Source organism: Xenopus tropicalis, chromosome 3 (genome assembly GCF_000004195.4).
Source record: "Xenopus tropicalis strain Nigerian chromosome 3, UCB_Xtro_10.0, whole genome shotgun sequence".
Taxonomy (NCBI): Eukaryota; Metazoa; Chordata; class Amphibia; order Anura; family Pipidae; genus Xenopus; species Xenopus tropicalis.
In genome coordinates, this window is record NC_030679.2 from 148720997 (window position 1) to 148793085 (window position 72089).

At 40.3% G+C, this 72089-nt stretch overlaps 4 protein-coding genes across 4 annotated transcripts; all 4 read right to left on the reverse strand.

Annotated features, from left to right (window-relative positions):
• Positions 1-13220: 13220 nt before the first annotated feature.
• On the reverse strand, positions 13221-14162 carry LOC116409593 (olfactory receptor 11A1-like). Its single transcript, XM_031898322.1, has one exon. The coding sequence runs from the start codon at positions 14160-14162 to the stop codon at positions 13221-13223; it is 942 nt and encodes a 313-aa protein (XP_031754182.1).
• Positions 14163-22690: 8528 nt separating this feature from the next.
• LOC101734361 (olfactory receptor 1468-like) lies at positions 22691-23557 on the reverse strand. The gene has a single exon (XM_004919542.3). It carries the CDS (start codon positions 23555-23557, stop codon positions 22691-22693), a length of 867 nt encoding a protein of 288 aa, XP_004919599.2.
• A 5721-nt stretch (positions 23558-29278) lies between these two features.
• LOC100492458 (olfactory receptor 11L1-like) lies at positions 29279-30229 on the reverse strand. The gene has a single exon (XM_002940677.2). It carries the CDS (start codon positions 30227-30229, stop codon positions 29279-29281), a length of 951 nt encoding a protein of 316 aa, XP_002940723.1.
• Positions 30230-69085: 38856 nt separating this feature from the next.
• On the reverse strand, positions 69086-70018 carry LOC100491799 (olfactory receptor 11L1-like). The gene has a single exon (XM_002940673.2). It carries the CDS (start codon positions 70016-70018, stop codon positions 69086-69088), a length of 933 nt encoding a protein of 310 aa, XP_002940719.2.
• Between the last annotated feature and the right edge of the window lie 2071 nt (positions 70019-72089).

Genomic DNA, 72089 nt, shown 5'->3' on the forward strand with positions numbered 1-72089 from the left:
TTCCTTGGGCTGGGTTGGAGCTGCAGAGTGCCATTGAGCCCAATGGGAGACTTTCCTTGGGCCGGGTTGGAGCTGCAGAGTGCCATTGAGCCCTATGGGAGACTTTCCTTGGGCCGGGTTGGAGCTGCAGAGTGCCATTGAGCCCTATGGGAGACTTTCCTTGGGCCGGGTTGGAGCTGCAGAGTGCCATTGAGCCCTATGGGAGACTTTCCTTGGGCCGGGTTGGAGCTGCAGAGTGCCATTGAGCCCTATGGGAGACTTTCCTTGGGCCGGGTTGGAGCTGCAGAGTGCCATTGAGCCCTATGGGAGACTTTCCTTGGGCCGGGTTGGAGCTGCAGAGTGCCATTGAGCCCTATGGGAGACTTTCCTTGGGCCGGGTTGGAGCTGCAGAGTGCCATTGAGCCCTATGGGAGACTTTCCTTGGGCTGGGTTGGAGCTGCAGAGTGCCATTGAGCCCTATGGGAGACTTTCCTTGGGCTGGGTTGGAGCTGCAGAGTGCCATTGAGCCCAATGGGAGACTTTCCTTGGGCTGGGTTGGAGCTGCAGAGCGCCATTGAGCCCAATGGGAGACTTTCCTTGGGCCGGGTTGGAGCTGCAGAGTGCCATTGAGCCCTATGGGAGACTTCCCTTGGGCCGGGTTGGAGCTGCAGAGTGCCATTGAGCCCTATGGAAGACTTTCCTTGGGCCGGGTTGGAGCTGCAGAGTGCCATTGAGCCCAATGGGAGACTTTCCTTGGGCCGGGTTGGAGCTGCAGAGTGCCATTGAGCCCTATGGGAGACTTTCCTTGGGCCGGGTTGGAGCTGCAGAGTGCCATTGAGCCCTATGGGAGACTTTCCTTGGGCCGGGTTGGAGCTGCAGAGTGCCATTGAGCCCTATGGGAGACTTTCCTTGGGCCGGGTTGGAGCTGCAGAGTGCCATTGAGCCCTATGGGAGACTTTCCTTGGGCCAGGTTGGAGCTGCAGAGTGCCACTGAGCCCTATGGGACACTTTCCTTGGGCCGGGTTGGAGCTGCAGAGTGCCATTGAGCCCTATGGGAGACTTTCCTTGGGCCGGGTTGGAGCTGCAGAGTGCCATTGAGCCCTATGGGAGACTTTCCTTGGGCCGGGTTGGAGCTGCAGAGTGCCATTGAGCCCTATGGGAGACTTTCCTTGGGACAGGTTGGAGCTGCAGAGTGCCATTGAGCCCTATGAGAGACTTTCCTTGGGCCGGGTTGGAGCTGCAGAGTGCCATTGAGCCCTATGGGAGACTTTCCTTGGGTCGGGATGGAGCTGCAGAGTGCCATTGAACCCTATGGGAGACTTTCCTTGGGCCAGGTTGGAGCTGCAGAGTGCCATTGAGCCCTATGGGAGACTTTCCTTGGGCCGGGTTGGAGCTGCAGAGTGCCATTGAACCCTATGGGAGACTTTCCTTGGGTCGGGATGGAGCTGCAGAGTGCCATTGAGCCCTATGGGAGACTTTCCTTGGGACAGGTTGGAGCTGCAGAGTGCCATTGAGCCCTATGGGAGACTTTCCTTGGGCCGGGTTGGGGGACTTTCGGATCGCCAATACTATATTATCATGACTAATACGATTTTTCGGAAGCATTTTTGTTACAATTGCGATCATCAGACATTATCGTATCTAATCCGAATTTTACCCATTTCGGGATTCTAACTCGTACTTTGATGTTACATTTCTTCCATTCATTGTGGCTTTTCCTTGATTTCTTCCTAATCTGTGTTGTTCCTAATCACTTGCTCTAGCTGATACCAATTGTCATTCCCGAGTGACATTTTGGGATTTCTACACGCTACACACTTTTGTAATCTGGAGTAGAAAAAGGGGCTGATTTATCAATAGTGATGAGCGAATCTGTCCTGTTTCGCTTCGCAATAAAATTCGTGAAATGGCAAGAAAATTCTCTAAACGGCGAAAAAATTTTGTCGCCCGCGTTTTAAAAAAATTTTTTTGTCTCCCGCGTCTTTTTTTGTTGCTTGCGTTTTTTTTTTTTTTTTGTCGCCCACGTCTATTTTTTTGTCGACCGCGCTTTTTTGATGCACCCGCGCCCTTTTTTGATGCGCGGCAAAAACATTCAGCGTGACAAATTTTTCCGTGATGAATTTTCACAGAAGTTTCGCTAAACAATTCGCCAATGCCGAAATGTGGAAACTCGCTGTAAATCCATGCCTGGCATTCACTTATTATGGGGGGCACCAATGAATTCTGCTCAAAAAGTGCTACTTACGTCAACACAGAGCAGGAAATAAGTGGCCATATTCTATCCTTCCACATGCAACTTGCTCCAGCGAGCAGGGATTCAGATGGATTATAGTAGGGCCGATCAAGAACCTTGGGCGCTCTCGTTACTTAGCCTGGCACTGGATTCTCAAAGCAGTCTAACATCTAGTATAAATAAATCTAAAGCAACTGGACTTGTTAGGTAATCATTGAAGATGTTTCACTACTCATCCGAGCAGCTTCTACATCCGAGTAGTGAAACATCTTCATTGATTACCTAACAAGTCCAGTTGCTTTAGATTTATTTATACTAGATATACCATGACCTGGATGAATGAAAATCTTCATAGACAAGCAGTCTAACACTTTGTAAAAGACTGACATGGCTTTAAAAAAATGTATTAGAACAGAAGAGGTTCTCAGCGACTGTCAGGAAAGTATTGATACATCTCAGACTAGACCTTCTCAGTTGGGTCAAAAATAAAATTGCCATAAAAGAATTGTATGTGTATATCAGAGTAGGAAGGCATACCATGGGTACTTTTCAAAAATATATGGGTTTTCTGGTGTCAGCTGATTGTGTTTATTAGTTTCCTTTTTGAGCTATTAAATTATGTTTGATTGGTTACTTCCCCCAACCTAATATGTCTTCCTACTGAAGATTAGGTCATGGTCATGGTGCTAAACACTGCTTAATGGAGAATGCAAGTCAGAATGTAAAAAGCATACTGCCCAATAGTCCTCCTGTTGTTTAGTAAAAACGCCACACTTTTGGCTCACCTAATCACACTTACTTCACATTTTCTAGAACAGGCAGCCATCTCTAAAAAGGTATTCTCCCTTCCTTTCCCTCCTTGCTTCATACTGCACATGTGTTTCATTCCCTCCCCCCCTCCCCTCTACCAGATCCGCTTCTGATTGGCTGGTGGGCATGTGTAGCTCAGAACAGGAGACAGGATCAAGTTACACACATGCTCAGAGAATAGGAAGGCTGCCGCTGGCACCTACGGGAAGGGGAGAGAGATTTCAGTGATGTCACTGTAGGCTTCACACTGCTGTAGGATGCCAGGCATAAGGCATGATGGGAGTCTCGTTATTATTATTATTATTTGAAAGAATGAGAACAGCTGTCAATCAAGGTTTATGATTACATATCTTTATTAGTGATGAGCGAATCTGTCCTGTTTCGCTTTGCCATAAAATTTGTGAAACGACTACAAAAGTTGCGAAACGGCAAAAAAATTCGTCAAACATATTTGTCTCGTGATTTTTTTGTCACTCATGGTTTTTTTGCCACCCGCATCTTATTTTACACGACTGTTTGATTGATTAATTCCCCCGCCCTAATATGTCTTCCTACTGAAGATTAGGTCATGGTTAGTGATGAGCAAATTTTTTTGCCAGGCATGGATTCGCACCGAATTTCCGCATTTCACCACTGGCGAATTGAAAAATAGGCGCAGTCGGGCATGGTTGTGTAAAATTGGGCAAGGTCATGGCAAAATTGGCACGGCCGCAGCAAAAAAACAACGCGGGCGCCAAAAATAGACGCGGGTGATAAAAAAAGTTGCAAGAAAAACACGTTTTGTGCTTTTTTTGTTTTTTGCAAATTTTTACGCCAAAGCGAAACAGGACGGATTCGCTCATCACTAGTCATGGTGCTAAACACTGCTTAAAAATGGTTTGGTACCAGTTCTGGTATTTTACTTGGGAAAATGATTATAGAGCTTGTAAGTCTTGCACAAGGCATGATGGGAGTCTCAGTATATGAAAGAATGGAAATAACTGTCAATCAAGGTTTATGATTACATATCTTTATTAGTGATAGGGATGCACCGAACCCACTAATTTCGGTTCGGCTGAACCTCGGAACCCACCCAGCAGGATTCGTCCAAATCCCGAACCGTATTTGAATCCTAATTAACATGTGCTGATTAGGAAGCAGAAGGGGTTAAAAATTGCAGCGCGCTTCATGTGCCTTCACTGACGAGTTAACCCGTTCCAAATCCTAATTAGCATATGCAAATTGATGCTAATTAGGATTCAGATCTGGTTCGCCGGGACCACAGATCCGGCCTAAAGCAAATCCTTAAAAAAAACACTGGGATTCAGCGCTCAGTGATGAGCAAATCTGCCCTATTTCGCTTCGCCATAATATTCGCGAAACGACAAGAAAATTTGGGAAACGGTGAAAAATTTGCGAAACGCATTTGTCACGCAATTTTTTGTTGCCCATGGTTTTCTGTTGCCCGCATCTTATTTTATGCGACCGTGCCCATTTTTGACGTGACCGTGCTCAATTTTGATGCGTCCGTGCCCTTTTTTATGCAACCATGCCCTATTTTTATGCAACCCCGCCCTTTTTTGTCGCGCAATAAATTTTTCTGCAACAACGGAAGTTTCGTGAAACAATTCGCCAATGCTGAAATGCGGAAATTCGTTGTGAATCCATGCCTGGAGAAAATATTCACTCATCACTAATATTTATAATTTACACTCCAAGCCGTTCTTTCTATTTCTAATTGCATTCGCAAAAACATGAAATGGTGAGCTGGAAGGGCTGGTGTCTCCGTTTATGGTACGAGCTCTTGTGTTTCACTGAGCCATAAAGGAACCTTGGGCGCCATAACCTGGCACATAACGTATTTACAAGTAGTGATGAGCGAATCTGTCCTGTTTCGCTTCGCCAAAAAATTCACGAATCTTTCAAAAGATTCACGAAACGACGAAAAATTCACGAAACGGCGGAAATGTCGCGCACCCAAAAAATTAATTTTGTCGCGCGGCTATTATTTCGTCGTCCGCGGCTATTATTTTGTCGCCTGCGGCTATTATTTAGTCACACGGCTATTATTTAGTCGCCCACGGCTATTATTTTGTCGCCTGCGGCTATTATTTAGTCACACGGCTATTATTTCGTCGCCCGCGGCTATTATTTTGTTGCGCGGCTATTATTTCGTCGCCCGCAGCTATTATTTAGTTGCGCGGCTATTATTTAGTCGCACGGCTATTATTTCGTTGCATGGCTATTATTTCGTCGCCCGCGGCTATTATTTCATCGCACGGCTATTATTTTGTCACCCGTGGCTATTATTTCGTCGCACGGCTATTATTTTGTCGCCCGCGGCTATTATTTCATCGCACGGCTATTATTTCATCGCCCGCAGCTATTATTTTGTCGCACGGCTATTATTTCGTCGCCCTAGACAATTTTTGGATACACAGCGAATTTTTCCGCTGCAAATTTTTTCAGCCGTTTTGTGAAACAATCCGCCAATGGTGAAACACGGAAATTCGCTGCGAATCCATGCCTGGCAAAACATTTCGCCCATCACTATTTACAAGCATTTAGCACATTGTATTTATTAACAAGATTATTAAAATGATCAGGTGAAGTAATAAATCTCCTTCTGGGCTCTAAGCAGGGTGTTTTGTAATATATAAAGTTCAAGTTTTATTGTCATATACAAATAACAATGAAGCATCATTACCGTAATGAAAATTTTTGACCCGTGTTCCTAAAGTTGGTATTTATCAATTATTTCATTTAATAATAATAATAATAATAATAATAATAATAATAATAATAATAAAATGTATCAATTAAATTAATTAGCTCAGAGTTGTTGTTCCAACATCACAAGAGAGGCCCAGGCACCTCTGGATTTAAGAATGTAGTAGGTATCACAGAGTGTTGCCTGGAATAAAACTCATAGTAAATATATAGCATATTATTAGACATTAAGGGGCTCATTTACTAACCATTGATTTTTAATTTCAAACTCGATTCAGATTTAAAAAAAAAAAAAATAGCAGAGAAAAAACTGTGACTTTTCGGAGATTTACTATGCATCTAAAGGCTAAAAACCCAAATTCGCCAGATTAATGTAGAAGCCAATGGCAAAGCTCTCTTCCCTTCCCTTAAAGTTCTTTCTTTTCGAAAAACTCGAATCGTTCTGGGAATAATAACGAAAAAAACGAGTTCTGGTAAAAACCCACTTGTAAATCTCGAAATTATAAAAAAGTAAGAAAAAAATCCGACTTTATCTCATAATTGCTTAGTAAATGTGCCCCTTGAACTTTTCCAAGAATGAGCTCCAATGCTCCTAAAATGGCTGCCGGAGCAATACAGAGAATTAACGAAAATAAAGAGCAATAAAGAGGATTAATGAAAACAAACATCTGTTTTTCAAGTTTTAACAAGACTTTCGGCTTAAAAATTTGGAATTTTTGAACAATTTGTGAACTTGATAACAGTAGTAGTTAGTAGTTTGTTTTTTTTGGCTGAGGGATATTTATGATTTGGTTCATTTTACTCAATGGTGGAACTATCCCTTAAGATGTGCATCTTAGGTTACCCATCTAGATGATTTCAGGTCATGCAAGATTTACATCCAGTACTCAAAGTAGATGAATGCTTGTTCTTGGGATGCCATGGAGGCATCTAACACGGGTACTAGTCACTGAAGAACTAATAGTAAAGGATGACTAGCTCACTGATAGAAGCAAGACTGACATGACCTAAATGTGTCTACTGACTGAAAGTTTTGTAATGAAGTTGGAACTCATCTGAGTAGAAAGGAGTTGGCCAATCTTCTCAGTGCTTAGTTTTTTTTTTGGCTGAGGGATATTTATGATTTGGTTCATTTTACTCATTGGTGGAACTATCCCTTAAGCTGTGCATCTTAAGTTACCCATCTAGATGATTTCAGGTCATGCAAGATTTACATTCAGTACTCAAAGTAGATGAATATTTGTTCTTGGGATGTCATGGAGGCATCTAACATGGGTACTAGTCATTGAAGAACTAATAGTAAAGGAGGACTAGCTCACTGATAGAAGCAAGACTGACATGACCTAAATGTGTCTACTGACTGAAAGTTTTGTAATGAAGTTGGAACTCATCTGAGTAGAAAGGAGTTGGCCAATCTTCTCAGTGCTTGGTTTTTTTTTTGGCTGAGGGATATTTATGATTTGGTTTATTTTACTCAATTGTGGAACTATTCCTTAAGATGTGCATCTTAGGTTACCCATCTAGATGATTTCAGGTCATGCAAGATTTACATCCTGTACTCAAAGTAGATGAATACTTGTTCTTGGGATGTCATGGAGGCATCTAACACGGGTACTAGTCTTTGAAAATCTAATAGTAAAGGATGACTAGCTCACTGATAGAAGCAAGACAGACATGACCTAAATGTGTCTACTGACTGAAAGTTTCGTGATGAAGTTAAGAATGAAGTTGGAACTCATCTGAGTAGAAAGGAGTTGGCCAATCTTCTCAGCATTTAGTTTTTCTGGCTGAGGGATATTTATGATTTGGTTCATTTTACTCAATGGTGGAACTATCCCTTAAGCTGTGCATCTTAGGTTACCCATCTAGATGATTTCAGGTCATGCAAGATTAACATTCAGTACTCATAGTAGATGAATACTTGTTCTTGGGATGCCATGGAGGCATCTAACATGGGTACTAGTCTTTGAAAAACTAATAGTAAAGGATGACTAGCTCCCTGATAGAAGCAAGACTGACATGACCTAAATGTGTCTACTGACTGGAAGTTTTGTAATGAAGTTGGCACTCATCTGAGTAGAAAAGAGACGGTCAATCTTCTCAGCATTTAGTTTTTTTGGCTGAGGGATATTTATGATTTGATTCCTTTTAATCAATGGTGAAACTATCCCTTAAGATGTGCATTTTAAGTTAGCCATCTAGATGATTTCAGGTCATGCAAGATTTACATCCAGTACTCAAAGTAGATGAATACTTGTTCTTAGGACGCCATGGAGGCATCTAACATGGGTACTAGTCGTTGAAGAACTAATAGTAAAGGAGGACTAGCTCACTGATAGAAGCAAGACTGACATGACCTAAATGTGTCTACTGACTGGAAGTTTTGTAATGAAGTTGGAACTCATCTGAGTAGAAAGGAGACAGACAATCTTCTCAGCATTTAGTTTTTCTGGCTGAGGGATATTTATGATTTGGTTCATTTTACTCAATGGTGGAACTATCCCTCGGAATTTGTTAACACTCTGCCTCAGCTTCTTGTCCTCATTGAGGTCCATTTCATTATTGCTGCCCTGATCTCCTTGTTTCTGAAACTGTAAATCATTGGGTTGAGTACTGGTGTAACTGATGTGTACAAAAGAGAGATGGCTTTATTTATAATTAATGACTGCCCATTAGACGGCACGGTGTACTTAGCAACCAATATCCCAAAATACGTGCAGACAACACTAAGATGAGAGCAGCAGGTAGAGAAGGCTTTCTGCTTCCCGGTGCTGGATGAGATGCTTAGAATGGTGAGGGAAATTTTGATGTAGGTGGAAAGGATAAATAAGAAAGTGAACAGAATTCCTGGTGAAGCTAAAATGAGGCATGTTAGTTGTAGGTGGGAAGCATTTCTGCAGGAAATCTTAAGCAAAGGAGCAATATCACAATAAATAGAGTCAAGAACATTACATCCACAGAAATCCAGGTCTAACATCTCAATAATGGCAATGCTACAGTAGAGCAAGCTAAGGAACCAAGACCATGAAACTAACAGGACACAAAGCTTGGTGCTCATGATGCTGTTGTAGCGTAGAGGGTTACAGATGGCCAGGTATCAGTCATAAGACATCGCGGTGAGTAGATGACATTCCGCCGCGGTGGCTAAACTGGTGGCGAAAAACTGAGTGATACAATCCCTGAAGCTTATGGTTTCACCTTCTTTCAGTAAAGCACTCAGTAACTTGGGTACAACGCTTGTTGACAGCAAGATGTCACATAAGGAGAGATGGCTGAGGAAGAAGTACATAGGAGAGCGGAGATAGTGGCTTTGCAGGAACAAACCAATGATGAGCAGGTTCCCACACAGAGTCATAATGTAAAGCATGAGAAATAGCAAGTAGAATGGCACCTTTATTGAGAGAGGGCCACCAATTCCCTGCAAAATAAAGTGTGTGATTTCCGTTTGGTTTCTATAACTAAGGTGGCTACACATTTCTGCACTTTGTGCTGTTCAATGATACTGTAACACTTGGCATATAAAGAAGGCAACAAGTGGTGTATGCTATGAAATAATAACTGTACCTCTTAGCCCTAACTTACCCTTTAGTGCAGCACTTGAGCAGAACCTGTAAACCCTCATGTCTCAGTATATGGTACCAGTTCAGCTAGTATAGAGTTTTATACTTTTGCTGGTGGATCCCTTAAGACATGTACAATGCCACAGAGACCCATTAGACTCACGATAACGATAACTAGAAATCTAAAGCTTAACAAAGAATAAAGCTAGAATTGCAACAGGTTAGGGGTCATTTATGACCTCGGGGGTGTAAGTGGGAGGGGTGTAAGTGCAAGAGGGGCACAAAGGGGCACAAGATCACATACCTTAGTCCTCATTGGGAAGGCACTTGTAGAGCACAAAGGCCTGTAGTTACTTCACAATGCCTCTAGTTGGCTTATCTATTCGATTGGATCAATAGACTAATTCGATTGATTAAAGCAATATTGCAGAAATATTTCCGTTCTCAATTCAATCTTTACTGATGTATTGATAAGATATAAAGATAAAAATATACTAACCCATATTTAACATTGTAATTCAAAACATACGGCCTCTAAAGAAATTATTGGGAGAGCTTACCAGCCATAATACCCCATGTAACATGTAAAAAAAAGGGCACCCCCAGATCTGGTGCCAGTAGAAATCATCCATAGCAAAAATAAACGGCGCACTGTGGCTTTAAATTTAAAAAATTATTATTATTATTATTTTAACTTAAAAATATAGTGCCTTCATAGACGTAAGGCAATAAAGAGACATCACACACTTAGATAAGCTAAGGTTAGTGATGGGCGATATTATTCGCGGCAAAATTTGCGTAAAATATTTTTTTGACGTGCAACATTTTCACCATTTCACAAATCTTTTGAAAGATTCGTGAAGTTTTTGGCGAAACGGGATAGATTTGCTCATCACTAGTTTGTGGCTTGCAGGGATACATTCTATGATTAGTAAGGAAGTGATTAAAGAAGATTATTATTAAGTTTATTATTAGTGATGCGAATCTGTCCCATTTTGCTTCACCGAAAAATTCTCAAAAATAGATAGAAATTCGAGAAACGTGGATATCACGTGCAACCTTTTTTGACGCGCCTGGTAATGATGAGCACATTTTTTTGCCAGGCATGGATTTGCAGCGAATTTCCGCAGTTCACCATTGGCGAATTGTTTTGCGAAATTTCTGTCAAAACTTGCCACGGAAAAATTAGTTGTGCGGCGAAAAATTTCTTTGCACGTCAAATTGGGCGCGGTTACGTCAAAAAAGGGTGTGGCCGCGTCAAAAAAGCACAGATGACAAAAAAAAAGACATGGTTGACAAAATCAATGTGGGCTACAAAAAAATCACACAACAAATGCGTTTCACAAATTTTTCGAATTTTATGGCAAAGTGAAATGAGACAGATTCATTCATCACTAGCGCCTGCACCTATTTTGAAAAAACCACTGCCATTTTGACGCCACCGCTACTTGTTTGACTTGTCCGCAACTTGAAACGGTTCTCCGTGAATTTTGGAAATTCGCTACGGATCCATGCCTGGCGAAAAAATTTGCTCATCACTGCTTATTATGAACGTAAATCTGAGCTATGTTCTATTCCAAAGTCATCATGGTCAGTAACGTGTGTGACTTGCCAGGGGGTAAATCTACAGCAATCCCACCTCTGAAATGAGCTTCCAAATTCACAGATTTGTTCATTGATTGGACTAAAGGTGGCCATACACGTAATGTATGGTAGGGGGGGGATATCGGGAGAAGATCCGCTCTCTTGGCGACCTTGCCAGGCGAGCGGATCTTCTCCCGATATCCCCACCTACGGGTGGGTGATAGTGGGGGAATTAAGGCTAATTTAGGCTAATCCCCAGGGCCAAACGATCTAATTATAACGACTGTTAAGGACGCAGTCGGTTCTGGGGCCGCATCAACGAGCTGATTCGGTCCCTGATCTGGCTGAATTTTTTAACCCACCTGATCGATATCTGTCAGATTTCAGGCCAGATATCGGTCGGGCAGGCCAGTTGTTGCTGCCCCTACATGGCCCGATAAGCTGCCAAATTGGTCTAAGGGACCCATATCGGCAGCTACAATCGTGCCATGTATGGGCACCTTAACATTGGAATAAAAATATCTCCGAGAAGTGGAGCTAAACGCTAATTAATTAGAAAAGTTTGAGGAGCCTGTTTTAGAGATGATACATAATTATCTATCTGATGGTCACAAGCTCCAAATAATGAGTAAATTTAAAATAACTCATTAATAATTAATTGTTATAGTATCATCTATGGATACGGTACAACACCCTCTAAAGAAAGTCTATCACTATCTAGGTTGAGGCCAACAAATTAATCCCAACCTCTGCCAAAGGCCCTTGTTCTCTGGTTTTCATAATGGTTGGTTCAAGCCGAACCCTGTAAAGTTCTACATTTGGTCAGAACCCCCCTTTCAAAAAGTGACAGATATCTGAACACATTGGTGTATAAGCCATGCAGTCATTCATAAATTAGGTACAGGTTTAGGACCTATTATCCAGAATCTAAGGGCCCAGGGCTTTCCGGATAAGGGATCTTTCCATAATTTGGATCTCCATGCCTTAAGTCTACTAAAAAATAATTTAAACATTATTTAACCCCAATAGGATTGTTTTGCCTCCAATAAGGAGTCATTATATCTTAGTTGGGATCATGATGGCATCGGATCAATTGAAAAGCTCAGAAGTATAGTGATGAATGGATTCACAGTGAATTTCTGCATTTCGGTATTAGACAAAAGGTAGGAGATCCAAATTACGGAAAGACCTCTTATCCAGAATACCCTTAGTCCCGAGCATTCTGGATAACGGGTCCCATACCTGTACTAAAACTCAAAGTGGTGGTTGAGATGGAATTTTGAAGAATTTCTGTTTGCGACTACAAAATTGTATTTTCACCAGTTTGAACACAATGTTTACTCCATAAAAAGACCTTCTTTACTTTTGTGAATTCCCCCCATGTTACTAAGGTGGGAGGAGGCTAAGCCACTCTTTCTTCCATACACTGTCTGTTATCCAAGAGGGAAATTAATACAAGAAGTACCTGTTCCTTGATTTTGGGTTCGGTGGTGGGGAACAAAGTTTCCCAGTAGAAACTCTTGGTCAGGAATCATCAGTGTACAATAGTTGCTACAGGTTGCTGCTTTTGAGAGATTTCATTCTCCAGATCCCTTCTGGAATTGTAGGGAAGCTTTAGCAAAGAAGTCAGCTGATGGTTTGAAGGTTTCCCAGAGTTTGTGGGATCAAGTGGGGGCTGTTTGCACCTACAATGCTGACCTGTTCAAGAGGAAGACTCTGGACAGGTAAAGAAAGAACCTCAGGGCTTGATCTTATTATTGTAAAACTTCCACCCTTAGTAGTTGACATTTTGGAGGACCATGTCAGGAAGGCAATAGATTAACTGAGGTTGAAAAAGCGCCAGACCCAGATGGACTCAAAACTGAACTTAACACAATGTTTAAATACCTCTCCCAATTCTTGTGGAGGTCTATAGAGACTGCTTATGTGGAGGTGTCTTGCCTCCCTCCATGAGACGTCCTTCTTGGTGGTGCTACCCAAGGGCAAGGATGCTTCTGTAATCAAGAACTGATGATGATTGCCCTCTTAAACACTTGACAGAAAGCTCCTCAAAAAGGTCCTTCTTTCTAGATCAGTTCTCCAGGCACTTAAATGTCCTGTGAACATATCTAGATATAAATAAATCTAAGGCAACTTGACTTGTCAGTTCGAACTGAAGACGCTGCTCGGATGAGGAGTGAAACGTCTTCAATGATTACTTAACAAGTCCAGTTGCTTTAGATTTATTTATACTAGATATACCATGACCTGGATGAATGAAAATCTTCATAGTCATATCGTCCTGTGAACCGTTTCAGTTTTTGCAGACAATACTCTTACCTTTTAATACATTTTTCTTGAATACTTTAAGTTCTGCAACCCTTTAGCCTTGGTTTAATTATTTTGCCCAGAGCATCCCGGATCTCCTGGTTCCTAAGACTGTAAATGACTGGATTAAATAATGGAGTCATTACTGTGTAAATCAAAGATAAGAGTTTGGTCATATCCTTCAATGATCCCCTAGATGGACTCACATAAATGGCTATTATTGTTCCATAATACATTGATACCACAGTTAGATGAGAGCTACAGGTGGAGAAGGCTTTGTGTCTCCCACTAGTGGAGGGTATCTTTATGATAGCAAAAACTATCTGTGTATAAGTCAAAACAATGAAAGCAAATGGAAAGAAACTTATAATTAAACATATCACCAAGTCTTCCATTTCCACTAAAGAGGTGTCTGAACAAGAAAGTTCAACAAGGGGAGCAAAATCACAGAAGAAATGGTCAATGACGTTGTTGCTGCAAAAATGAATCTGTTTTAGTAAAAGTGTTATGTTCAGGGACAACACAAAACTTATTATCCAAGGCCAAAGAACAAGGTGCAGACAAAGCTTAAAGTTCATGATGGAATGGTAGTGAAGTGGGTTGCAAATGGCCATGTATCGGTCAAAAGACATGACAGTGAGTAGTAAACATTCTGTAACTATAGAGACGCCGAAGAAATAAAACTGAGTCAGGCAGCTATCGACTGAAATGGTGTCTCTTGTTGTCAATACGTTATTCAGCAAGTTTGGGACAATATTTGTGGTGAGGAGAATGTCACACAAGGATAGTTGCGAGAGAAAGAAATACATTGGGGACTTAAGACGTGGACTTGTGGAGACCAGGTAGATAATGATAAGGTTTCCAGTTAAAGTCACCAGGTAGAGCATTAGAATGGTACCAAAGAAAATAAACCTGAATTGCTGGAGGTCCTGAAATGCCACCAAGTGGAATTCTGAAACTGTCAGGTTCTGGATAATCATTTTTTTGGGTGTTGTTGGTTTTGGCTATTATGCAAATTGTTGGCTCCTGGGGCAAGGACCCTCTGGTAGATATTTATTTGCAAAAGAAATGCACCCATCAATCTTCATAATAAACCGACCTTATAAGCCTGTAGAACAATGTGACAGGAATTAAGAAAGTAGAAAGAAGATGATGAAAATCCAGTTACAATGATGAAAAAATAATACATTACCTTCTACTTCCTCCTCTCTGTTCTTAATATTATATAATACAGGCATGTATATGATTACGGGTGGGGACGTCTGAAACATCTCAGGCTGTAGAAGGTCCTGCTCATGTCTGTACTTTTCAATGTATATTAGCAGTATCGGACTGGGTTGTTTTGGACTCACTAGGGCTGTAATTTCAGGGACCCCCCCATCCTAGTCACAAACCTTCCTAACTATGCACCACGTTGCTCTTACTTGTGTCTGCCAATGGGGTGGGGCAGGAGAGCATTTTGTGGGACTGGGTCAACAGGGCCCACAAGGCCCAGGGCCCACTTTGTTCCCCGTTGTGCCAGGGTGAATGGTGGTCTGTAGTGGGGAAAGGAAGATCTGTGATGTCACTGTCATGTGATCCCCCATGTGATCGCCTGGACTATCATTGACTCAGGAATGTAAGTTCTATAATATATATATGATTAGCGATGAGCGGAATTTTTCGGCACTCATGGTTTTACTGCGAAATTCTACATTTCGGCATTGGTGGAATTTTTCCAAAAATTCGGCATGAAAAAAATTTGCAGAGTGAGGAAAGTTGCAGTAGCATAAAAAAATTGCAGTCGCGTCAAAAAAGTCAAGGTCACATCAAAAAGGTTATCGTATGGTTGCCATGTTTTGCTATTTTTTTGCCATTTAGATGCCAGTAGTTGCAGTGTAGGGGTAGAGCTCCCAGTTGCAATATTTCTATGCTAAGGTCAACTTCAATGCAGACTAAAGCTGTTTTTTCCCATGTATGTTGCTTTATGTACTTATGACATTATTTTCTTTCATTGCCTTTATTAATTTGACCACCCAAGTATGTAAACCTGGCTTGGGGCAAATAAATATATGTAGCATGTCAATGGAAAAAGGACAACTATGGTGAATTTGACTACTTTTAATACATTCTAAAATGAGAGATGCTGAGGGAATTTCAGCCCCTAGATCGTGGCTCGGGGGCAACATTTTTTTCACCAACCCCTTGGATGTTGCTCTCAGTGCCCCCAAAGCAGGTAGTTATTTTTGAATTCCTGGCATGGCAGTAATTTTTGGTTGAATAAAAACAAGATTTCCTACCAAATAAAGCCCCTGTAAGCTGATAGTGTGCATAGAGGCTCCCAAATAGCCAATCACAGCCCTTATTTGGCTCCTCCATGAACTTTTATGGTGCTTGTGTTGCTCTCCAAGTCTTTTTACATTTGACTGTGGCTCATAAGTAAGAAAGTTTGGGGATCCCTGGCCCTAGATGAAATGAAACTCTAGACTTTGCGAAGTGCAAGCTCTCTGCAGGATCTGTCAGTGGAAAGCTATGACCCATGGAAAAGAGAGCTACTTCCTTCACCCCTATACTGTAATTCTCTTAAGAAACCCCTGATCAATAGTAAAAGTGTCAGGCAAGTAGACATATTTCAAACCCCCCAAAAGTATTGTCAGAAAACCAAAAACCTCCAGTACCCTGTTTAAAAATGACTGTATCATTTTCTGTTATTTAGCTGGGAGGTTTTGCACTATTAAACCTATTGCTCATGAACCAGACTTTATTTGCATCAAATCTCTCAAAAGAACTTCACCCACCTGCAGTCTTGACTGTGACTTACAACTTTTTGATCCATGACCCAATCCCAAACATAAACGTGTTGCTGGTACGCCACCGACAAATAATAATTTTTGAAGAAATCTCATCTACGTGATGGCTTCCCTTGTTTCAGTTTTAAGATGGCACTTGTCTATCCTATACTGTAATATTCCATCTAGAAGTTCAACTGTGAAGAAAAATCTTCTACTGGTGAGTTAACTTAAGGTCTGAATATTATAAAATATCAGCACTAACTTCCAAATATTAGGTCTCACAAAAATGAACCAATAATGATTGGCTGGTCGATTCGATGGTTGGCATTGCATAGTGACTGATGTGGTTGAACCTCCATTTCTGTGGCCTCTGGTCCAATATTTGTTTTTCAGTTTGTTTGTGGCATGAAAAGCCTCACATTAAGAGAAATCAAACACTTTCTCAGGTTGCTGGAGACATTTATTCCATAGTTGATAAAACATGAGAGGTCTAATGTGTCACATGAGATACAGTGGGCTTCACTCCATCTTCTAGAATCTTCTAGTAGTTTTTATGCCAACAGAAAATGTTCTTGTCAGATGAAAAGTTCTACCTATAGAATTTAAACGAACATTCTTTAATCATTCTCTCCATATTATATTCATTGATTATATCGATGTATTAACTGTATCAATAAAGCCAGTTCACCTGATGTAATTAGATTTATTAGATTTTTCCTTTTGAATCAACCCTCGATATAGTTTTGGTATAGAAAAGGTGCTTTTAGATCATAAAGTCAGGTGGCCTTTGGTAGTTCATTGGCTTTTGGAAAGAGCCATAAACTCAACAACGTATGGAGCTTGTTGGGTGACATTTCATCCTGGGAACAGAAGAAGAAAAAAGAAACTGCATTCGATTCATAAGACCAACTTGAACAACAATCAAACCTAACATTGTTATGTGGACAAGAACCAAATAGTTGTGAATAAGTGCTAATGTTAAAGTTCTTTAATAGCGTAGTGGGCTGAAAAAAGAGAAGAAGGCGAATGTTGGAGTAACGGCACACCACTGACGATGTACAAAAAGGCTCTGAACATTGTCACTTTTATATTCTGTAATAAAGCTCAAGGGGAAAAGAGAGCTGGAGTGGCTGCATGGGGAATTCTAAAATTGTCTTGTTAAAGTGAAAAAAAAAATCAATCTCCCAACTCAGGTTGAATTAAACTGTGGTTGCAACTTTGACCTTTGGAGTCTTAGGAATCCTTAGACATCTTTTAAGTCCCAGTACTCCAGCCAAAAACAGATTTTTGCATATTGCACGGGCAGGTTTTTGGGGTTAGCTTTAACAGCCTTTTTTAAAGAGCATGAACGGAAAAAAAACCCATTAAAAGAAGCCTCATAAACCTCAAAAATGTTTTACATTTATGTAAGAATGTTTGGGCGCTTACAAATGAAAGAATAAAACAAAAACCTTTCAAATGAGGAGCAAAATGGCCTAGGACAGCTCCTATTGACTTCTATGTGACCTCAACAGCTTTAAGATGGTGAAGTTTTGAGTTTTTAAAACAAAAAATCCACAATTTGTGGCTTAGAGATAGTAGTAAAATTCACAATTTTTTGCACCAAAAAATGATTCTAATTGCAATTAGAAATGGGCTCAAATTGGCTCCATGTTTGACAATGGTTAAATGGTTAAAAGAGATGTTATACCATCAGTTCTGGAATTGTGCATTCAGGTGGTTATATGTTTGCAGCTAGTGATGAGCAAATCTGTCCCGTTTCGCTGTAAAATTTGCGAAACAACAAGAAAATTCCCGAAACGGCAAAAAATCAGAAAAACGTGTTTCTCGCACTACTTCTTTGTTGCCCGCTTCTTTTTTGACGCGACCGCACCCATTTTGATGTGAACGCACCCATTTTTGGTGCGTCAAAAAATGTAGTCGCGCACCAGATTGGGAGCGGTCACGTAAAAAAGGCGCGTCAAAAAACAGTGTGGTCGTGTCAAATTGGGCGCGGTCAACAAAAAAGACATGGGCAACAAAATAGCTGTGGGCGACAAAAAAAATTGTGCGACAAATGCATTTTGCAAATTTTTCGCCGTTTCGCAAATTTTCTTGCCGTTTCGTGAATTTTATCAGGGTAACTAGCATGGTGTTAGAGTTCATGTTGGTGTGTAAAGTGACAGTAAGGCCAGAGTAAGAGGTGAAAACCACTGGTTAGTGAGAGTATGATTAGGGGGCTCAGTGGATAATCTCATTTCTGAGGGTTTAGGTTATAGGTTTGAGTGAAAAGGTTAGTTTTAAGAGACCGTTTAAAGGCTTGAAGAGTCTGGCAGTGCCTAATGGGACGGGGAAGAGCGTTCCAGAGGATGGGAGCAGATACACATTTCTTAATTTCAAGGAACGTGTATCTGTATCTCTAAAAAGCAAGTAAACCCCATTCCCGGAGATCTTACCTCTATCTTTTCAAAGGCAATACCATGACCTTGGGCAGTATCCAAGCAACAAGCGACCAGTAGAACATAATCTACTTATCTACATTCCCAATAACGTGGTTCAAAGGATTTTTTGCTTAGTATTTATTCAGTCAATATTCTTAAGAAATAAATACAAAAACAGCTGCCAGGAATTTTTTTTTTCTTAAAAACAGTTTACTCCATTATATTCTTCAACAATTCAGCAGACCTTCCAAAAATACATGGAAGCTAAAATAACTATATTGGAAGAATATGGAAGATGGATGTTAGATGGGTGGAACATCACTGATGATGCACATTAGCTCTATGAACATCATGGTTTATATAGTCTATTCCATGCTCACTGGGGCAAGTCCTACTGTGAGTAACTGGGTTGTGTAATAGTCTCACTGGCAATATAACTGACTAACAATATTATTGGTATGTGTACGGCCATCTTAAGAACGTCATTTCTGTTTTCAACATAATCCATGGTGACTATGACCCAATCATTATCAGCTCAGCAAATCACAATTTTAGGACTTTTGGACAAACTTTCAATGGCTAAACTTTGGTTCATGTAGGATTACTTCTGCCAAAATGTTCTGTAACTTTGTGTGACTCATCAGTTGTGATGAGCGAATCAGCCATTTTGCTTAGTAGAAATATTAATGAAACTGCAAAAAAATGCCGAAAAATCTGTGAAACGTGAGTACTATGTGCTTTTTTTGACACATGCAACTTTTTTTTACATGACCGTGCCTTTTTGTTGCGTTTTTTGGTTTGACCGCACCTTTTTTATATGGCCGCGCCCTTTTTTTAATACATCAACGCCTTTTTTGACGCGACTGCAAATTTTCACAGCAAAATCTTGCGGAAGTTTCGCGAAACAATTCACCGATGACGAAATGTGGAATTTCACTGCGAATCCATTCCTGGCAAAAAAAACCTCTTATCGCTACTCACCATTCATGTGAAAATCAAACCAAATATGCGAAAGCCTCAGTGGACATTGTTTGTTGTATTGGGGGGTAGTGATGAGCGAATCTGTCTCGTGTCACTGCGCCAAAAAATTTGTGAGCCTTTCAAAAGATTCGCAAAATGGCAAAAAATTAGTAAATTTTTTCCAGGCCGAAAAAATCCGCCAATGGTGAAACGTGGAAATTCAATGTGAATCCATGCCTGGTGAAAAATTTTGCTCATCACTATTGGGGGGGGGTCCATACATACTCATGTAAAAGGAATTTTGGTACCATCATTGTCATTCCTAAAATGTTTCTTTTTATTTCCAGTTATTCTGGACATTGATGTGTCTGCTATGAGATTAAAGAATTAAATGGAACAGTAGGAACAAAAGACAAAAAACAAATTCAATATTTCCTGGGAGGCTATGAAGGTTTTATTATGTTGGTGGATGGTATCATGGGGAAAGTAGAAGCCTTGCACCCCTCTTGTATGGGTGTCTCTACGAGTAGTGGACTCTTAAATACTTGAGCCTAGTGTTGAGTGTGTATTGGTTGCTGTATCTGTCAGTGTACAAGTCCTACCCATAGTTCTGCTTTGGTGAAGCATCAACAATACTACTGTATGTCTATATGGCTAACACCAAAATTCAGTTCTGTATGTATTTTCCCCCTTGTAAACCACCTATACACCAGCAGTGACTGACAGTCTAAATGTTTTGCTTTTAAAACTTATGGAGTTCAGTTGGGTAACAAATCATTTACTCATCAGGTTTTTCTAACCCCTTAGATTATTACATGATCCCCTAAAATATTTGCAGTAGTTGTTGTGACGGGTTTATGATAAACAATGGCGGAATTGATTTAATTTCTCTCTTTGAGACTGGTACCCAAAGGCTCCAACACATCTGCCCCAGCCTGATTGGAAACAATAGGCATATAATCCAGTTACCCTGGCACCTATTCGTCTCCCTACCCCTGCATAGAAACAACAGGGACTTGCTGGGAGGATGGGCCAACTGGGACATAAAAAGAGCCCCAAAGAGAGCTTGGAGGTCAGTCTTCAGAGAGAGAAAGGAAAGGATTCCTGCACTTCGGATCAACCGCTTCAGTTACTCTTCGGCCATTATTTTCTGTGGATATACTTCTGTGGGACTTTGGAACTGCCTTTTTGCTATTTTACTTCCTTAGAAGAATTTGTTGCTTTGTGATGTCATTGGACTTTACAAAAATAAAGTGCTGGGATGCTACAAGGTTTCTCTCCAGTGTTTGAGCATACGTTTGTTAGGTCATTTTCATTACAGTTGTGTATGTGTAGTTATAATATCCCCCCTTAAGCTCCTCTTCGCCAGTGTAAACAGACCCAACTTGGCCAGTCTTTCTGCATAAGTAAGACCTTCCATGCCATTTACCAGCTTAGTTGCCCTTCCTTGGACCCTCTTTAACTCAATAATGTGCCATTTTAGCACCAAAACTGCATGTCATATTCTAGATGGGGCATTAATAGTGCTCATTAAAGTGGATTGAATACAGAACCCTGAGGGACCCCTCTGAGAACCTTACTCCAAGTAGAGAATGTACCATTAACAACCACCCTCTGTACCCGATCCTGTAGCCAGTTGTGTAAAGCAAAGAGAGGAGCTTGCTGATGTGCTTTAGTGAACCTCTGGATGGAAGAATATAAATAACAATTATTGTCCCATAATACATGAACACTACGGCCAGGTGAGAGCTACAGGTGGAGAAAGCCTTATGTATTCCAGTTGTTGATGGTATTTTCATGATAGCAAGGACAATGCGTGTATATGTCCCAACTATGAACACAAAGGGAAAGAGACTTATTGGCACGCGTAACACAAAGGGGCACATTTACTAACCCACGAACGGGCCGAATGCATCCGATTGCGTTTTTTTCGTAATGATCGGTATTTTGCGAAAATGCGAGTTTTTTGTAGCCATTCCGAAAGTTGCGCAAAATCTGGCGATTTTTCGTAGCGTTAAAACTTGCGCAAAAAGTTGCGATTTTTTTCGTAGCGTTAAAACTTGCGTGAAACGTCGCACCTTTTAAGTTTTACCGCTACGAAAAAGGCGTAACTTTTCGCGCAAGTTTTAACGCTACGAAAAAAATCGCCAGATTTTGCGCAACTTTCAGAATGGCTACGAAAAACTCGCGTTTTTTCGCGCAAATTGTATTGGTAACGAAAAAGTCGCGTCAATTTCCAAAAAGTCGTAAAGACGCCGGAAAAATCGCAAAAAATACGAAAAAGTCGCAAAATGTTCGTTTTCAAATCGGAATTTTTCCAATTCGGTTCAGATTCGTGTCTTAGTAAATGTGCCCCAAAGTCTTCCATTTTCAAAATATAGGTGTCTGAGCAAGAGAGTTCCAAACAAGCCCTTTTCAAATATTAAGATGGAACCTCCTCTCTTCTAATCGGAATGGGTGCCCACGTGTCTGCTGGAAGGATCTACTAATCTATAAAGAATTAGAGAGATTATAAGATGATCCCCTAAAATATTTACGTGTAGTTATAATATCCCCCCTTAAGCTCCTCTTCGCCAGTGTAAACAGACCCAACTTGGCCAGTCTTTCTGCATAAGTAAGACCTTCCATGCCATTTACCAGCTTAGTTGCCCTTCCTTGGACCCTCTTTAACTCAATAATGTGCCATTTTAGCATCAAAACTGCATGGCATATTCTAGATGGGGCATTAATAGTGCTCATTAAAGTGAATTGAATACAGAACCCTGAGGGACCCCTCTGAGAACCTTACTCCTAGTAGAGAATGTACCATTAACAACCCCCCTCTGTACCCGATCCTGTAGCCAGTTTTCTATCCTTGTGCAAACAACTTTATTAAGACCAACAGACCTTAGTTTAGAAAGCAGTCGTTTGTGGGGAACGGTATCAAATGCTTTGGCAAAATCCAAATAGATCCCACCTACTGCTCCCCCACTGTCCGACTACTGCACCCCCAGTGTCCAGTTTCTTACTAATCTCATCCTAAAAAGCAATCAAATTGGTCTGTCCTTCATAAAGCCATGCTGAAAGAATGGTTTGCTTTACAGTATTATTGTTTACTGCTTGCCCAGAACTCAACCTTTCTTTTCAATGTTCTGTTTGCTCCATATTTCTGATTTGTGTCCCCCAAACTTCTCATGGAAAACATTGACCCTACATATATTAGTAGAAGAGGAGTTCAAAGACTGTTCCTGGTAATTTAATGGTTCTGTTATAGAATTTTAGATTTCAATCATATATTTTCTTGTTAACGTTATGGCAGATATAGCACACAATGGTTTAGCTGTGCTACACTTTGCTGAACTACAATTTAAAGATAGTTCAATGACCGTAAATACTGAAACTTGACATTTTTGGCTTGAAAAATCTCCCCAAAGCATCTCGAATCTCCTGGTTCCTAAGGCTGTATATAACTGGATTAAATAATGGGGTCATCACGGTGTAAAGCAAAGAGAGGAGCTTGCTGATGTGCTTTAGGGAACCTCTGGATGGAAGAATGTAAATAGCAATAATTGTCCCATAATACATGAACACTACGGCCAGGTGAGAGCTACAGGTGGAGAAAGCCTTATGTCTTCCACTTGTAGATGTTATTTTCATGATAGCAAGGACAATGCGTGTATATGTCCCAACAATGAACACAAAGGGAAAGAGACTTATTGGCACACCCAACACAAAGTCTTCCATTTTCACAATATAGGTGTCTGAGCAAGAGAGTTCCAGAATGGGTTCAAAATCACAGAAAAAATGGTCAATTTCATTGTTCCTGCAGAAATCAAGCTGGTTCAATAAAAGGGTTAAATTCAGCGAAACAATAAAACTAAACATCCATGTCCAGAGAACAAGGTGAAGGTGAAGCTTGAAGCTCATGATGGAATGGTAGCGCAAAGGGTTACAGATGGCCAGGTATCGATCAAACGACATGGCTGTAAGTAGGAAACACTCTGTAACTGTAGACACACCAAAAAAATAAAACTGTGTGAGGCACCCAGTAATAGATATGGAGTCTTTTGTCGTCAGTACAATGTCGAGCAATTTAGGGACAATGTTTGTAGTGAGAAGGATGTCACACAGGGAGAGATGGGAAAGGAAATAGTACATAGGGGTCTTGAGACGCTCAATGGTCAATATCAACAAGATGATGGTAAGATTACCAGTTAGAGTCATGACGTAGAACATTAGGATCATGCTGAAGAAAATGAACTTGAATTTCTGAAAAGTTTGAAATCCCACCAAATGAAATTCAGAGAGGGTCAGATTTTGTGGCCCCATTACTTATACAGTATCTGTTATCTTTGACTTCAAAACACTTATTGGTCTTTGTAGCAGAAAGGTCTTTTCTTCTTCAGAAAGTCCTGGCCTTCAGGAAATAGTATTGTTAGAGTTATTATTAGTAATAAGTAGTACAGGTATAGGACCCATTATCCAGAATGTTCGGGACCAAGGGTATTCCGGATAAGGGATCTTTCTGTAATTTGGATCTCCATACCTTAAGTCTACTAAAAAATCAACAAAACATTAATTAAACCCAATAGGATTGTTTTGCATCCAATAAGGATTATTTACAGGTACAGGTACTGTTTTATTATTACAGAGAAAAGGGAATCATTTAACCATGAAATAAACCCAGTAGGGCTGTTCTGCCCCAATAAGGGGTAATTATATCTTAGTTGGGATCAAGTACAGGTACTGTTTTATTATTACAGAGAAAAGGGAATCATTTAACCATGAAATAAACCCAATAGGGCTGTTCTGCCCCAATAAGGGGTAATTATATCTTAGTTGGGATCAAGTACAGGTACTGTTTTATTATTACAGAAAAGAAGGAAATAAGTTTTAAAATGTTATATTATTTGATTAAAATGGAGATGGGCTTTCCGTAATTCGGAGCTTTCTGGAAAATGGGTTTCCGGATAAGGGATCCCATACCTGTAGTAAGAATAGAACTAGGAGTTTCTGTGCAAATGAATATTGTACTCTACTAGACCATAACTCTGTACAGACCTGCACATATTCATACTGTATGTATGGAACAATTGCTACATTGCATTAGCAGACCACTTCCCTATCTATTTATTTATACTACAGCTTTCCATATTACCCTTATATGGGGAAAAGCAGAAAATAGCTGGATGGAAAACTGTCACAATTAACTAAGTTTTGTTTTTTATAATCCCAAATGCTTTTGTTGTTATCTACTTCTGTCTGTTTATCTTATTGGCTTCTTATCAAACTGTCTCTAGTGGGTGTTATGTGATAGGCAAGTTTAATTGTTAGCTCATAAAATTGTCAATGAAAGTCTTACATGTAAGATTATATTGTTTTCTGAATCATTAAAGAACAAAACCCTACCAACCACCCCCGACCACCTACAAAAGCCTTCTTCTCCGCTCCTGAGCCACACCGCCTATTAGTGTCCCAACTGGACTATCTATGTACTCGCTTAGATATGTAGAGTAGCACAATTGGGGTGTTGGGTGCCATTGTTCACCAACTTGGGGCCTTTGTACTTGCTAAAATGGTCAGTCCTGGATCATCCTCAGCTGCGAATGGTCCCATGGTACGTGTGCACAAAATGGCACCAAAAGTGGTAAAAGATGGCACCTACCAACATCTCTGTCATATCTGCATTGTTTCACCGTTACACAGAGAAGTCCACTTGTGAGACTAATGGGTGGTGCAGTTCAAAGCATGGAGATGGACCTTTCAAGGGTAGGTAGGTTGGCTCTAATTCTAGTTTAAACTCAACATTTCCTTTATATTAAGAATGAATGATTGAGATTGGCGTTAGTATGCAGCTGAACAGAACTGGCGCGCAGTTCAAATGAATGTTTTTGAATGTTTTTTTTGTAATTTTTTTGTTTGGTTTCAATTTCAAAAAATAGAACTGCTTCAAATGCTTCTAGATTCCAAAGTTGGCTATTTTATTAATCTACACAAAACATGGTAAATCTATGGCCTTTGAAACGATGGACACAATATTTTTGCTGGGCAATTGAAATTTTTAAATTGGAAGTTCTTAAAAAAGAGCAGAAATAAAAAAATTATTGGTGATGTCTTTTATGTTGACGTTCCTTCCTTCCTTTCCAAGGAGTGGATATCAGTGTCTCTTTGCAAATCAAGTAAAAAAAAAAATTTTTAAATCAAGAATCCAGTTTTATACAACAAACAAAGACTTGTTTTACTAAAATCTAAGTCTAATTATGAATGTTCTGTAAAGGCAAAACAAGCAGTTTTCAAGAAATGTTTCTTTTTCTCTCTTGTTTTATTTAGAAATTGTCTCCAAAATATTCTTCAACAATTCAGCAGACCTTAAAAAAATATATAGAAGCTAAAAAAATATTGGAAGAATATGGAAGATGGATGTTAGAATAGTGGAACATCACTGATGATGCACATTAGCTCAATGAACATCATGGTTTATTTATTGTATTCCATGCTCACTGGGGCAAGAGATCCTACTGTGAGTAACTGGGTGGGGAATTGTGTAATAGTCTCACTGGCAAATTATAGCAAAAATTAAATCAAATTATTTTCAGATCAGAATTAGATATTAGTGATGAGCGAATTTGTCTTTTTGCATTGCCAAAGAATTCACAAATCTTTCAAAAGATTCGCGAAACACCAAAAATGTTGCGCGTCAAAAAAATTTGTTTTGATTTGAGAAACAATTCTCTTTACGCGCAACAATTCTTTTGACGAGAGATACAATTCTTTTGATAAGAGACAATTCTTTTGATAAGAGATACAATTATTTTGATAAGAGACAATTCTTTTGGGGAGAGAGACAATTCTTTTGATAAGAGATACAATTCTTTTGATAAGAGACAATTCTTTTGATAAGAGATACAATTATTTTGATAAGAGACAATTCTTTTGATGAGAGAGACAATTCTTTTGGGGAGAGAGACAATTCTTTTGATAAGAGATACAATTCTTTTGACAAGAGAGACAATTCTTTTGATAAGAGATACAATTCTTTTGATACGAGATAATCCTTTTGACAAGAGAAACAATTCTTTTGACGAGAGATACAATTCTTTTGATAAGAGACAATTCTTTTGACGAGAGATACAATTCTTTTGATAAGAGACAATTCTTTTGATAAGAGATACAATTATTTTGATAAGAGACAATTCTTTTGATGAGAGAGACAATTCTTTTGGGGAGAGAGACAATTCTTTTGATAAGAGATACAATTCTTTTGACAAGAGAGACAATTCTTTTGATAAGAGATACAATTCTTTTGATACGAGATAATCCTTTTGACGAGAGAAACAATTCTTTTGACGAGAGATACAATTCTTTTGATAAGAGACAATTCTTTTGATAAGAGATACAATTATTTTGATAAGAGATACAATTCTTTTGACACGAGATAATCATTTTGACGAGAGAGACAATTCTTTTGATAAGAGATACAATTCTTTTGATAAGAGACAATTCTTTTGATGAGAGAGACAATTCTTTTGGGGAGAGAGACAATTCTTTTGATAAGAGACAATTCTTTTGATGAGAGAGACAATTCTTTTGATAAGAGATACAATTCTTTTGACGCGAGGCAATTCTTTTGACAAGCGAGACAATTCTTTTTATGAGAGAGACAATTATTTTTGACACGTGACAATTCTTTTGTCGCAGGTAAATTTTTGTATGCACGCCACAATTTTCCCACAGCGAATCTTGGTTTTTGGACCATTCCTGTACAAAGTCTCTGGTTTATTTTCAGAAAAAAACAAACAGAAGCCTCTACATGATCCCATAGTTGTGGGGGGGGTTACTCTTTACAATCAAGGCATCCCATAAGTATCACAGAAATAAATGTGGGACATGCAAGGAGAAGGGAGATGGCACACTGTGCTATTGGCAAGTCTGTCTATGTGGTCTGTCTAGGAACCTATTTACACTTTATCAAAAAATAAGTCAAAAAGGGCAAAGTAAATGGGACACAACCCCAGATATAAAGGCCAAACAAACTGCAATATCCAAACGTATCCCAACTCAACAAAAAGATCAAAAGAAATTGAAAATATGCCTATGACAACTACCTATGAATAAGTACCTGTAGGGTACAAAAAGCGTAAGGTGGCATTTTGTGGGGTTTGCATGTTTTTAATATGGATTTTCGAATAAAATTGGGATTTTTCTTGTTGTTGTGCTCACCACTAAATTTTATACCTTTAGGTGGGGGTGCAATAGGGCTGAGACCAAAAAATTCGTACAAAGAAAAGAGGTCCTCTGCTAAAGACATTAATGGAAAGAAAGAATACTTAACTATATCATATTAAGTGGCCTATTAAAGAATCTCCCCAAACTGGAATATATCAGTAAATATTGCCCTTTTACATCTTTTTCCTTGAGCCGCCATTTTGTGATGGGCTGTGTGCTCCCTCAGAGATCAGCTGACAGGAAGTGATGCAGCTCTAACTGTAACAGGAAGTAGTGTGGGAATCAAGGACAGAACTTTGACTATTAATTGGTTGATGTGACCTAACATGTATGTGTGCCCTTGCTTTCTTGGTGTGCATCATGAATCATACAATCCTAAGGGGCGGCCCCTAAAAAAATTCCTTCCTGACTCCAAGATGGCAATCGGACCAGTCTCTGAATCAGCTTGTACTAAAAGCTCTTCTTCAGGGTAAACAACCCCAACTGGGCCAGTCTATCTTCATAACTTTCCATAGCCTTTACCAGCTTAGTTGCCCTTCTCTGGACCCTCTCTAACTGTCCAACTTCTTACAAACCTCATCATAAAATGCAATCAAGTTTGTCTGACATGACCTGTCCTTCATAAAGCCATGCTGATATAATGGTTTGACTGTATAGTATTATTGTTTACTGCCTGCCCTGAACTCAGCCTTTATTCTAAATGTTCTGTTTGCTCCATATTTCTGATTTATGTCCTCCAAACTCCACATGGAAAACATGGACCCTACGTATATTAGTAGAAGTGGAGTTGAAAGACTGTCTATGAAGATTCTCATTCATTCAGGTCATGATATACAGTATCTAGTAGAATTAAGTCTAAAAAAACTTCTTGCGTGACTTCTTCAGTTCAAATGGGACTGCAATTGGCAAATTCATAATGGAGAAGGACCGAGTGGCTTCTTCAGTTCAAATGACTGGTAGGGAATTCCCAGGCATTTAAACACTTGAGGGTAGAACAGGTTCATTGATCATACCTTCTTACACCTGTCACTTTCAGCCGACACCTAACTGAATAAGTTCAATGGAACCATTGTGATTGGATGTCTGTGACTGTACTACCCTCAAGGGTTTAAATGCCGGGGAATTCCCTACCAGTCATTTGAACTGAAGAAGCCACTCAGTCCTTCTCCATTATGGATTTGCCAAGTGCAGTCCCATTAAGGGTATAAGTGGGGACATATATTTACAGCAAGGATGCCACATCCTGGATGGAACTGATGGAGCTGAGAACCTCACTCCAAGTACTCTCTGTACCAAATCCTGTAGCCAGTTTCCTATTCATGTACAAACATCTTTATTAAGACCAACAGACCTAAGCTTAGAAAGCACAACACTTTGGTAAAATACAAACAGATCACATCTACTGCAACTTCCCGTCCAACTTCTCACTAACCTCATCATTAAAAGCAGTCAAGATGGTCTGACATGACCTGTCCCTCATAGAGCCATCCTGATATAATGGTATGATGTTTACTGCTTGCCCTGAACTCAAGCTTTATACTGCCTGTTCTGTTTGCTCATTTTTGATTTGTGTCGTTCCAACTTTACATGGAAAACATGGACCATACGTATATTCATAGAAGAGGAGTTGATTGATTATTCCTGGTAATTAAGTTTATTTTCTGTTTATGTTATAGAATTTTGACCCCACTTAAACATCCATATATTTTCTTGTTATTATAGATAATAAGATAAGATAGCTCAGTGACCCAAAATACTGAAACCTGACAATTTTGGCTTGATAAATTTCCCCACAGCATCTCGAATCTCCTGGTTCCTAAGGCTGTATATAATTGGATTAAATAATGGGGTCATCACGGTGTAAAGCAAAGAGAGGAGCTTGCTGATGTGCTTTAGTGAACCTCTGGATGGAACAATATAAATAACAATTATTGTCCCATAATACATGAACACTACGGCCAGGTGAGAGCTACAGGTGGAGAAAGCCTTATGTCTTCCAGTTGTTGATGGTATTTTCATGATAGCAAGGACAATGCGTGTATATGTCCCAACAATGAACACAAATGGAAAGAGACTTATTGGCACGCATAATACAAAGTCTTCCATTTTCACAATATAGGTGTCTGAGCAAGAGAGTTCCAAAATGGGTTCAAAATCACAGAAAAAATGGTCAATTTCATTGTTATCGCAAAAATCAAGCTGGTTCAATAAAAGGGTTATATTCAGTGAAAAGACAAAACTTAACATCCATGTCCAGAAAACGAGGTGAAGGCGAAGCTTGAAGCTCATGATGGAATGGTAGCGCAAAGGGTTACAGATGGCCAGGTATCGATCAAACGACATGACTGTAAGTAGGAAACACTCTGTAACTGTAGACACACCAAAAAAATAAAACTGTGTGAGGCACCCAGTAATAGATATGGAGTCTTTTGTCGTCAGTACAATGTTGAGCAATTTAGGGACAATGTTTGTAGTGAGAAGGATGTCACACAGGGAGAGATGGGAAAGGAAATAGTACATAGGGGTCTTGAGACGCTCAATGGTCAATATCAACAAGATGATGGTAAGGTTACCAGTTAGAGTCATGAAATAGAATATTAGGATTGTGCTGAAGAAAATAAACTTGAATTCCTGAAGATTTTGAAATCCCACCAAACGAAATTCAGAGAGGGTCAGATTTTGTGCACTCATTTCTTATACAATACAGTTATTAGTTGTTGTAGCAAAAATGTCTTTACTTCTTCAGAAAGTTCTGACCTTCAGGAAAGCATATTTTTATTATTAGTAACAGTAGCTTCAGGAAACCATATTGTTATTTTTGTTAAGGTGCCCATACACGGGCCGATTCTATCTGCCGATATCGTTTTTTTAGACTGATTCAGCAAGCTTATCTGCCCGTGTATGGGCATGAATGACGGGCCAGCCTGACCGATATCTCGCTGAAATCAGTCAGATCTGGATCGCCAGGTTTGATTTTTCCATCCAAACCGATGGTGCCTATACCCACCGTTCTAATTCAATTGTTTGGCTCCAGGACCAAACGACCAAATTAGCACAATATCACCCACCTGTAGGTGGAGGTGTCGGGAGAAGATCTTACCATTAATGTCCACCTTTAGTAATAGTAGTAGAAATAGTAGAACTAGGAGTATCTTCTTTGGAAATAATTTCAATGTACATACAAATGTACTCTATAAACAATAAATCTGTATAGAACTGGACATTTCCATGCTGTATGTTTGTTACATTTGCTATTTTGCATTAGTGGTCCATCCATTTCAAAACAAAGTTTTGAAGTGGACGGCCATTCAAATGATGGATAAAAGAGCACAAATAAATATATGTTGGTGATGTATTTTATGCTGAAGTTCCTTCCTTACTCTCAAGGAACGTGTATCAGTGTCTCGAAAAAGTCAACTTCATTCCCAGAGATCTTACCTCTATCTTCTCAAAAGCTCAAGACCTTGAGCAGTATCAGAAGAACAAGTGACCAGTAGAACATAATCTATACATCCCCAATAATGTGGCTCAATGGAATAAACACTGGAAATCCAGTTTTAATACAACAAACAAAGGATTGTTTTAGTAAAATAAGTCTTTTTATAAATGTTCCTAAAGGCAAAACAGCTGGCAGGAAATTTTTCTTTTTCTTGTTTTACTTGGCAATTTTCTCCATCATTGTCTTCATAATATTCTTCAACAATTCAGCAGAACAATTTTAAAACTAAAATAAATCTATAAGGGAAAAAATGTTGACGATGGATGATAGATGAGTGGAACATCACTGATGATGCACATTAGCTCAATGAACATCATGGTTTATATAGTCTATTCCATGCTCACTGGGGCAAGAGATCCTACTGTGAGTAGGTGAGTAGGGAATTGTGTAATAGTCTCACTGGCAAATAATAGGGAAAAAATACATCAAAATATTATCAGAAAAGTATTAGATAAGTAGAAGCATGTATAACTGTGTTTTGTGCACAATGTAGCATTTTTTTTTAATAATATTAATCATTATTGTTTCCTAGGGGCAGATTGATCAAAATGTGAGTTTAGAGCTCAATACATAAAAACTCACCCACGTTCTATTCATTTCTATGAGATTTTTAGAAGAGTGTTTATCAAGTGGTGAACTTTTTTGATAGATATGCTTCTAAAAATCCCATAGGAATGAATAGAACATGGGTAAGTTTTTATGTATTGAGCTCTAAACTCACATTTTGATCAATCTGCCCCCTAGGGTTAGGTTTCTGTTTTATTTTGTAAAGGAAAAGCTATAGCCTCTATGATATACCCTAGTTTGTATAAATATCAAAGAAACTATCCGGGGGGCTCACTGTATATTGTCAAGACTGAATATGTGGTCTTTGAGCACCTGTGGTTTCTTAATACAGGGTCAGATTCAAATCAATGAGAAAAAGTTATTTTATTTATCATGTGAAAACTTAGAGACAAGATTCAATTTGAGGAGAAAATGTTTTTCTCCTAATTCAGTTCCAGTTTCTCCCATAGATTTCAATAGAGTAAATTTTTGTAAACAGTGACATGTTTTTTTCATTGAATTAGGTCTCCCTATACGGGAAAATCTGGCACTGAATTTGTAGATACGTTTTTTTTCATAGAATTAAATCTGACCCAAAATTCAGAAAACACTTGTGGGTTAGAACAGATCAACAATTAGCTATTGTCTTTAAAAGCACTTACACTCTTACAGAAAAAAGAACAGACATTTCTCTCTTTGGACCTTTACTCTTTTTTCTATTCAACATTAGAATAGATTAGATCATGAGCCAGCCATTGCAATGAGCTCACAAATTTCTGCATTTCGCCATTGGCGAAACTTCCGTGAAAATTTGCCGCAGAAAATTTGTTGTGTGTAAATTTTTTGTTTGTCGTGCGTCAAATTGGGCATGGTCACGTCAAAGAAGGGTGCAGTCATGTCAAATTGGGCGTGATTGTGTAAAAAAGGCTTGGTCATGTCAAATAAAGGAGTGATTGCATCAAAATTGGGCGCGGTCGCGTCAAAAAAGCGTGGGTGACAAAAAATAGACGCGGGCGACAAAAAAAATCGAAGCGACAAATGCGTTTTGTGAATTTTTGGCCGTTCCGTGAATTTTATGGCGAAGTGAAACGGGACAGATTCGCTCATCACTAACATGATTTAATAGATTTTCAACCACATTGCACCCTTGGATCCAAGATGTTTTCATTTGTTTTCTCCCACCCCTTGTCCATGACCTGTGGTTGGTTTCCTTACAATGTCTGTCCAGTGCTTATGTAGAAGCTTTGGTTAGTACACATAAAGTAGCAATTGCAGCTCTCATTGAGCTTGGGCAATACTGCAGTATGTATAAGGAGATGGGTTAGAGGCAAATCTTGTGCCACTTGGGCACCTCCTGACAGCTCCTGTTGGTCAGAATCTAGACGAGGTTTACTATATGTAGCAATGTACACTATGAAAAAGCCACAAAGGTAGGTCCGATGTCTCCTAGAGAGGAAGAGGGTTAGTAGAATGAGCTTCAATAGACCTCAAAATCCTTAGACATGGCATTCAATAGACCTCATAATCCTTAGACATGGCATTCAATAGACCTCATAATCCTTAGACATGGCATTCAATAGACCTCATAATCCTTAGACATGGCATTCAATAGACCTCATAATCCTTAGACATGGCATTCAATAGACCTCATAATCCTTAGACATGGCATTCAATAGACCTCATAATCCTTAGACGTGGCATTCAATAGACCTCATAATCCTTAGACATGGCATTCTATAGACCTCATAATCCTTAGACGTGGCATTATGTACCTCTGGGACGATGAGCAAAATTTTTCGCCAGGCATGGATCCGCCACGAAATTCCACATTTAGGCATTGGCGGAACGTGAGAACAAAAAAGGTTATGGTTGCACCAAAAAAGTAGCGGTCACGTCAAATAAACTGGGGTTGCGCCAAAAAAGCCACAGTCACTTTAAATAAACAGCAGTTGCGTAAAAAAAAGTCATGTTTGTGTAAAATAAACCGCAGTTGTGGCAAAAAAGTCACGTTCATGTCAAATAAATCGTGGTTTCATCAAAAAAGTTGTGGTTACGTCAAAAAAGTCATGCAGTAGCCACATTGAAACGCATTGAAGTCAATAAGCAACTATTTAACATGCAGCAATTTTTACGCACAACAAATTTTTACATGCGCAACATTTTTTACGCACAACTGTTTTTCTTACTCTAAATGCATTAAAGTCAGGGGGTGTTTTTCGCGGAGTCTTTTTGGTCTCAATGACATTTTTTTTCACAGCAAATTTTTTTTGCAGTTTTGAGAAAAGATTCGCCGATGGCAAAATGCGCAGTTTCATTGTAACTGGTTTGTGGTGTGAATTTCTTTACATATTGGAACACCACTGTAGCATCGGCAAATTTATAGCTAGAGAGGAGCACATTTTTTTCAGCAGGCATGGATTTGCAGGGAAATTCTACATTGTGGCATTTGCAGATTCTTTTGCATCAAAAATTTGCCATGATAAAAAATTTGCTGAGAAAAAACACCCATCAGCTTTAATGTATTTGGAATGAGAAAAAAAGTTGTCATAGGCTAAACTTGTTCATAGTTACATAGTTACATAGTTACATAGTTACATAGGGTTGAAAAAAGACCTGTGTCCATCAAGTTCAACCCATCCAAGTAAACCCAGCACACCTAACCCACACCTACCAATCTATACTCACATACATAAACTATAAATACAACCACTAGTACTAACTGTAGATATTAGTATCACAATAGCCTTGGATATTCTGATTGATCAAGAACTCATCCAGGCCCCTCTTAAAGGCATTAACAGAATCTGCCATTACCACATCACTAGGAAGGGCATTCCATAACCTCACTGCCCTCACCGTGAAAAACCACCTACGCTGCTTCAAATGGAAGCTCCGTTCCTCTAATCTAAAGGGGTGACCTCTGGTGCGTTGATTGTTTTTATGGGAAAAAAGAACATCCCCCAACTGCCTATAATCCCCTCTAATGTACTTGTACAGAGTAATCATGTCCCCTCGCAAGCGCCTCTTTTCCAGAGAAAACAACCCCAACCTCGACAGTCTAACCTCATAGTTTAAATCTTCCATCCCCTTAACCAGTTTAGTTGCACGTCTCTGCACTCTCTCCAGCTCATTAATATCCTTCTTAAGGACTGGAGCCCAAAACTGCACTGCATACTCAAGGTGAGGCCTTACCAGGGACCTATAAAGGGGCAAAATTATGTTCTCATCCCTTGAGTCAATGCCCTTTTTTATACAAGACAGCACTTTATTTGCTTTAGTAGCCACAGAATGACACTGCCTGGAATTAGACAACTTGTTATCAACAAAAACCCCTAGATCCTTCTCCATTAAGGAAACCCCCAACACACTACCATTCAGTAGATAGTTTGCGTTTATATTATTTCTACCAAAGTGCATAACTTTGCACTTATCAACATTGAACCTCATTTTCCAGTTTGCTGCCCAGTTATCTAATTTTGTCAAATCGCTCTGCAAAGCGGCAGCATCCTGCATGGAACTTATAGTTTTGCACAATTTAGTGTCATCAGCAAAAATAGAAACAATACTGTCTATGCCCACCTCCAGGTCATTAATAAACAAGTTAAACAGCAAAGGCCCAAGGACTGACCCCTGCGGTACTCCACTAACCACACTGGTCCAATTAGAAAATGTTCCATTTACAACCACTCTTTGTACTCTATCCTTCAGCCAGTTCTCTATCCAATTACAAATATTATGTTCTAGGCCAATATTCCTTAATTTGATCATTAACCTTCTGTGAGGTACTGTATCAAACGCTTTAGCAAAGTCCAAGTAGATGACATCAACTGCCATTCCAGCATCAAGGTTCCTACTCACCTCCTCATAAAAGGCAACTAAATTAGTCTGGCAAGATCTGTTACGCATAAAACCATGCTGGCACAAACTAATAGTATTGTGAACTGCAATGTATTCAAGTACCCTATCCCTTATTACCCCTTCCAAAAGTTTTCCTACTACTGATGTCAGACTAACAGGCCTATAGTTTTCAGGCTGAGAACGGGATCCCTTTTTAAATAACGGCACCACATTAGCAATCCGCCAGTCTCTTGGCACCATGCCAGACCTCAATGAATCCTGAAAAATTAAGTGAAGAGGTTTGGCAATCACAGCGCTCAGCTCATTTAATACCCTGGGATGAATCCCATCCGGCCCTGGACCTTTGTTTACCTTTACATGTTCAAGTCTCTTTTGAATTTCCTCCCGAGTGACCCATGCGTCAGTAGCTAAATTACTAGAACTGGGCATATTACAAGGGAAGCCTTCATTATCTGGCTCCTCAGATGTATAGACAGATGAAAAATAAGAGTTCAAAATTTCAGCTTTTTCCTCATGTAGAAGTTAATGACAAAAGTCCCTTCTCTTTCCTTGAAGATTTTTCTTTTGTCTCAAAACTTTAGAGATTTCAATATTGGGTTTTGACCAAAAACTTTTTCAAATTGTTGCAGCGAAAATTTGATAAAGTTTTCCGTGGCGACAATTTGAAAAATTCTATTTTTTTGCGACTTTTCCTATCGTATTTCTTTAGTAAATGTTAGACATTCGGGGAAAACGAGTTTAGTCGAATTTGAAAATTAAAAATAAATGAGAATTTATAGTATTTTAGTAAATCTGCCCCTAAAACTCGAAAAACTAGAAAAATAAGAGCTTGAGAACATGGCTTGACTTTGCATATGATAACTTCCAGAAACTTGCAAGCTTTTAGATGCCAAATTAGTTTTAGAATTTTTTTTCTGTATTTCTATTTCTATTTTCTCTGGATTTTTTTGCACTTAATACCAGACATTCAATTTTTTTAAACATATTTCGAATTCCAATTTTTTTTTCAGCACAAAAAACACTCAAATCCTGAAGTAAAATCAAATTTGAACGTTGATAAATCACCCCCTTATTTGAAAAAATATTTTTTTTTGTATTTGGAAGCAACCGTACTTTGTTGTTGGTTTTCACAACTTGTAGTACAGGTATGGGATTCCTTATCCAGCAACCCGTTATCCAGAAAGCTCCGAATTATGGAAAGCCTGTCTCCCATAGACCCCATTTTAATCAAATAATTCAGAATTTTAAAACTAATTTCCTTTTTCTCTGTAATAATAAAACAGAACCTTGTAATTGATCCCAACTAAGATATAATTACCCCTTATTGGGGCAGAACAGCCCTATTGGGTTTATTTAATGGTTAAATGATTCCCTTTTCTCTGTAATAATAAAACAGTACCTGTACTTGATCCCAACTAAGATATAATTAATCCGTATTGGATGCAAAACAATCCTATTGGGTTTAATTAATGTTTTATTAATTTTTAGTAGACTTAAGGTATGGAGATGCAAATTATGAAAAGACCCCTTATCCAGAATACCCTGGTCCCAAGCATTCTGGATAATGGGTCCTATACCTGTAGTCGTATTACACATTTGCTATAGATACCAGATTGTTCACTAGATCCCCTACCTTGGCACTATCTATGTTTCCCCCAAAATGAAAGTTATTTAAGTTTATGTTGCTTTCTTTTTATATTTGACCTTTTTTTATTCAGAAAATTATGTAACGTGTTCATAATCTCCCGATTCCTCAGGGTGTAGATTAATGGGTTAAGCAATGGTGTGATGACTGTATAGAGTAACGATAAAGACTTGTTTGCATCTAGGGAGCTACCTCTATATGGTACAACATAAATGATGATGAGAGGGCAATAGTATGAGCACACAGAGGTGAGGTGGGCACTGCAGGTTGAGAAGGCTTTCTTCCTGCCTACAGAGGAGGAGATCCTAAGAATTGTCATGAAAATACATATATAAGTGATGATAATGAATGTGAAGGCTGCAATTACTGTTGGGATGGAAATCACCAGGACTTCTGTTCTCACAGGTGAGGTGTCTGAGCAGGAGAGCTCCAGAAGTGGCTCATAGTCACAGAAGTAATGATCGATGATATTGGAAACGCAGAACTGCAACTGGCACATAAATGATACAGTTACCAACATTAGCAAGAAACACAACACCCAAGAACATATAACCAAAGTACGGCAAGTCTGGAGGTTCATCAGGTAGGAGTAGCGCAATGGGTTACAGATGGCCAAGTATCGATCGTACGACATAATGGTGAGAAGAAGAGACTCTACGCCCCCCGAGGCAATGTAAATATAAAACTGGATGAAACAACAAATAATCGGCATGGAGCTCCCTTCTCTCAATATGATATAGAGCATGTTGGGGACAATGTTGGTAGTAGCAAGGATTTCCGACATGGACAGGTGCTTGAGGAAGTAGTACATTGGGGACTGGAGTTGTTGGCTTGTTGATACCAGAAGAATAATCATCAGATCCCCAGTCAAAGTCAATAAATAGACAAGAAGAAGAGAAATGAAGACAAGGATTTTATGGCCGCTGTATTGCTGAAATCCAAGAAGAAAAAAATCTGTGGCCGTTGTCTTGTTTCCTTCCATCTTCCACAAAGAGAAAGAGAACATTACACTCAAAACTGAATTGAATAAATATGAAAATATCCTAAATAATAAAACAAATATTTGGTTAAAAATGGGTCTAACAGAAGGGAATAACCTTTTAGTGCAATGTTGATGTTAGTTATACAGTTCCAGCACGGGAAATGCTTATCTTCTGGAACCGAATATCTAAGGTTGGTATCAGAGAAGTATGGAGATGGATTAATTTACTCAAGGTGTCTTGATCTATCTATCATCTATTAATCTTCCTGCCTATCTATCTAGATCTACCTACCTACCTACCTACCTACATTATCTACCCATGTACCCTATCTACCTATGTATCTCTACTCTAAACCAGGATAAATGCTGAAGCTTCAGGGCTGTACTGTTAGCCCAACACTGAGGCAACTTTCCTCTATTTATATACTGTTCCTCATTGTCATCAACCCTACGAGAGCCCATTGTTCGTAAGGTAAGGATATCCCCAAAGTGTAATTAATATTATTGCCAGGTCTCCAGAGATAGTCAAATCATTATGTTTGGAAACTGGTCAAACAAGATACATTAAATTAAAAAAAATAGTAGTAATAAAGTAAATTAACAGGTATTTTGAGAAACCAACATTACTTAGGACTAAAAGGCAACAAACCCATTTTCCTCTTAACAAAGGCAAATATAATATACCATACAAACAATTGTAGGTACAATTTGTCTGAAATGTAGTTTGTATACAACTACAAATAAAAAGTGGCTGGCCAACCGACCAATTTCAAAAACATTGTCAGAATACATTCTCGTTCAATCCCTTTGCATTTTCTTTAACTTTCGAATGCAAAGAGTCATGATAACGACAAAACCTAGAAAGAAATACGCCCACATCGAAGCAGAGAAATCATTACGGTGACGGTCAGAAGGTTAAAAGGATCCAAGAGGTGCACAATAACATTAAAAGAAATCCTTTTAAAGGATAAGTTAACCTTTAAAATAAGTTGATGTAAAATTGACAAGAGCACCATTCTACGTACTTTTAATTCTAAGATATTAAGGGATAAAGCACTGTTAATATGAATGCATTTTGTTCCAAACATGACGTAGTCAAGGACGTTGTCAAGGAAGTTGTCAGGAGAAAGAAAGAGGAGGTTCTTCTAGTTAGGAAAGATGTGAGAAAAGTTATCTAAGGTTTCTAATCTTTTTTCTACCTGGAAGAACCTCAGACCAGCCCTGTTTCTTTCTCCTGACAATTTCCTCATCTACTGACAGTATTGACAGCACTTTAACCTTTAATATCTTGGAATTAAAAAAAATAATAATATTTAATGAATGTAAATTGCAAAATTGCTTAGAACTTATTTTAAAGGTTTGCTTATCCTTTAAAACAGAAGGTCATCACATGCCTCATCTTACACACATAGCACTGCCTTCAGACCAAAATGAGAATCTTTAACTCTCATTTAAGGAATTATGGGCAGGGACATGCAAATCACTCCTTCGTGTCCTTATCGCCTACTAGGTATCCAGGGATGCTGGTTTAATAGCACAGATAATTCATAGGGCACTACGTTTGCCCAGGAGCAGTAATCCCATGTCAACCAATTAGATGCTTGCATTTAAACAGGTGACCAGTAAATACTATCTGCTGATTGTTTGCTATAGGTTACTGCTCCTGGGCTCCTAGAGTAGCAAAGCAGAGAAACCTACGGCAGATGGTAAGGACAAAGCTGAGTTATGTGTCCTAATGCTGCTCACTTTGCCGATTTTTCATCCGGCATTTAGTGCAGGGCATCCAAGGGGGCACAAGTAGTGATGAGCGAATCTGTTCTGTTTCACTTTGCCGAAAAATTCGCAAATCTTTCAAAAGATCCGCGAAACAGCAAAAAATTAGTGAAATGGCGAAAATGTCGTGCGGCAAAAAAAAATTGTCGCCCACGGCTATTATTTCATCACGCGGCTATTCTTTTGACGCCCGCGAATATTCTTTTTTGACCCCGGCGAAAATTTTAGGACGTGCAGCAAATTTTTCCGCAGCGTTTCGCGAAACAATCCGCCAATGGCGAAAAGCAGAAATTCGCCGCGAATCCATGCCTGGTGAAACACTTTGCCCATCACTAGGCACAAGTGCTTAGGAAATTAGCTCAAAGGGGTGCGCTATTGTGCCCCTTAATGTTTTTGTCTTTGCGTCCCCAGGGGTCATAAATGATCTGTTGTCAGTTACAAGCCCAGAAGAACAGATGAAAAAAGAATACTGTATAATACAACTCCAATTGTTTCCACAATTTGAGTTTTTTTGTGCTAACACTCCCGATATTCGAAATTAGTTTTCAAAAACTTGAATGTCTAATATTTATCGAGTGCAAAAATCCCCAAAACGTCGGCATTTAAAAAGCGTATGAATTTATGTAGAAATCAATGGGAGTTTCCCTATGCCTATTGAAGCCATCTTTTCAATTCGAGATTTTTGTGTTTTGAGTTTTTTTTTTTCAACTTTCGAAACTCACAAATTCTAGTTTTTTTTTTTTAATTCTAAAGAGTTTCCCATATATTAAATAAGCAAACATTAAAGTTTTTTAAAAAAAAATGTGAATTAGTATTAATAGTCAAAATTAGTTAATTAAAAGTTAATAGTTAGTGATGAGCGAATCTGTCCCATTTGGACCTGCTGTAAAATTTGTGAAACGTCAAGAAAATTCGCAAAATGGCGAAAAATCCATGAAACGCAGTTGTTGCACAACTTTTTTGTTGTCCACGTCTTTTATTTTTGTTGCCCACATCTATTTTGACGTGACCGCGCCCAATTTGGCACAACTGTAAATTTTTCCGTTGCAAATTTTCACTGAAGTTTTGCGAAACAATTCGCCAATGGCGAAATGTGGAAATTCGCAGCAAATCCATGCCTGGTGAAAAAATTCGCTCATCACTATTAATAGTTAATTAACAGTTAAATGTTAATATTCCATTGATCTGTAATTACCCTTTCTGACTTTCTACACAGTGGAGTAGGGGTTTGACTGAAGTCCATTTTTTGGTTGGTTAGAGGGAAATCAATAGCGATGAGCAAAGTTTTTCATCTGGCATGGAGTTGCTGCTGCTTTCATCTTTTAGGACTTATTTACTAAAATAATGCAACATTCGAAAAAATGCAGGCATAACTGCTCCTGTTTCAGTCGTAAATGAAGGGAAGACATGTGGAAATGTGGGAAGAAATTGGCATATACTTATGGACTCGTTCAAATAAAAAACTCAAATATCTAAAATTTTTCAAGTTTACAAGCTCGAAAAACTCAAAAAATTTGAGATTGAAAATACGGCTTGACTTTGCCTATGACAACTCTCATTGACTTCTATAGAAACTCGCAGACTTTTAGATGGCAAATTTTTCCATTAGTGTTTTCGTTTTTTTGCACTTAAATATCAGACATTTGAGTTTTTGAAACATAACTCGAATTCAAGTTTTTTAAGCAAAAAAAAAATGAATCGAGAAACAAAATGAAACTGGACCATTGTTAAATCACCCCCTTAAACATCTATCCATCTGTCTCTGTCTATCTGTGCATAGGTGGTTCATCAGTAACCACCTATAGGTGCAAGACACAGAGGCAACCATGTATTTACTGCCTGATTCAGTGGTGGTAGGTACAGGACTTCCTTCCAATGGAGGCTCAACCAACAATCTGGCTCGTTTCAGTGTATTTGTATATATAATTATAATGGGTGCAATTAATGGAGCACTTTGAGGTGTTCTTTGAGACAGCTCTGGGTGGTTGGATCTCCTAACAACACCATGGCTAGAGATAGTCTAATTCCTTCAGGCTGTTCCAGATCTTCAAGTTTCTCCTCTGGGAGAACTCAATTGGGGAACCTTCTGTCAGCGGGGGCCTTCGGCACCCACGGGGGGGGTGAAGTCAGGATCAAGGAGGAAGGCCGCTTCCAGCGAGTCCGAGCGAAGTACAGATGCAGGATAATCCAATAGAAGGGTCAGGTTCAGGCAAAGGTCACTTGAGGTAGGCAGCAAGGTTCAAAGTCAGGAACAGGCAATGGATCAGCAACAGGAAAGCAGAACAGACAATTAGAGACCCAGGAACACAATAGAAATATTGAGCTATACTCGGGCATTGAACCTGGGTCTCTGGCGTCCTTTTATGTTTGAATTTGGCGCCATAGCGCGTGACGTCATCGCGCCGGCGTCCTTGCGCCCACGTGGAGTCCTGGGCGCCGCCATCTTGGATTCGCCGCACCGGGAAGGAGGACGCCGCCGCACGCCAGGAGCAGGTAGGGAGCATCGACGATTCATGACAGTACCCCCCCTCCCACGGGGGGCCACTGGACCACTAGGCCGAGGCTTCTGAGGAAATTGACCATGGAATGCCTTCACAAGACGAGGAGCATGTACATCAGAGTCTTTCTCCCAGGAGCATTCCTCAGGGCCGAATCCCTTCCATTGGACAAGGTATTGAATTGATCCCCTGGAGAGATTAGAATCTAGAATTTTCTCAACTTCGTACTCTTGCTGACCATCCACGAGGACGGCAGAAGGAGGGGACTGAGCAGAGGAGAAGTGATTGATCACTACTGGTTTCAACAAGGAAACGTGGAACACGTTAGGAATCCGCATCTCTGGGGGAAGTTGTAGCCGGACTGCCACGGGATTGATCACCTCAGAGATGGAGAAGGGACCCAGGAACTTGGGGCCCAGTTTCGGAGATGGTACCTTCAAGCGGATGTTCCTGGAAGAAAGCCAGACTTTTTCACCAACCTTGTATGGAGGGGAAGGCTTTCTCCGACGATCAGCGAAGGTCTTGTGTACCAGGGAACTTTTCTCCAAATTAGACTTGGTGGCAGCCCAGATAACAGACATGTGAGCCGCCAGGTCATCTGCAGCGGGAACTTCAGAGAGGAGAAAATCTTGAGGGAAGGCCAAAGGATGTTGACCATACACCGACAAGAAAGGGGATCTTCCAGTGGAGGAATGACTGGCATTGTTGTGAGCAAATTCCGCCCACGGGAGTAAATCCGACCAGTTGTCCTGGCAGAGGGAAACATGGTTACGCAGGAATTGTTCAAGAGCTTGGTTTACACGCTCTGCTGCCCCATTGGTCTGAGGGTGGTAAGCGGAGGAAAACTGAAGAGATACTCCCAGAGACTTGCACAAGGAGCACCAAAATCTGGAAACAAACTGGGACCCTCTATCAGAGACAACTTCCACTGGGAAACCATGTAACCGAAAGATATGCTGTACGAAGAGATGAGCCAGTTCTACAGCCGAGGGGAGTTTCCTCAAGGGTATAAAGTGTGCCATCTTGCTGAAGTGGTCTATCACTACCCAAATGACAGTGTTACCACAGGAGGGCGGCAACTCCACAATAAAGTCCATGCCCAAATGCGTCCATGGGCGAGAGGGTATTGGCAATGGATGTAGAAGACCGCAGGGTCGAGAGTGGCTGGCTTTAGTGGTGGCACATACCGTACAAGCTGCGACAAAGTCTCTGACATCCTTGCGGATGGTCGGCCACCAAACTAGGCGTCGGAGAAGCTCAAGAGTTTTTTCAAAACCAGGATGGCCGGCTTGTTTGGAGCTATGAGTCTGCTGGAGAATAGGAAGGCGTAACTCAGGAGGTACAAATGCCATTCCTATGGGAGTATCTGGAGGAGCGGCCGACTGGCAAAGCAGAATTTGTTCAGCGAATTGGGACAATACAGTGGCAATGATCCTGGAAGGGGAAATGATAGGTTCTTGCTCTATAGGCAGACGATCCTCTGGGGAGAAACTTCGAGACAGGGCATCTGCCTTCCGGTTCTTGGTCCCAGGACGATACGTCAGGACAAAATTGAAGCGGGAGAAGAAAAGAGACAATCTTGCCTGACGGGGATTTTGTCTCTTGAGAGACTGTAGAAATTCTAGTTTCTTATGATCAGTGTAGATCGTGACCGGATGAGATGCTCCCTCTAAGAGGTGTCGCCATTCTTCGAGAGCGAGTTTGACAGCCAGGAGTTCACGATTCCCAATGTCGTAATTCTGCTCGGCAGAGGAAAACTTCTTGGAGAAGTATGCACATGGATGGAGCTTACCATCTGCAGAATGTCTCTGGGAAAGGATAGCACCTGCCCCTACATCGGAGGCGTCGACTTCAATAAAGAAGGGTAGGTGAGGCTCTGGGTGTCGAAGAACAGAGGCCGAAATGAAGGCATCCTTCAGGGACTGGAAAGCTTCAAGGGCCACAGGAGGCCAACAATTGGGTCTCCCTCCTCTGCGGATGAGGGAAAGGATAGGAGAAATGCGGGAAGAAAAGCCTTTAATGAATTGGCGGTAATAGTTTGCAAATCCTATAAACCTCTGGATTGCTTTAGTACTCTGGGGGAGTGGCCACTTCTGGATAGCAGATACCTTGGTAGGATCCATTTCGAAGCCCCTAGATGAGATAATGTAGCCCAGAAAGGAGATCTTTGGTACTTCGAAGGTGCATTTCTCCAGCTTGGCGAAAAGGGAATTTTCTCTAAGGCGAGAAAGGGCTTCTTTGACTTGGGAGCGATGGGTCTCCAAATCTTGAGAGAAGATAAGGATGTCATCCAGGTACACGACAACAGACTTCCCCAGGAGGTCCCGGAAAATATCGTTAACGAACTCTTGGAAGACGGCTGGAGCGTTGCAGAGGCCGAAGGGCATCACGAGGTACTCGTAATGCCCATCACGGGTATTGAAAGCCGTCTTCCACTCATCGCCCTCTCGGATCCTGATGAGATTATAAGCCCCGCGGAGATCCAATTTAGAGAAAATCTTGGCCCCTTTAAGTTGGTCAAAAAGTTCTGAAATAAGGGGTAAAGGGTATCTGTTCTTAACAGTTATTTTATTGAGACCCCGGTAGTCAATACAGGGACGGAGTCCACCGTCCTTCTTTTCGACAAAGAAGAAGCCAGCTCCTGCTGGGGAGGTAGAAGGGCGGATAAATCCACGCTGGAGGTTCTCGGAGATATACTCCTTCATGGCAGCCGTCTCTGCAGGAGATAAGGGATAGGTCCGCCCACGGGGTGACATGGTTCCAGGAAGGAGATCAATAGGGCAGTCATACCGCCGATGCGGGGGAAGAAACTCTGCTGACTTTTTGCAAAAAACATCAGAGAAGTCCCTGTAGACGGAGGGCAGAGCTGAAAGACTCGTGGAGGAGACTGTAACCCGCTGGAGTGGCTGAGGAAATAAACAATGTCTTTGGCAGTACTGACTCCAACGGGAGATTTGACCAGATGACCAGTCAATGGAGGGGTTATGGAGTCATAACCATGGCAACCCCAGCACAACAGGAGACGAAGGACATGGGATGATCAGGAATGACATCTTTTCCAGATGTAGTGCTCCAATCTGGACAGATAGTTCACCGGTGGTTAAAGTGATGGTGTCCGTGGAGAGGGGTCTGTCATCAATGGCAAAAACCCGAATAGGAGGAGTCACTGGAAAGAGAGGAATGCCAACCTTTCTTGCGAATGCCCAGTCCATAAAGTTTCCTGCAGCTCCGGAATCAAGGAAGGCTGAGACTGGAATTGCCTGGGAGGACAACCGGATCTGCACAGGAACATGAAATTGGTGAGATTGTTCCACTGACTTAGGAACAATACTACCAGCAAAAGAAACAACAGTCTTACTTGAAGCAGGAGTATTCCCCGGCTTGACAGGGCAGGAAACTGCTAAGTGGGATTGTCCACCGCAGTATAGACATAGGCCGGAAAGGCGTCTCCGAAGCTTCTCTTGTGCAGACAGTCGAGCCTTCCCAAGTTGCATGGGTTCCTCCGAAGGGGAAGTGGTAAACTGCGGAGAAGACGGGGGTATCATAGGGTTCTGGAAGCGCGGAGCCAGGACTGGATGAGACTTTTTATTCCGCTCTTTATCAGCCTGATGTTCTTTAAGGCGAGTGTCCACCTTAATAGCGAGAGCAATCAAATCTTCTAGGGAGTCAGGTAGATCTCTGGATACCAGGTCATCCTTCAGACGGGACGATAGGCCTTGGTAGAAGACTGCCTTATAAACCTCCTCATTGCAGGATGTTTCCGCCATGAGGGTTCTAAAGTCTATGGCATACTCACTGGCACCCTGACGGATTTGCAGCAGGCGTGAAGAGGCAGTAGCGACCCGACCAGGAGCATCAAAGATGGTTCTGAACATCTGTAGAAATTCCTTCACATCAAATGTCAGGGGTGACTGACTCTCCCAGAGAGAAGTTGCCCATTCCAGCGGTTTGCCCTCCAGACGAGACATAACGTAGCCCACCTTTGCTCGCTCACAGGAGAATTGGGAAGGTTGGAACTCAAACTGAATCTGGCATTGAGTCACGAATCCCCTGCAGGCCTGCGGATTGCCACTGTAGCGTGGAGGAGGAGGTATTCGTGGCTCACGAGCTGGCGACATCGCTGGCAGAGGAACCACCACAGCAGGAGGAATTTCCGCGACAGCGGGAGTAGCGGGCAAACGGGACAAAATGGAATCAAGTACTTGCCCAATTCTGACTTGCTGGGATTCATATGCCTCCATACGGGACGCCAGCCCGCGAAGGGCTCTTCCGACGTCCGGTACAGCTTCCTCGGGATCCATGGCCCCGAGTATAATGTCAGCGGGGGCCTTCGGCACCCACGGGGGGGGGTGAAGTCAGGATCAAGGAGGAAGGCCGCTTCCAGCGAGTCCGAGCGAAGTACAGATGCGGGGTAATCCAATAGAGAGGTCAGGTTCAGGCAAAGGTCACTTGAGGCAGGCAGCAAGGTTCAAAGTCAGGAACAGGCAATGGATCAGCAACAGGAAAGCAGGAGAGACAATTAGAGACCCAGGAACACAATAGAAACATTGAGCTATACTCGGGCATTGAACCTGGGTCTCTGGCGTCCTTTTATGTTTGAATTTGGCGCCATAGCGCGTGACGTCATCGCGCCGGCGTCCTTGCGCCCACATGGAGTCCTGGGCGCCGCCATCTTGGATTCGCCGCACGCCAGGAGCAGGTAGGGAGCGTTGACGATTCATGACACCTTCATCCATATCCCTTTTATGAAGACCTTGATATGGCTACTGCTTGATATTTTTTCTAGGGTTTTGATCACTCCTTGCTCATAGGTGATAGATTCGTCTATCTTTACAACAATACACTGACTTTCTGAATGTTCCTTGCCTATATCTGCTCCTTGCAAGTTGCCACCAACCCAGCTGGTCACACTGCATGATGATATCACTCTTGGCTGGGAGCAACTGGAGTTTGCAGGGGATCTGTTGGACACAACAAAGATTGCAAATTGGCAGGGAATAAGTGCCCATTTCCCCTACATGTATTTTATAAATTAAATAATTTACAGTCCTGTTACATGCTATGATGAAGCCACTCCACCACATTATGGGGAAGTCTACATTACTATGAGGCCCATTCATTAAAGTCCGAATGAGTACGAATGGAAAAAAATTGTATTTTTTCTAACTTTTAGAACTGTGCATATTTTCTGTGATTTTTTTCGTTAATTTCCACACCTTTTTCGTAATGAGCAAGAAAGTTTCATAATTCATTCAAGCTTCGGTATCGTGACTTCTTTTGGCCATGTTGAAGCTGCAGAGTGCCATTGAGCCCTATCTATTGGCCAGGTTGGAGCTGCAGAGTGCCATTGAGCCCTATCTATTGGCCAGGTTGGAGCTGCAGAGTGCCATTGGGCCCTATCTAATGGCCAGGTTGGAGCTGCAGAGTGCCAGTGAGCCCTATCTATTGGCCAGCTTGGAGCTGCAGAGTGCCATTGAGCCCTATCTATTGGCTGGGTTGGAGCTGCAGAGTGCCATTGAGCTCTATGGGAGACTTTCCTTGGGCCGGGTTGGAGCTGCAGAGTGCCATTGAGCCCTATGGGAGACTTTCCTTGGGCCGGGTTGGAGCTGCAGAGTGCCATTGAGCCCTATGGGAGACTTTCCTTGGGCCGGGTTGGAGCTGCAGAGTGCCATTGAGCCCTATGGGAGGCTTTCCTTGGGCCGGGTTTGAGCTGCAGAGTGCCATTGAGCCCTATGGGAGACTTTCCTTGGGCCGGGTTGGAGCTGCAGAGTGCCATTGAGCCCTATGGGAGACTTTCCTTGGGCCGGGTTGGAGCTGCAGAGTGCCATTGAGCCCTATGGGAGACTTTCCTTGGGCCAGGTTGGAGCTGCAGAGTGCCATTGAGCCCTATGGGAGACTTTCCTTGGGCCGGGTGGGAGCTGCAGAGTGCCATTGAGCCCTATGGGAGACTTTCCTTGGGCCGGGTTGGAGCTGCAGAGTGCCATTGAGCCCTATGTGAGACTTTCCTTGGGCCGGGTGGGAGCTGCAGAGTGCCATTGAGCCCTATGGGAGACTTTCCTTGGGCCGAGTTGGAGCTGCAGAGTGCCATTGAGCCCTATGGGAGACTTTTCTTGGGCCGGGCCGGAGCTGCAGAGTGCCATTGAGCCCTATGGGAGACTTTCCTTGGGCTGGGTTGGAGCTGCAGAGTGCCATTGAGCCCTATGGGAGACTTTCCTTGGGCCGAGATGGAGCTGCAGAGTGCCATTGAGCCCTATGGGAGACTTTTCTTGGGCCGGGCCGGAGCTGCAGAGTGCCATTGAGCCCTATGGGAGACTTTCCTTGGGCCGGGTTTGAGCTGCAGAGTGCCATTGAGCCCTATGGGAGACTTTCCTTGGGCCGGGTTGGAGCTGCAGAGGGCCATGGAGCCCTATGGGAGATTTCCCTTGGGCCGGGTTGGAGCTGCAGAGTGCCATTGAGCCCTATCTATTGGCCAGGTTGGATGCGCAGCAAATTTTTTCATATTTTCAAACTATCCGCCAATGGCGAAACGCGGAAGTTCGCCGCGAATCCATGCCTGGCAAAACATTTCGCCCATCACTAATTATCATGTGTATTTATCTATTTTTGCAATAACCCCCTGTTTGTTGTATTAATTTATCGTTCTACTGTACAGTGCCATGTACATAAGTAGTGCTTTATAAATAAACATATACATACATACATACAAAATGGCATTTTACAAATATGCATTAGTGTCCCACTACAACGGAAATCCAATTTTGCAGACATGACATGATATCCTGGTTCCGGAAACTGTAAACTATAGGGTTAATCAATGGTGTGACCACAGTGTATAGCAGAGAAATTGCTTTATTCATACTGAGCGACTGACCCTTCGGGGGCACTGTATATTTACTAAATAGGGTCCCATAATATGTGCAGACAACAGTGAGGTGGGAACTACAGGTGGAGAAGGCTTTCTGTCTGCCAGTAGAGGAGGAGATCCTGAGGATGGAGAGGACAATACTGACGTACGTGGAAATTATAAATAATAAGGGGGCAAGGACAATCAGAATGGACAACATCATGGTCAGTATCTCCACTATGAAGGTATCTTCACATGAAAGCTCAAGAAGAGGAGAGAAATCACAGTAAATGAAGTCAATGACGTTACACCCACAGAACCCAGAGCGAGACATCAGAACTACCCCAGTAGTACACACCAGCAAACTTAGCAACCACGACCATGTGACCAAATAAAGGCAAAGTTTGATATTCATGATACTTCCATAGCGCAGTGCATTACAGATGGCAAGGTATCGGTCAAAGGACATGGCAGTCAACAACAAGGAGTCTGCCGCAGTGAAAGAACCAGAAGCCAAGAACTGGGTTACACAAGATGGAACAGACATGACTTTGCCCTTGTCCAATAGGGTGCAGAGCAAGTTGGGGACAACGCTGGTGGTCAGTAAGATATCCGAGGCAGCAAGATGACTGAGGAAGAAATACATAGGGGAATGGAGAGAACGACTTGCCAAATACAATGCAATTATGAGGCTGTTCCCACTTACTGTCATAGCATATAACACAAGAAGCATAACGAAGAGGAGAGTTTTTAGTGTCTGAGGAACATTCAGTCCTAGCAGGAAAAAATCAGTGATTTTGGTCTGGTTTATGTTTTTCATGTCACATATGGTAAAGTTGACTGTTTCCAGCTGATGCTCGATGCCGTCCATTGGAATGTATCTTCCAGATCTTGCAATTTACACAGTAGATTTCTAGAAAAATGTGAAAAACTTGAAAAGAATGTTTTTTAGGGTTTCTATAGTTTTTCAGACTTTTTTGTTCCCTAGATCCCTATCCGGTACTGTTTCTATTACCTCGCTTTGGTTACAGTATTTGCTGTCTATAATATAATTGTTATATGCAATTTTAAGATTAACACAAAATATCATTCTAACAAGTGGAGGCCTATCTATGTATATTTGTGAATTTTTTGTATTTTAATGGGTCAAAGAGAATGTAAAAAATTCTAAAAATGCTAATTGACGAAAAAGTTTCAATTTTTTTGCTTCATAAATTAAAAAAAAAACACTTTTTTCATACATAATTCCATTTTGTGATTTTTAGCACAAAATAACCTCAAAACGTGAAAAAATACTGTGTAGTACGGATACCAACAGGTCTATTGGTTCTCTATTGGTACCATGAGAAGAACATACTCCACAATATCTGAAATAGTCAAAACATAATATAAAATGTAAATATACATATAATTTGTTTAATTGTGTAATACAAAAATCTTAGTTTTAGACAAATAGTCATTTCTGTTAAAAGTCTATTAAATCCAATCTTGCTGAAAATATTCAGGAACAAGAATTCCAAAGAAGGTTTACAATTTTATGAAATTGTGTGGGACATCTCCTCAATATGGGACATCTCCTCAATATATATTCCACACTGGTTGTCTAGGTCATACAGAACCTGGTGGTCTATATAATACATTGGTGATCCCCAACCAGTGGCTCAGGGGCAACATGTTGCTCCCCAACCCCTTGGATGATGCTCCCTGTGGCCTCAAAGCAGATGCTTATTTTTGAATTCTTGGCTTTTGGGAGAGTTTTGGTTGCATAAAACCAAGTGTACTAACAAACAGAGCCTCGTTAAGGCTGCCAGTCCACATAGGGGCTGCCAAATAGCCAATCAGAGCCCCTATTTGTAACCCCAGAAACATTTTTCATGCTTGTGTTGCTCTCCAACCCTTTTTACATCTGAATGTGACTCAGGTTGAGGATCCCTGTCATACATGAACTGGTGGTCTAGAATCTAGATGATATATGAACTGGTGATCTATATCATACATAAACTGGTGGTCTATACCATATATAAACTGGTGGTCTATATTATACATAACTGGTGTTTTATATCATACATAAGCTGGTGGTCTATATCATTCATGAACTTGTGGTCTATATCATACATAAACTGGTTGTCTATATCATACATGAAATGGTGGTCTATACTATACATGAACTGGTGGTCTATATCATACATGAAATGGTGGTCTATACTATACATGAACTGGTGGTCTATATCATACATGAAATGGTGGTCTATACTATACATGAACTGGTTGTCTATATCATACATGAAATGGTGCTCTATACTATACATAAACTGGTTGTCTATATCATACATGAAATGGTGGTCTATACTATACATGAACTGGTGGTCTATATCATACATGAAATGGTGGTCTATACTATACATAAACTGGTTGTCTATATCATGCATGAAATGGTGGTCTATACTATACATGAACTGGTGGTCTATATCATACATGATACCATTGGAGTGCAGATTAATACCTTTATAATCAGGTAGAGTACTTTAACTCGTAGACTTAAGAGTTATACAATAAGCATAATCCAAGTTTGGTTAGCGATTATTCTTTATGTTCCCTACAAATGCAACAGGTAGGGAATGTCCTGTACCATGAACCTAATTGTTTTGAATCATTATTTCCATCGATCCAAAAGGTACTGGAAATATAATGTTCAGCTTTAGATTTCATTGTCTGAACTCACCTTACTCACCTTACTCACATTTCGAGAAGCCCATTTTGAATTCCCCTTTAGTACCAAACACATAAGCTTCCAATTTCTGCCAACATAGGTGGATCCAGCATGGATTTTTTTTTTGTCTTCTATCCACCTGTTCCACAAAGAGTATTGTTCTGAAACTGTTAATGTCTGGCAAATGCAGTTTATATATATATATATATAGCAGTGCTGCCATCAGTCTTCATGGAGTTGAATCCCAGAAGGGGCTAATACACCTAGACTATTAATCATTTTCAATAAATTAGCAAACATAAATGAGTAACTTATTTACAGGAAATGCCACTTGTTGTACTGAATGGTATTATGGGGGAATATATAGCTGTTGGTTTGAATCTTAAGACCATCAGGTTTCCTAGTCTTTCAAATGGGACGTTACCATGTGCTTGGACTCTTTGAACTCCACTTCAGGGGTGGGGTTGATGCTGCTAGAAAGCCAATGGCAGGAGGCCTCAGTAAGGGACTGGGGTTGAGAAAAAACTCAGAAATGGAGAAGAATTAACCCTAAGGTAGTTACCTTAGGGTTAATTCTTCTCCATTTCTGAGTTTTAGAGAAGTCAGGCCTGCGGGGACTAATTAATGATAGCCTCTTGTTATAGTCCATGCCAGGGGTGTCAGGGTTAGTAAGAAAGAACATTTCTGCGCTCCTCCAAGGAAAAGTAGTGGTGTTGGCATTCCCCAGGCTAAATCTGCCAAATACTACAGTGTGGGACACTACCAGACAATTGGACTGATACCTGGGGTAAGGTTAACTATTAATGTGCTGTATGGTATGCTGCTGATTTTATTGCCTTATGTAACATCCTGCCTGGAACTGAACCAGTGACCTGCAAGCGACTGTGCAGTATCTTTTTTCTATTTGAGCAGACAGCTAAAGTCCTGGTTCCCTGCTATGGTACCCTTGTATATTCATGTAGGCAGGGTTAGTTTCACCTGTTGTCAATCTGGTGCTCTGTGTTAACAACCAACCTGCCTATATAACCCTCTGCTCTGTTGTAGGTCTTTCTTATTGCCTGTTGTAGGTCTTTCTACTAAAGTTCCTGGGTCTGCTGCAATTCTGTGTATTTGGTTCTGACCCCTGCCTGTATCCTGACTTCGAGTGAACTCCGCCTGGACTGACCCTTTGCCTCTTTGACTTCTCTTCTGGATCCTGATTCTGTACTGCGCTACTGTTCTGGTTTTGACCTGGCCTGCCTGACTCTGATTCTAGTAAGCTTCTTCAGTCCTCTTCAAACAATCTGGTTCCCTTGCTTGCCCAGAACATTTGCCCTGGTCCTCTCACTAAGACCTGGTGGCACCTGAGTAGCGGAGGGCTCGACCCGAAGCCAAAGGTGACTGTTATAGGCAGAAGTATGAGTTGTGACTGGGACCTTGGCAATTGTTCTGTGTTTTGGGTTACCGATCGTGACACCTTATCTGTAATTGTACCAAGGAAGTACCTCTTATGTGTAAAGTAATCATCAAGTTAATGGTTGAAAGCCAATGGCAAACCAAATTAAATAATAAAAAAGAGAACCAGTATACGTTCCTCACCAGGATCAATGTTCAGGTCCAAGGGCACATGATCTAGACTTTTTAGCTGAGGAATTTTTGTTTTTCTCCAAAAAGTTCATGAATCAGGCTAGAACCCTGGAAGCCTATTAAGTGCCCATTCAGACACCAATCGCAAGGCTTTTCATTGAGATGTTAATACCTGTATACTTTAATAAAATGTTCCAGTGTGTCTGATTCACAAACATTTCTTAGTAACAGCCAGAAATAGACACTCAGAAATACGAAGAAGCAAGTACTCTCAAGGAAGCCACAGTTGAAGATGTGTTTATTTCATAAAGTTAAAAAATATATCGCCTGACGCATTTCTCATCTCACCCCAAGCGACGGGTTGGGGGAGATGCACCCGGGTCACTAATAGGAGTCATGAGTTGTTTTCCTCCCTGCATGTTGAATATAAGCTGATGACCTAGTGGGTCACTTTTGCGACAGCTTGGGGTTTTTCTTTCTGGGGGTCAAAGTTTTTTGTTTTATTTTTTTTAAAATTTGACAATTTTTATTGCAATTTCAAGACAATAAACAAACAACATAGATGTAGCCTTTAAACATGTTATTATCGCTATCATTGTTAACTCAAGGCCATGTAACTTTGTATTAACTGTACCTTATACTCTTTAAAGAAGAGAATCAGAAAGAAAGGAAAAGGAAAGGAGAGGAAGAAAAGAGAAAAAAAAAAGGAAGAAGGAACCGGGAAGAGGATGGGAGTATGCAGTTTCTCCAAAAAGACCATTTCTTACAATGAGAACTCAAAGAATTTTTGTTTCTAGGGTCAAAAACTTCAGTTAAGTCTAGGCAGTTAACCATTTCCGTCATATCTGGGATTGAGTCTGATTTCCACCTGTGCATCGGGGTCAACGTTCTATATAATTATCATTTCTTCAACTTCCAGGCTGAGCGGCAGTTCTTCTTATTTTATATTTAAAGAAACCACTGGTGCCCTTCATTTTTATTGCCAAGCTTTTGGGGAGGGCTCATCTGAACGATATGGTCTCTTTTTGCCCGTATAACAGCAACAATAATTCATAGTTTACATATACAATTTAGTGTATAATAGTACGGTTGATATATTTCATAAGCATTTGAAAAATAGTCAGAAAATGTAATGCTGTGACAAACCACCATACCGCCTAAAGCATTCAAACAACTGGTTAGTGATGAGCGAATCCTGTTTCCTGTTTCGCCCCAAAATTTGCGAAACGCATTTGTCACGCAATTTTTTTGTCACTTGCATCTTTTTTGTCGGCTGCTTCTTTTTTGGTCACCCACGGTTTTTTTTGTTGCCTGCGTGTTTTTCCGTGACCGTGCCCTTTTTTATGTGACCGCGGCCATTTTTGATGTGACCACGCCCAATTTGACGTGGCCGCACCCAATTTTGAGGCAACCGTGCCCAATTTGACACACAACAAAGTTTTTGGACACGCAACGAATTTTTTTGAGGCGAATTTTCACAAAACTTTTGCGAAACAATTCGCCAATGCTGAAATGCGGAAATTTGCTGCAACTCCATGCCTGGCGAAAAAATTCACTCACCACTAGTTCTGGTCTTTGATTTTCCAGTTTTGGTAAAATATTGGATGATGGGGTGAATACTAGTGATGAGCAAATTTTTTCGCCAGGCATGCACTCGCAGCAAATTTCTGCATTTCACCATTGGGGAATTGTTTAGCGAAACTTCTGAAAATCTGAAAATTTGTTGTGGTCACGTCAAAATGGGCATGGTCAAAAACAGGTGCGGTCATGGCAAAAAAAAGATGCAGCTGACAAAAAAAGACACGTGCGACAAAAAATTTGTGAGGCAAACGCCTTTCACAGATTTTCTGAGAATTTTCTTTTAGTTTTGCACATTTTCTGGTGAATCAAAATGGGACAGATTTGTTCATCACTAGTGAATACTTTTGAATTGATTGAAAAAGACAATCTGGTTAATAATAAAAAGAAAATATTACAATTATTACATAAATGTGTATTTGTAATTAAATAGCTCTGACACATTTATGGAATGCTTTACAAAAATTTTTCAACATTCTGCCTTTTGGTTTAATTGAAAAATCTGTTGGGATTTTTTTTTTTGGTAATTTCTTATACTGTGTGGAAAGCAGTTTAAAAACTCACTTTGGTTTTTGTTGTTGTTGTTTTTTTTACTTGGTTCCTTCCTACTTAGGTAATTTAGCATATCCCCAAGCTGGGGTGCAGGCATCTGGGTTCTCCATTCCAAATAAAAAGACTCTAAAACTACATTTTGAATAGTGATGAGCAAATGTGTCCCACATTGCTTCTGCAAAAAATTTGCAAAACCTCAAGAAAATTTGCAAAACGGCGAAAAATCTGCAAAACTTGTTTGTTGCTAGAATTTTTTGTCGTCTGCTTCAATTTTTTTCTTTTTGTCGCCGGCTTCATTTTTTGAAGTGACCATGGCTATTTTGACATGACTACGTTCACTTTGGTGTGGCCACGCCCATTTTAATGCGTCCACGCCCAATTTGTTGCGACCGTGGGCAATTTGACATGGCCGTGCCTATTTTGACACAACTGTTTTTTGACGCACAATTAATTTTTCTGCGGCAAATTTTCTCTGAACTTTTGCAAAATGATTCGCCAATGGCAAAATGCGGAAATTCGCTGCAAATCCATGCCTGGTAAAAAAATTCTCTCATCACTAATTTTTAATCTTTATTGGAACATCAAAAATTAGCATCATCATCTGATACCATGTTTTTTTCTTTTTCTTTTTAATACAATTAATATTTTTCAACAAAAAAAGCAAAGAGGGGGCGGGGAAAATAGAAGTAAGAGCACATTACAAGTCACAGTTTGATATCCATAGTATTGACATAGTCAGTCATATAGATCCTCCAGTTGAACCCTTATTTCCAAACCTAAGATATAGGCAAAATGTGGGTAACAAATCTCATTATATCTCTTTAAATGAATGTATTCATTTCAGGGGAAGTTGTTTTTCCATTTATTTGGCTCATATAAACCATAGGCTTTCAGTGCTAACAATAACTATGGTTCCCTTGCAAAATATTCCAAAATATTGGAAGTTCTAGTTTGTAACTACAATGGAAATCCACTTTTGCAGACACAACATGATATCCTGGTTCCGGAAACTGTAAACAATAGGGTTAATCAATGGTGTGACCACAGTGTATAGCAGAGAAATTGCTTTATTCATACTGAGCGACTGACCCTTCGGGGGCACTGTATATTTACTAAATAGGGTCCCGTAATATGTACAGACAACTGTGAGGTGGGAACTACAGGTGGAGAAGGCTTTCTGTCTGCCAGTGTTGGAGGAGATCCTGAGGATGGAGAGGACAATGCTGACATAGGTGGAAGTTATAAAGAAAAAGGGGGCAAGAACACAAAGAATGGACAACATCATGGTCACTTTCTCCACTATGAAGGTATCTTCACATGAAAGCTCAAGAAGAGGAGAAAAATCACAGTAAATGAAGTCAATGACATTACACCCACAGAACCCGGAGCGAGACATCAGAACAACCTCAGTAGTACACACCAGCAAACTTAGCAACCATGACCATGTGACCAAATAAAGGCAAAGTTTGATATTCATGATACTTCCATAGCGCAGTGCATTACAGATGGCAAGGTATCGGTCAAAGGACATAGCAGTCAACAAAAAGGAGTCTGCTACAGTGAAAAAACCAGAGGCAAAGAACTGGGTTACACAAGATGGAACAGACATGACTTTACCCTCGTCCACTAGGGTGCAGAGCAAGTTGGGGACAACGCTGGTGGTCAGTAAGATATCCGAGGCAGCAAGATGACTGAGGAAGAAATACATAGGGGAACGGAGAGATTGACTTGCCAAATACAATGCAATTATGAGGCTGTTCCCACTTACTGTCATAGCATATAACACAAGCAGCATAACGAAGAGGAGAGTTTTCATTGACTGAGGAACATTCAGTCCCAGTAGTATAAAGTTAGTTATTTTGGTCTGGTTTATGTATTTTGTGTAACATATGGTATAGTTGTCTGTTTCCAAATGATGCCTGATGCTGTCCATCGGGATATATCTTCCAGGTCTACACAGCAGATTTCTGTAAAAATCAGACAGAATATTTGTGTAAGAGAAGCTTTCTATTCCCAAAGTCCCGCCCATCCGTTCCACTTCCTGCTGCCTCCATTTTGAGGCTGGGGGGCGGCGGCACTCAGCAACTGCTAGGCTAACCAGGTAGGGAACTGAAGCCTGTCTTTTCTTGTATGACTTCAGGGCTGTGATTGGCTACCCCCTCCTACTGTGTTCTGGCAGGGTCCATTAATACGTGACCACAAATACCACTCTAGATGGTATTTTCAGACTTCACTAGGTAAACCTATTGAAACAACTCATTATGTGAAGCCTGAGAGCCCCAGAATGGCCATAGCTCCAGGGTCCCCCAAGGATCAATAGGTGCAGTTATGTACCCTTCATCACAGGAGGCAGAATGACCATATTGACAAACATTTGGAAGTTCAGGAGAGGGGTTGTGCAAGTACCTTAATGAATTGCATCAGTATGAATTTTTATTGCATCCATTTTAGAACATCCTATGGGTACATTCAGAATCCACCTCCTGGTAGAACTGATGCTCCATGGACCCAATAGGGAATATAAATTGAGTGTAGTTTTTTAATACACACATAAAGGCTTTAAGAACTACACTGAAGTTTATTAACAACACCCAACGTTCTACGTCTTTCCTTAACTCCTTCTGAACATCTCCAGCCACATTATTCCAAGGTCTGGAAGTCCTAGATTGGAAGAAAAGTTCTATAACAGATATAATGCTGGAAAAAGTCTACTGTGGGACTCGTGTCTAATTACTGTTATATTGATTTAACATTACATACAAACTGATGCTGAAGCCACAATGCATTCTCCAGTCCAAAGCTAAAGCCTTCCCACCCATATTTGCAGCAAATAGATATAGGAAGAGACATTTTTGATATAAGGTTTCTGGTTCATGAAATTATAAACATCATATCAGGGAATGTTGTGTGGTATGGGGAGGCCCATTTATTAACATTCTCATTTTAGTGGTTTTAGAGATTTTTGGAAATCACGAAAAAAAAATTAATTTTTTTAATTTTTTAATTTATGCTGTTAAACTTATGTTGTGTTGTAAATTTTTTTTTTTTTTTCATGGGTTGCATGTATGTAGCATCTTGGGCCTGGAGGAACGCTGTTTCGTCTCACTATGTACTGTATATGGTTGAAATGACAATAAAACCGACTTGACTTGAAAAACTCATTTTTACTAAAACCAAGAATGCCAAGTCATTTATTAAAACAATCTTTTCTAAAACAAACAAACAAAAAAAAGCCCAAACAAAAAAAAAAAACACGAAAAGAATGCGGATAAAAGTTCAAAAACCACAAAATCCAATTTTTTTGAAGAATTTGTATGTGCTTACAAACTGAAAAAAATTGGGTGGAATCTGGGTGGAATTTGGGTGGAACTGGGGGAATTTGATACAATTAGGTGGATCAATTTTGCCTGATTGTCAACATATAGAATCCTGATAAGCACTTTTTTAAGTTTTATCTGATTACAATAAAAGTTATTTTTTAATTTAAGGACTGGATCTCGGATGTTCAGACAGGGGAAGTGCAATATTTTTGGCCTTACTTTTTTCTTTGTAACTGGAGAATACATTTTTGCACACTCTGCAAATTTTTATTGTGCCAATGTGGAATTTCACAATGAATCTGTGCCTGCCAAAAATAATTTTCTTATCACTATATCACTATCATCAAATCTACTGAACTTGCTGTGTTCTTTCTTGAAGACGTTTTACCAGTCACCCAACTGGCTTTCTCAATTCATAATGACTTGTCCAAGGATCTTCCTGGAATTAATACCCTGGAATGTTGCTCCAATCAGCATAATCTGTTTATCATAACCAGCATGGGATCAGGGATCTCGTGAAGTTGAGGGGTTGATTGTATTAGCATGATTGGAGCTTTGAGGTGCTAATAAACCAGGGAGAGGTGCCAAACTGCATTGTACATGGCGGACAATAGATGTCTCACCCCCCACCTCTATTCAAACTTGGGTTTTCTGTTTTCACAAATATGGCCTCTTATATGTGGGAGAACCCAATCAATAGTTACACCAGTGTATCGCACAGCGCAGAAGCCCCAGCTCCTCTGGTCAGGACTCAGCCGGGTTCCTACATCTAAAGGAAAAAGGGCACACATTTGAAGACTGTCAGGTCCAGATTCTAGACAAGGAGAGCGACTGGTTCAAAAGAGGTGTTAAAGAGGCCATATATGTGAAAACAGAAAAACCAAGTTTGCATAGAGGCGGGAGGTGCACCATATATAGTCCGCCACGTACAATGCTGTTTGGCACCTCTCCCTGAAAGGTATAATAACACCTCAAAGCTCCAATCACGCCAATACAATCAGCCCCTCAACTTCATGAGATCCCTGACCCCCATGCTGGTTATGATAAACAGATTATGCTGATTGGAGCAACATTCCAAGGTATTTATTCCAGGAAGATCATTGTACAAGTCATTCTGAATTGAGAAAGCCGGTTGGATGACTGGTGAAACGTCTTCAAGTTAAAACACAAGTCCAGTTGATCTGACTTATTACTACAGATATATATTTATTATTTATTATTGACCTGCAGATTAAACCCTTTGGAGACAAGCAGACATACTCACCATTAACTCATAATATTATTATTTTCTCTAACCCACCAGGTAACTGTATATATATTGTGCCATTCAATAATTCATTGTCTTACTTGACATCCCCCTACTTACATTAATAAAGCCTGTGTTGAAATCCCCTTTAGCACCAAGCACCCAGGCTTCCAGTTCCTTCCACCCTAGATGTAAGGAAATTCCAGTGTGCCGTTTTATCTTCTACCCAATAGTGCAATAAAGCTTAAATGTTCTGAACTGTAAATATATGGCAGTAAGTGCAGTATATATAGCATTGCCTACAGCTGAATCCCAGGAGGGGCTGATACACCCAGGCTATTAGTTATATCCAATGAGCAATTAAAAATAAATTAGAAACAGTTTCGCAAAGAAATGTCACTTATTACATGTTTATAATTAGTAAAAATGGATATAATTAGTAATGAGCTAATCTGTCTCATTTTGCCCCAAAATTTGTGAATCTTTCAAAAGATTTGCAAAACGGTGAAAAATTTGCGAAACAGGGAAAATGTTGCGCGTATAAAAATTGTCGTGTGTGACAATTCTTTTGATGAGAGACAATTATTTTTGACGCGAGAAACAATTCTTTGGATGAGAGAGGCAATGCTTTTGACGCGGGCAACAAATTTTGGACAAGCGCAATTTTTTCCGGCACAAATTTTGTCTGTTTCGCGAAGAATATCCGCCAATGGTGAAATGCGGAAATTTGCTGCAAATCCATGCCTGATTAATTTTTTCGCCCATCACTAAATATAATTGGTGATGAGTGAATTTTTTTGCCAGGCATGGATTCGCAAAAAATTTCCACATTTTGCCATTGGCAAATTATTTAGTGAAACTTTAGTGAAAATTTGTCGCCGAAAAATTTGACACGTGTCAAAAAAAATTGCGGGCGCTTCAAATTGGGCGCGGTCATGTGCAGGTGCATAAAAAAAGCCTTCTTGCTCTTTTTATGTAGTTTTACACACCATATGTGTCAAGAAAACGCAGGAAAAATAAAGAGTACATGATACTGAGTGTCCTTTCTCCCAGTAACCGATAGGAGGGCTCACAAGGAAGGCAGTGCACAATATGTTTCCTAATTGCTCTCCTGTAGCTAATAGTGCTTGGATTTCTTTTACTCTCTGTAGGAGAAGCTAGTGTGAGGAAATATCTGTAGATTGGGGTAGTTAGTGGGCAGCCTGATGCTCCAACAAGGAGATTAGTAAGTCTAGGGTTCCACCTGGCAGAGTAGGAACAAACGTATACCGACTCAGTGATTTCCTGAGTGTAAACCATCTTTCCATGCCCAGTATCTATGAAAGTTATAGCCTCTAGAGCTATATTTTTCCTTAATTTACTAGCTAATAATAGATAGAACACAATTCATTAGCATTGAGTTTCACTACTGCATTAAAAAACACATTAAAAACTGGCCAGCCAGCCTACCAATTCATACAATCATGTATTACTACAATTCATATATAATATCTCACTTAAATTCATATATATTCTGAGTCGCCCAAAAAAAAAAGCAGGGTTGGAGTGAAAAAAAAAATGTAAAAAAAAAAAAAAAAAAGTGGAGGGTAATGGCGGGGAAACATGGAGGGGCCATAAAAAGAAAATCTTACTCCAATTAGCCAATTTTAAATGTGTTTTTTAATGCAGTAGTGATACTCAATGATAATAAATTGTGTTTTTTTGTTATTTTGCCTATTCAATTAAAGGTGACAGAGGTGGGTATGGCCCCCACGTTTTAGTATTAAGGTTAGGGAGCACACTATTAGAATATTCTATTTAATATTTTTTTGTTATTTTACTTTTCCCAAGTTTTGAGCTTATTTTCCAATTGTATTTTACTCCTAGCTGTTGATTTATTTTTCTTGAAAGCAATAACAATAGGATTAGGAGTTTTTTATTCAAACACGTTTTTTTTTTAATTAATAAATAAGCTACCATTTGATATGTGAGTTTATTCGATTTAGGAAAAACAAACTCGAAAATTGATAAATAAGTCCATATATATATCTTATGTATCTTATATATTATCTTGTGTAATTTATTAACCATTGTTGAATATGAAGTTGTAGAAATTAATTTCTTCTACGCTTAAAGCAGAATTCACACCGTTAGGTAGTGATGAGTGAATCTGTCCCGTTTTGCTTCGCCGTAAAATTTGTGAATTTTGTGTAAAATCTTTCAAAAGATTGGCAAAACTGTGAAAATGTTGTGCGGCAAAAAAAAAATTTGTCGCCCGTGACAATTCTTGGACGCAATGTGAATTTTTCTCTGGCAAATTTTTTCATCCGTTTCGCGAAAAAAGTCCGCTAATGACGAAAGGCAGAAATTCGTCACAAATTCATGCCTTTGAAACATTTCGCCCATCACTACCGATCTAGATCTAGAATCTAAATGGCAGGTCACAAATTTCTTCTTTTCATCTGTGTAATAGGGGGATATATATATTTGTATATTTGAAGCTTGTGACCTCAGTGTCTGACCTACGGTGTATTATGGGTAGAGATGAGCGAATGTGTCCCATTTCGTTTCACAGAAAACTTTGCGAAACAGTGAAAAATGTGCAAAAAATTGTTGCGCGCATCAAAAAAATTCACTTTTTCTTGTTTCTTGATGCGTGCAACAATTTTTTTTTACACTCATGAAAATTTTTTTTTGCTCTGTGAATTTTCCCATGCCAAATTTTTGCGTCCGTTTCGCGAAACAATCCGCCAATGGCAAAACGTGGAAATTTGCCACAAATTCATGCCTGTTGCTTTTGGAGGATTAGGTAAAGAGGCTGCTACAGTAAGGGTAGACATATCTTTAGCCCCTGCTAGGGAGTATATAAGGCAGTGATCCCCAACCAGTGGCTCAGGGGCAACATGTTGCTCCCCAACCCCTTGGAGGTTGCTCTCAGTGCCCCCAAACCAGGGAGTTATTTTTGAATTCCTGACTTGGGGGCAAGTTTTGGTTGAATAAAAACAAGATTTCCTACCAAATAAAGCCCCTGTAAGCTGATAGGGTGCATAGAGGCTGCCTAATAGCCAATCACAGCCCTTATTTGGCTCCTCCACGAACTTTTATGGTGCTTGTGTTGCTCCCCAAGTCTTTTTACATTTGACAGGGACGTTCCCTGCTGCCGCAATTTTGTTCTACTACCTCCATCTTTTGCCCCCAAACCAGGGAGTTATTTTTCAATTCCTGACTTGGGGGCAAGTTTTGGTTGAATAAAAACAAGATTTACTACCAAATAAAGCTGATAGTGTGCATAGAGGCTGCCTAATAGCCGATCACAGCCCTTATTTGGCTCCTCCATGAACTTTTATGGTGCTTGTGTTGCTCCCCAAGTCTTTTTACATTTGAATGTGGCTCCCGAGTAAGAAAGGTTGGGGACTACTGATATAAGGGTTGTTGGCTTGTGGATCAATCATAGTCAGTAATCATTAAGTACACTGCTTACTATATTTTACTAGAGTCAATTTACATCCATGTCCTAGTTCACTTTCTGGCCACTATGTTTAAGGTACTTAATTTAGAAGTTCCTAAGGCTTCTAGCTTTCTATTTTCTCTAAAGATCAATTTACTTAGTGCTTTCCTGATCTCCTGGTTTCTCAGGCTGTATATTATTGGGTTTAGCAATGGGGTTCCTACAGTGTACAACACCGATATCATTTTATTTAAGTTCAATGCCTGCCCTTTGGATGGCGCTGTATATTTAGCAATTAGTATCCCGTAATACATGCAGACAACAGTGAGATGGGCACTACAGGTGGAGAAGGCTTTCTCTCTCCCAGTGATGGAGGAGATCCTGAGGATGGCGATGAAGATACTTACATAGGTTGAAATAATAAAGACGAAGGGTAGGACAATAACAGGTAGGGATAATGCCATGGCAAGTTCTTCTACGTAGAAAGTATCTGAGCAAGAAGCTTGAATTAGAGATGTGAATTCACAGTAGACAAAGTCAATGATGTTGTTTCCACAGAAACCCAAAAGATAAATCATAATCATGACAGTCGAGACAACCAGTAACCCCAATATCCATGTACATGTTACCAGATGACGGCAATGGCTGGGGCTCATATTATTAACATAGCGCAATGGGTTACAGATGGCCAGGTATCGATCATAAGACATGACAGTAAGAAGGAAACATTCAACTGCGGTGATCACACTAGAAACAAGATATTGTGCAATACAACCCGGAACTGTCAGGGTTTTTCCTTCACTCAATAGGGTGCATAGCAAGATGGGGGCAACACTTGTAGACAGCAAGATGTCACATATAGACAGATGGCTAAGGAAGAAATACATGGGCGAGTGGAGGTGCTTATCTCCCAGATACAATCCAATCAGCAGAAGGTTCCCACGGAATAGAGCATCAGAAACAAAAGGAATAACACATTGTTCACTGCGTGGGGGGCATGAAATCCCAACAATTCTGTGATTGTGGTCTGGTTGTGATTTCTTATGTTCATCATGGGAACACTTAACATAGTCAGTTCACAAAATTAATATCCAGGTAATTTAACTGAACTTTGTTTTGTGACAATGAATGTAATTACAATACAAGATGAAGGACGAGCCTTAGATATCTAAAAAATTAAATATAATATTAAATATAAACTAATGGATTTTTATTATCATGTCTTTTATATTTCGTTTATCAAGTTTCATTTTAAGCTTCTCCCCCAACTTTAGCTCCCCCAACCCAATAAAGAGGGAGTGGCAAAAAATAGCTAAGAAAGTGCTAGCTACATCGTAACTCGTCTAAAACTAATGAGGTTGAAGGATGGGAAGAAAAAAATAAAGAGGAAAGTATAAAAGAAATGGAAATAATTGAAGACAATGCATTTTATAGAATTGATCATAATATTAGGTCAATTTTGGAGGCCATATTTGATAGACTATCCAGTGATGAGCCCTTCTCCAGGCAACTCCAAGTCCCAATCATTTTAGGTAGTAGATCCCATAACTGTATGTTGTTTTGTAATAACTGTGTAAGAAAACGCACAAAAATGTGGTCTTGGCATTGGGAACAGAAACATTTACAGTATGTGATGACGGAACCCTTCAAAGAAACGTTGGGAAATGTTGAGAAATGAAGAATCATAATTTTAATTCTGAATAATACAAATTCCCTCACTTACTTAAATGATCTGATATTCCAGACTGTACATCTGTATATTGAGTGAACCAAAAAATTGTCTAAGTGATGCTTTTTGGATCTGTTACCTGTGCAGGAGAGGGAAATGTCCAATGGCTGCTGCAAATGTACAAGGTTATAAAGCTTTGGAAAAGTCCCATGAGAAGTTCTCACACAGCAGTAAATCCCATAAAGGCCACTTAGAAAATAGATATTTCTCAAGACGTTTTTGCTAGTATAAATCTTGTTAATCTTATAACCATACCAAATAGCAATATACTGTAGGTGACCGAAAAATTACCTTGTTATCATACCAATTGCCAATATTTTGATGGAGTAGTTGGGTGCCGCCATATCAGTTATAACACTATTTTGGAGAAGGGCCATTTTACAGATTGGATTCTGAAGTCAGGAAGAGGGTCAATGACTAAATGTAAAATACAAGAGATCTAGAGAAAGGAGTTAGGGTTCCAGAATGGTGAAATAGGTTCTCAGAGGAAGCAACTGAATGTAAAGAGAATAAAAACTAAGGTGGAGGTGGATTAAGGTGGAGAATGACAGTTATGTAGTTATGGTGTCAAATTTACTGATAAATTGTTATAAGATTTCCATTGGGGGAGGTAGCACCAGGCCAAACTTTTTAATGGACCCAGAGCACCATGCAACCCCACCCCCCACTCATCACCCTCCCTCCCATTCCTCCCCACTAACAGTGCTCAATAAATCTCTCCTATTTCCTTCCTACCTCAAACTATATAATGAGCAGGGATTGAGGGCCAACAGGAGCCCCAGACACACACTTTCAAGACAAACATCTCCTTTTATGACCCATTCTAACTTCTGTGCATAGGGAGCATTATGGGAACTGTTTATAATGGGGCTACCTGTGGCCAGTAGATTCCCTCCAGGGAAGGGGATATACAAAGGCCTTTACTGTGATAAGCAGACACTTCCCACACAAATGTGCAGTAAACCAAGATGGACTTTTATTAAAGCAGCTTCTTACAGGTGGCAATATGAGACACTGGAACACAGAAGACCTACTTTCTCCAAATAATTAGCTACACAGAAATAAATGTAAACCTGCTCCTGAACACAAATGCCCTGGGGTCCTAAACCCAAAAAAGCTTTCCTTGTTGGGTTCTCAGGCGGCCCAGCTAACTAACAGTCACCTACCACCTCTGAGATAATTCGATTACTCAACTATTACTCACCCTAACCCTAGCTGGGATAACTTTTCCCTCCTCTGGCTTCTCGGTATATCTTCATGATCCTAGTTAAGACCCCTGGTTGCCCAAGTGCCCCCCTTGACACTGCGCTTAGTAAAGAACGCAGCCCCACATTTACTTTCTGCCTTAGGGAAGGCAGTCAGGACAGGGCCTCAATGTGTGCTGCCCATATGGCCCTCCTTGCTTGCACCTCAGAATGACATGCAAGGTAGGTAGGCAGGACACCTACATTCCACCCTCTGCCCCTTTTGAAGGCAGGGCCTTACTGACTCTTGTGGGTATTGTGTATTTAGCTATTACTATCCCTATTACTATACCATTAAAAGACGGCTTACTGAGGCTGATAGTAAGATGCTGACTTACGTTAAGATTACAAAGAGGAAGGGGATAATAATAAAACGTAAGGACACCATGGCAAACAGTTCCTAGTATGGGAGCCAGAAACTCTCTTTAAAATGGTGAAATCACAGTGGTCAAAGTCAAAAATAATGTGTCAACAGAACTCCAAAGTTGAGATCAAATTCATAATAGCCAATGCAATTAGTCAATGGGGTCAGTGTGGTCAAGCAAAGATGGCACTTTTTTGTTATTGGTAATGGAAAACATTGGGTCACAGATGGCCAGTTATTGAACATAAGCCATAAGAGAGAAGAACATTTAGTACATAATTCAGTAGGAGCAGAGACATACTGACATCCTTTATACTCGAATTGTTCCAGAACCAAAATATTACTATCAACTGCTCAAGTAACATGGAAGCTGGAGTTCTCCAATATCAGTTGTATTAAAGGTCTATTCTTGATATATTCCCATTAAAGGCAAGAGAGAACATGTCACATACTGCATCTAAAGCTATGATCCCCAACCAGTGGCTCAGGGGCAACATGTTGCTCCCCAACCCCTTGGATGTTGCTCTCAGTGCCCCCAAACCAGGGAGTTATTTTTGAATTCCTGACTTGGGGGCAAGTTTTGGTTGAATAAAAACAAGATTTCCTACCAAATAAAGCTCCCTGTAAGCTGATAGGGTGCATAGAGGCCCCTAATAGCCAATCACAGCCCTTATTTGGCTCCTCCATGAACTTTTATGGTGCTTGTGTTGCTCCCCAAGTCTTTTTACATTTGACTGTGGCTCACGAGTAAGAAAGGTTGGGGACCCCTGGTCTAAAGAGAAAAGTAAAGGTTTCTCCATTTGTATATTAATGTAACAATCAATGCTAAGCAGAAATTTCCACTAGTCCTTATTTTATGGAGAGGTGTGTGAGTTACAGATGTACAGTCTGGGGGCAGGTGACCTGACGTGGGGCAGTAGATCGTTGGTGCCGTAATTCTTGGCAAACAGTTACCAAAAACCAACATGAACATTGAACAAAACAAATCCAGGAGCTACAATGGTCAGTATGTGCAGAACCAACTTTTGCAGGAGAAGGGAAGCAATCAGTGATGAGCAAACTGTCCTGTTTCTCTTCAACAGGAAATTTGAAAAACTGCTGATAAATGTGCAAAATTTTGAAATGCATTACAATCAATAGGCGACTTTTTTTACTTCCAACTTTTTTTTCTTACTCCAAATGCATTTAGGTCAGTTGGCATTTTTATCCAGTGACTTTGTCTCAGACTCATTTTCTTGGAGACTTTTTTGCCTTGGCAAACTAAGATATAATTACCCCTTATTGGGGGCAGAACAGCCCTATTGGGTTTATTTCATGGTTAAATGATTCCCTTTTCTCTGTAATAATAAAACAGTACCTGTACTTGATCCCAACTAAGATATAATTACCCCTTATTGGGGGCAGAACAGCCCTATTGGGTTTATTTCATGGTTAAATGATTCCCTTTTCTCTGTAATAATAAAACAGTACCTGTACTTGATCCCAACTAAGATATAATTACCCCTTATTGGGGGCAGAACAGCCCTATTGGGTTTATTTCATGGTTAAATGATTCCCTTTTCTCTGTAATAATAAAACAGTACCTGTACTTGATCCCAACTAAGATATAATTACCCCTTATTGGGGGCAGAACAGCCCTATTGGGTTTATTTAATGGTTAAATGATTCCCTTTTCTCTGTAATAATAAAACAGTACCTGTACTTGATCCCAACTAAGATATAATTACCCCTTATTGGGGCAGAACAGCCCTATTGGGTTTATTTCATGGTTAAATGATTCCCTTTTCTCTGTAATAATAAAACATTACCTGTACTTGATCCCAACTAAGATATAATTACCCCTTATTGGGGGCAGAACAGCCCTATTGGGTTTATTTAATGGTTAAATGATTCCCTTTTCTCTGTAATAATAAAACAGTACCTGTACTTGATCCCAACTAAGATATAATTACCCCTTATTGGGGGCAGAACAGCCCTATTGGGTTTATTTAATGGTTCTTTGTAATAATAAAACAGTACCTGTACTTATCCTGAAAACCCCAGGTCCCGAGTATTCTGGATAAACTGGTCCCATACCTGTACCATTATTTACCCCAGATCATTCCCAAATCACCTTAACATCACAGGTTTCTCAGCGCCCCCTATTAGCCCTTCTTGTAGAAGACTTCAATGTTTCCTTTTGGTGTTCCAAAATGTAGCCAGAACTTCTCTAATTTCCTGGTTCCTCAGGCTGTAGATAATTGGATTAATTAATGGCGTGACAACTGTATACAGTAATGATAATAACTTGTTTGCATTTAGTAAGCTTCCTCGATATGGTACAACATAAATGATGATGAGAGGGCCATAGTAGGAGCATACGGAGGTGAGGTGGGCACTGCAGGTGGAGAAGGCCTTGTGTCGGCCCGCAGAGGAGGTGATTCTAAGAACAGTGTAGAAGATACATATGTAAGTGATGATAATGAATGTAAAGGCTACAATTACTGTAGGAATGGAAAGCACTAGAACTTCCGTTCTCACAAGCGAGGTGTCTGAGCAAGAGAGTTCCAGAATTGGTTCCAAGTCACAGAAATAATGATCGATGATATTGGAGAAGCAAAACTGCAATTGGCCTAATAATATTACAGTTACCAACACGAGCATGAAACACAACAACCAAGAACATGATACCAAAGTCCGACATATGGAGAGGTTCATCAGGTAGGAGTAGCGCAATGGGTTGCAGATGGCCAAGTACCGATCGTACGACATAATGGTGAGAAGAAGAGACTCTACGCTACCTGAAGCGATGAATATGTAGAACTGGATGAAGCAACAGACAATCGACATGAATCTTCCTTCCTTCAATATGATATAGAGCATGTTAGGGATAATATTAGTAGTAAACATGATTTCCGACATGGACAGGTGCTTGAGGAAGTAGTACATTGGGGACTGGAGCCGTTGGCTCGTCGACACCAGAAGAATAATCATCAGATCCCCAGTTAAAGTTGTAACGTACATGATGAGCAGCACAAAGAACACAAGGAATTTCTGGTTATTGTACTGCTGAAGTCCAAGCAGAAAGAAATCCGTGACGGCAGTCTTATTGCTGCCCATTTTCATGTAAAAGGCTTATAAATGGTTTCATACCTGGTTCGAAAGACATGAAAATCAAATAGAGGCCCAAGAAGAATGAATAAACATCACTGAGGAAACCATCAATCAAATAGGGAGCAATTATGATGACCATCTATCTATCTATCAATCATCTATCTGTCTGTCTATTTCTAGGTCTATTCAAATACAGGTATCAGACCCCTTATCCGGAAACCCATTATCCAGAAAGGTCCGAATTACGGAAAGGCCAGCTCACCTAGACTCCATTTTAATCAAATAATTCACATTTTTAAAAATGGTTTCCTTTTTCTCCGTAATAATAAAACAGTACCTGTACTTGATCCCAACTAAGATATAATTACCCCTTATTGGGGGCAGAACAGCCCTATTGGGTTTATTTAATGGTTAAATGATTCCCTTTTCTCTGTAATAATAAAACAGTACCTGTACTTGATCCCAACTAAGATATAATTACCCCTTATTGGGGGCAGAACAGCCCTATTGGGTTTATTTCATGGTTAAATGATTCCCTTTTCTCTGTAATAATAAAATAGTACCTGTACTTGATCCCAACTAAGATATAATTACCCCTTATTGGGGGCAGAACAGACCTATTGGGTTTATTTCATGGTTAAATGATTCCCTTTTCTCTGTAATAATAAAACAGTACCTGTACTTGATCCCAACTAAGATATAATTACCCCTTATTGGGGCAGAACAGCCCTATTGGGTTTATTTAATGGTTAAATGATTCCCTTTTCTCTGTAATAATAAAACAGTACCTGTACTTGATCCCAACTAAGATATAATTACCCCTTATTGGGGCAGAACAGCCCTATTGGGTTTATTTCATGGTTAAATGATTCCCTTTTCTCTGTAATAATAAAACAGTACCTGTACTTGATCCCAACTAAGATATAATTACCCCTTATTGGGGCAGAACAGCCCTATTGGGTTTATTTCATGGTTAAATGATTCCCTTTTCTCTGTAATAATAAAACAGTACCTGTACTTGATCCCAACTAAGATATAATTACCCCTTATTGGGGGCAGAACAGCCCTATTGGGTTTAATTACTGTTTAGATATTTTTTTAGCAGACTTAAGGTAGGAGATCCGAATTACAGAAAGACCCGTTATCCGGAAAACCCGAGGTCCAGAGCATTCTGGATAACAGGTCCCATACCTGTATATCTATTTAAAGAATCTTTCTATGTCTATCTACCAATATGACTATCTCTCTCTCAGTATCTGTCAGTCTATCCACATCTTACTCTCTCTCTCACTCTCTCTATCTCTTTATTACCTATATTCCTTCTTTCTCCATATTGTTGTTCTAATTCTATTAAAAAAAATCATTTTACAATACCTTTTTGATAGTTGTAACACACATTGTACACAATTAATCTCAGCGTGTAGAAGCCTCAGTGCATGACAGTCAATCAAACGCTCGGGCTCGTTTGGAAGAGGTCTTTAAATACATCTCCTCCCTTTGATCACATAGGTGAGCGCTAATTAGCCCATTGTATAAAACGTGCTGATTTCCCTTATGTGTAATTAATTGGAGAGGAAACATTTCTTCAGAGAGACACAATGCTTTGTATGTGAAGAGACACATAGCCATGGAATGAGACAATGGGGCACATTCATTAAAGTCCGAATTACGAGTATGATATGCGAAAATTCACATTAAATACGAAAATTTCTGATGTGCAATAATTTGGCGAAATATCACGTCATGCTTGTACAAAAATATCATGGTACGATCCGAAAGTTACGAAATTTTCGTCTCCGATCATAAACGGCACAAAAACCTTTCTGACTTCCCATAGGGCTCAATGGCACTCTGCAGCTCCAACCTGGCCCAAGGAAAGTCTCCCATAGGGCTCAATGGCACTCTGCAGCTCCAACCCGGCCCAAGGAAAGTCTCCCATAGGGCTCAATGGCACTCTGCAGCTCCAACCCGGCCCAAGGAAAGCCTCCCATAGGGCTCAATGGCACTCTGCAGCTCTAACCCGGCCCAAGGAGAGTCTCCCATAGGGCTCAATGGCACTCTGCAGGTCCAACCCGGC

What these genes read in the sequence shown, in the direction of transcription:
- LOC101734361 (XM_004919542.3), bottom strand. Translation starts at nt 23,557, where the DNA reads ATGATCCTAATGTTCTACGTCATGACTCTAACTGGTAATCTTACCATC.
- LOC100491799 (XM_002940673.2), bottom strand. Translation starts at nt 70,018, where the DNA reads ATGGGCAGCAATAAGACTGCCGTCACGGATTTCTTTCTGCTTGGACTT.
- LOC100492458 (XM_002940677.2), bottom strand. Translation starts at nt 30,229, where the DNA reads ATGAGTGCACAAAATCTGACCCTCTCTGAATTTCGTTTGGTGGGATTT.
- LOC116409593 (XM_031898322.1), bottom strand. Translation starts at nt 14,162, where the DNA reads ATGATTATCCAGAACCTGACAGTTTCAGAATTCCACTTGGTGGCATTT.